The 69,703-nt window shown below is 46.2% G+C and overlaps 6 protein-coding genes across 7 annotated transcripts; 3 read left to right on the top strand and 3 right to left on the bottom strand.

Annotated features, from left to right (window-relative positions):
• Window positions 1-14,583: 14,583 nt before the first annotated feature.
• Window positions 14,584-16,451, bottom strand: LOC124683112 (inactive anthranilate O-methyltransferase 1-like). The gene is made up of 4 exons (XM_047217687.1): window positions 16,191-16,451; window positions 15,379-15,762; window positions 15,023-15,289; window positions 14,584-14,935 (listed from the first exon to the last, which is right to left on the bottom strand). The coding sequence occupies exons 1-4, from the start codon at window positions 16,263-16,265 to the stop codon at window positions 14,591-14,593; spliced, it is 1,071 nt and encodes a 356-aa protein (XP_047073643.1). The 5' UTR covers window positions 16,266-16,451; the 3' UTR covers window positions 14,584-14,590.
• A 1,615-nt stretch (window positions 16,452-18,066) lies between these two features.
• On the bottom strand, window positions 18,067-21,990 carry LOC124689672 (serine/threonine protein phosphatase 2A 57 kDa regulatory subunit B' theta isoform-like). 2 transcript variants are annotated; one of them, XM_047223164.1, is made up of 3 exons: window positions 21,737-21,990; window positions 20,366-21,649; window positions 18,067-18,859 (listed from the first exon to the last, which is right to left on the bottom strand). In XM_047223164.1, exons 2-3 carry the CDS (start codon window positions 21,572-21,574, stop codon window positions 18,524-18,526), a joined length of 1,545 nt encoding a protein of 514 aa, XP_047079120.1. In that variant the 5' UTR covers window positions 21,575-21,649; window positions 21,737-21,990; the 3' UTR covers window positions 18,067-18,523. The 2 variants fall into 2 exon arrangements, with proteins under 2 accessions (XP_047079120.1, XP_047079127.1); XM_047223171.1 differs by having other exon boundaries at window positions 21,732-21,990.
• A 7,929-nt stretch (window positions 21,991-29,919) lies between these two features.
• On the top strand, window positions 29,920-32,002 carry LOC124683113 (protein NONRESPONDING TO OXYLIPINS 2, mitochondrial-like). The gene is made up of 3 exons (XM_047217688.1): window positions 29,920-30,041; window positions 30,151-30,272; window positions 31,213-32,002. Exons 1-3 carry the CDS (start codon window positions 29,920-29,922, stop codon window positions 31,230-31,232), a joined length of 264 nt encoding a protein of 87 aa, XP_047073644.1. The 3' UTR covers window positions 31,233-32,002.
• Window positions 32,003-32,416: 414 nt separating this feature from the next.
• Window positions 32,417-34,613, top strand: LOC124683114 (L-type lectin-domain containing receptor kinase IX.1-like). Its single transcript, XM_047217689.1, has 2 exons — window positions 32,417-33,798; window positions 33,899-34,613. Exons 1-2 carry the CDS (start codon window positions 32,417-32,419, stop codon window positions 34,611-34,613), a joined length of 2,097 nt encoding a protein of 698 aa, XP_047073645.1.
• A 7,889-nt stretch (window positions 34,614-42,502) lies between these two features.
• LOC124683115 lies at window positions 42,503-45,169 on the bottom strand. The gene is made up of 9 exons (XM_047217690.1): window positions 44,927-45,169; window positions 44,751-44,816; window positions 44,379-44,459; window positions 44,245-44,298; window positions 43,348-43,416; window positions 43,193-43,255; window positions 42,983-43,065; window positions 42,846-42,911; window positions 42,503-42,778 (listed from the first exon to the last, which is right to left on the bottom strand). The coding sequence occupies exons 1-9, from the start codon at window positions 45,152-45,154 to the stop codon at window positions 42,751-42,753; spliced, it is 738 nt and encodes a 245-aa protein (XP_047073646.1). The 5' UTR covers window positions 45,155-45,169; the 3' UTR covers window positions 42,503-42,750.
• Window positions 45,170-54,655: 9,486 nt separating this feature from the next.
• LOC124689689 (glyceraldehyde-3-phosphate dehydrogenase 1, cytosolic-like) lies at window positions 54,656-58,184 on the top strand. The gene is made up of 12 exons (XM_047223180.1): window positions 54,656-54,695; window positions 54,810-54,833; window positions 54,929-55,029; window positions 55,498-55,613; window positions 55,710-55,809; window positions 56,303-56,449; window positions 56,552-56,612; window positions 56,704-56,801; window positions 57,227-57,369; window positions 57,500-57,583; window positions 57,670-57,759; window positions 57,857-58,184. The coding sequence occupies exons 1-12, from the start codon at window positions 54,692-54,694 to the stop codon at window positions 57,900-57,902; spliced, it is 1,014 nt and encodes a 337-aa protein (XP_047079136.1). The 5' UTR covers window positions 54,656-54,691; the 3' UTR covers window positions 57,903-58,184.
• Window positions 58,185-69,703: the final 11,519 nt, after the last annotated feature.

Genomic DNA, 69,703 nt, shown 5'->3' on the forward strand with positions numbered 1-69,703 from the left:
TTTCTACTAAGAATTTATTGCTTTATGAGTTAACTCTTATGCAAGTCTTATTGATGCTTGTCTTGAAAGTACTATTCATGAAAAGTCTTTGCTATATGATTCGAGTTGTTTACTCATTGTCTTTACCATTGCTTCGAATCGCTGCATTCATCTCATATGCTTTACAATAGTATTGATCAAGATTATGATAGCATGTCACTTCAGAAATTATCCTTGTTATCGTTTACCTACTCGAGGGCGAGTAGGAACTAAGCTTAGGGATGCTTGATACGTCTCAAACGTATCTATAATTTCTTATGTTCCATGCTACTTTTATGATGATACTCACATGTTTTATACACACTTTATGTCATGATTATGCATTTTCCGGCACTAACCTATTGACGAGATTCCGAAGAGCCAGTTGTTGTTTTCTGCTGTTTTTGGTTTCAGAAATCCTACAAAGGAAATATTCTCGCAATTGGACGAAATCAACGCACAGGGTCTTATTTTTCCACGAAGCTTCCAGAAGACCGAAAGGGATACGAAGTGGGGCGACGAGGCGCCGCCACCATAGGGATGCGCGGCCAGAGGGGGCCCGCGCCGCCCTATGGGGTGGGCCCCTCGTCAGCCCTCCGACTCAGCTCTTCCGCCTACTTAAAGCCTTCGTCGCGAAAACCCCAGCACCGAGAGCCACGATACGGAAAACCTTCCAGAGACGCCGCCGCGGCCAATCCCATCTCGGGGGATTCAGGAGATCGCCTCCGGCACCCTGCCGGAGAGGGAATCATCTCCCGGAGGACTCTTCATCACCATGATCGCCTCCAGTTGATGTGTGAGTAGTTCACCCCTGGACTATGGGTCCATAGCGGTAGCTAGATGGTTGTCTTCTCCTCATTGTGCTATCATGTTAGATCTTGTGAGCTGCCTATCATGATCAAGATCATCTATTTGTAATGCTACATGTTGTGTTTGTTGGGATACGATGAATATGGAATACTATGTCAAGTTGATTATCAATCTATCATATATGTTATTTATGTTCTTGCATGCTCTCCGTTGCTAGTAGAGGCTCTGGCCAAGTTGATACTTGTAACTCCAAGAGGGAGTATTTATGCTCGATAGTGGGTTCATGCCTCCATTGAATGCGGGACGATGACGAGAAAGTTCTAAGGTTGTGGATGTGTTGTTGCCACTAGGGATAAAACATCAATGCTTTGTCTAAGGATATTTGTGTTGATTACATTACGCACCATACTTAATGCAATTGTCCGTTGTTTGCAACTTAATACTGGAAGGGGTTCGGATGATAACTCTGAAGGTGGACTTTTTAGGCATAGATGCATGCTTGGATAGCGGTCTATGTACTTTGTCGTAATGCCCCGATTAAATCTCATAGTGGTCATCGTGATATGTATGTGCATTGTTATGCCCTCTCTATTTGTCAATTGCCCAAGCTGTAATTTGTTCACCCAACATGCTATTTATCTTATTGGAGAGACACCACTAGTGAGCTGTGGACCCCGGTCCATTCTTTTACATCCGAAATACAATCTCACGCAAACTCTCGTTCTTTACTTGTTCTTCGCAAACAAACATCATCTTCCACACTATACATTTAATCCTTTGTTTACAGCAAGCCGGTGAGATTGACAACCTCACTGTTAAGTTGGGGCAAAGTATTGTGATTGTGTTGTGCAGGTTCCACGTTAGCGCCGAATCCCTGGTGTTGCACCGCACTACACTCCGCCACCAACAACCTTCACGTGTTCCTTGACTCCTACTGGTTCGATAACCTTGATTTCTTACTGAGGGAAAACTTACTGCTGTGCGCATCACACCTTCCTCTTGGGGTTCCCAACGAACGTGTCAACTACACGCCAGCATCACCCTTTGAACTTTGAAGGTGTCCTTGCATTTATGTTTTGCTATTCCATAAAGGACATATTGAGTACCACTTTGTTATGTTTATCTATGCGCATAAACAAACAATTGTTTTCAATGCACTATTATTCATGATCCTTTGTTTGAGTTACTTCTCATGTTATAACATAGTTGCTAAGTTCTATCAAATTATGTATATCATGCCTATGTTTAGAGTACTTAGATCCCAGTTCACAATGCTTTACATGCTTGATCAAGATTGTGTTGGCTTCATGTCACCACCAAAATTATTTTGTTATCACTTACCTACTCGAGGACGAGCAGGAGTTAAGCTTGGGGATGCTTGATACGTCTCAAACGTATCTATTATTTTTGATGCTCCATGCTTGTTTTACACCAATTCATATATGTTTTGCTTACACTTTGTTGCACTTTTACATGATTTTCGGCACTAACCTATTAACAAGATGCCACAGTGTCAATTCCCTCTTTTCTGTTGTTTTGTATTTCAGAAAAGTTGTACAAGAAATATTCTTGGAATTGGACGAAACAAAAGCCGAAGTCAATATTTACCGAAACAAAGACGAAGTCCAGAGGGGGGTCGAAGAGGCGCCGTAGGGCGGCCAGACCTACCCTTGATGCGGCCTAGCCTAGGCCCGCGCGAAGGGGGTGTGGCCCCCCCAGGCACCCCACCGACCTAAATCCACCGCCTATTTATACATCTTCTCGAAAAAACCATGGATACCCGAGCCTCCATCCACGATAAGTTTCGTCGCGACAGCCATTGCAGAACCCATCTCGAGGGGTTCTGAAGCTCTTCCCGGCACCCTGCCGGAGGGAGAAATCATCGCCGGAGGCATCTACATCGCCATGCCCGCCTCCGAAGTGATGCGTGAGTAGTTCATTCCTGGACTATGAGTCCATAGCAGTAGCTAGATGGTTGTCTTCTCCAATTTGTGCCTCATGTATAGATCTTATGAGCTGCCCTACATGTTGTATTTGCTGGGATCCAATGAATATTGTATACTATGTTGAGGTCGATTATATATTCATATCATATGTTATTTGTGATCTTGCATGCTCCTCCGCTGCTAGTGGATACTCTGGCCAAATAGATGCTTGTGACTCCAAGAGGGTGTATTTATGCTCGATAGTAGGTTCATGTCTCTAGTAATCTGGGAGAGTGACAGAAACTTCTAAGATTGTAGATGTGCTATTGCTACTAGGGAGAAAACAACAATGTTTTATCCGAGGGTAATTCTATTGTTTACTTTACACACATTGCTTAATGCGATAGTTGTTGCTTGCAACTTAATACTGAAAGGGGTTCGGACGATAACCGGAAGGTGTATTATTAGTCATGGATGCAATTAGATTACGGTCTATGTATTATGTTGTAATGCCCAATCAAATCTCATAGTAATCATCTTGTTATGTATGGTCGATATTCTATCAATTGCCCAGCTGTAATTTGTTCACCCAACATGCTATTTATCTTTATGGAGAGACACCTCTAGTGAACTGTGGACCCCGGTCCGTTTCCTTTACATTGATAAATTCATATACTGCAATCATGTTTTGTTTACTTTCTGCAAACATCCCGTTCCACTCGATACGTCTAATCCTTTGTGTTCAGCAAACCGGTGAGATTGACAACCTCACTGCAAGTTGGGGCAAAGTACTTTGGTTGTGTTGTGTGCAGGTTCCACGTTGTTGCTGACGCCGGTAGTGCGCCCTGCCACTAGTCAGCTAGCAACACCTTCATAAGTCACTCCTTTCTCCTACTGGTCAATTAAACTTTGGTTTCGTACTAGGGGAAAACTTGCTGATGTGATCATCACACCTTCCTCTTGGGGTTTCCCAACCGCTTCCACAATAACTACCAACAAGATTGTCTGGCACCATCACCGCACCGGAGCACCATCAGGGTTCGATCGCATGACCTCTCTCAGCTAGAGGAGCCTTTCTCGAAAGAGGAAGTATGGGCGGTTGTTTGCTCGCAGAAGCTGGACAAGGCGCCCGGTCCGGATGGCTTCTCAGGTAGATTCTACGTGGCTTGTTGGCATATCATCAAGAAGGATGTGATGGAGGCCTTCCAGGCGCTGTGGAGTGGCGATTGCAGGGGATTACACAAGACCAACCAGGCATTGGTCTCGCTGCTGCCGAAGCATGCCGAGGCGGTGGAGGTTAAGGATTTTCGGCCTACCAGTTTGATTCATAGTGTGGCGAAGTTGTTGGCCAAGGTACTCTCCTCCCGCCTCGCCCCGTGTACGGCTGAGATTGTGGGGCCGCAGTAGAGTGCTTTCATCTGTGGGCATTGTCTACACAACAACTTTCAGATTTTGCACTGCGAGGAATCTACATGCGCTTAAGCGCGATTCCATCCTTCTAAAGCTGGATCGGCCTATGAGGCCTTCTTCGCGGGCGCGGTAAAGGCCCCCGTCTCCAATGAGATTTGGCGGTCGAGGCCCCCCTACAGCTGCAAGTTCTTGGCTTGGTTGGCGTCGAAGAACCGCTGCTGGACGGCGGATAGATTGGGGCGCCGTGGCCTTCCGTGCCCGTCGGCATGTCCTCTCTGTGGAGCCGAAGTCGCTGCAGCACTTGCTCCTGGGTTGTGTGGTGGCGAGAGAGGTCTGGGCTTGGATGTTGGGTCGCTGGGATAGGATGGATTGGATGCCGGAGGCGGACACTGAGCTGGTGGATTGGTGGACTTCGCGCCAATGCCCGTCGGGACAAAGGCGTGATATGTGGACAACCATCATTCTTGTCTTCTGGTGCATCTGGAGACACCGCAACGACGTGGTCTTCAACAGCGTGGCGCCCTCGCAGATGACCATTAGGGAAAATATCAGGTTAGAGTATGATAGGTGGCACCGGGCAAAGCTCTTCCGCTCGGAAGCTTTCGGTTTCCCTGATCCAGTAGATAGACTGTGGCAGTGGGGAGAGTAGCCGTGAGTAGGGGAGCTGCCACCTCTTGTTGGCAGCATAACTCAGTCTTCTTTGGCTTTCTTCTATATGATTGATACACCTTTCCAAGGTGTGTTTTTGAAAAACATTTGACGAAAACATCCAAGATATGTAGCATCGGACTAGGGGAATGAGGACACCTCGCCTTGAGTTCACAGTGAGGATGTCGCATTGGCCCCAGAGCTTTCTTTTCTGGGAGTATCCGATTGCCGAATATCCCTGCTGGATAGTAAGTTTGGATCGTCAGCGATGCAAATCCCCGGTGCTGGGATCATCTTGGTATTGGCCTACTCGTTGCCAACGAAGTCGTAGCCATAGTCGGGTTTGCGTTTGCGTGCACCATCCCCATGTGATTCGGCGGGGCCGTTGATTAAATTGGGGCTGCCACCTCCGGCGCTACTGAGGCTCCTTGGATATGATGCTCAAAATTACTTGTTTGCCCTCCTCAGACATCACGGCCAAGCACTTTTCGCTGAAAAGATCGTCCCAGCCTGGTGGTACTCCACCCTCCATTGGTGACGGCGGCCGCCGTTTCGAGATTAGGAGTTTAGGGTTTCTATTCCGTTCCACCAACTCTCAAATCCTATTGTCAAAAACAAATCTCAATTCCTATTTATTAGGACCATCAGTGCCAAGTCTAACATTTTTAATATGGACTTTGCTACTCGGCGGCGCAGCATAAAATCAAATCTGTGCGGCGGTTAACATGCATGCAACTAATTACATGCATCTAATTAATTACCCACTCAAATACACATGCATGTAATTAATTAGTCTTCTGTGTGATCAATTAAAGGATACGTGTCTGCCCCAAGTACCATGCTTGTGAGCATGCATGCAAGCTCACGTCATCAAGATTCTTTTGATTTGGGGGACGTGTTTTGTTCGTGCCGTGTTTGGGGGACGTCGCTCCCCAGCCGCGTCCCCCAAACGCCGCCCCCAAATGAATATTTGTGCACGAAAATAAAGGTTTTCATTCAATTTTGATTATATATTACAAAGTTTGAATGAAAACGGCTAGATTTCATCTAAACCTAGACTACGATCGCCGGCGGCGCGTTCGACGGCCCCCGCCCGTCGTCGCCTCCCTACGCCGCGGCCTCCTCTGCGCGCGCCTCCTCTCCTTGCGTTCGGCGGTGGCCGGACGGTGCCGCTCCCGCCGATAGTCCTCCTCCGCCTCCCTCGCCGGGCCGCCCGGAGGGAGAGCTCGACGGTGCGACGAATCTGCGCCTCTTCGCGGGCACGGGCGTCGTCCTGGAGCTTCTTCTCCGACTCGAAGGACTCGACGAGGGCGCGTTGCCGATCGGCCGTCTCGTCCGGGTGCGGGGCGTCGTCGTCGGACCGGTCGAACTCGTCGTCGTCGTCCTCCGCCTCGGTCTCCTCCGCCTCGGCCTCCTCCTCCATTGGCGCCTCCTCCTCCACATCCGTTGGCGCCTCCATCATCGCCGCCGCAAACGCGTCGGCCGCCGCTAATCGCTCCGCCCGCCTCCCCATAGCGCCGTAGCGCCGACTCCCGTCGCCGACGCTCCTCCGCCGTCGCTCTGCTCGCGGAGCTCGATCGACTCACGCCGCCGGCGCTCGATCGAGTCACGCCGTTCACGGAGCCGGCGCTCGCCGCTCATCGCGGCCGGCGCCGGCGCTCGTCGACCCATCATCGCTCCATCTCCTCCCGTGCGGCGCCGTCGCGCCTCTTGTCCCGTCGAGGCGTCGAACGCCGCAACGGTGTCGCACTGCTCGCTCTCGCCACGCGCTGCCGCCGCCGCCTCCTCGGCTGCGGAGGCGGGGGCGGAGAACGCCGCTAGATCCGCCGCTCGTCGCGCCTCACGCCGGCCGGCGGGCCTCCTCCTCGAGTGCCTCCTCGAGTGCCGCACGCCGCTGCCGGCTCGTCAATGGAGGAGACGGCGGTGGAGGAAGTGGCCATCGCCGGGGCGGTTCGCCATTGCCACCGGTGATGGAGGAGACGGATGTGGAGCGACGAGGGCCGTGTTTGTTGCCGGCGGGGTGTGGTGGCTACCATTGATGAGCCGGGAGACCTTTTATAGACGCCGGCGTCGGGAAGAAAGCGCGGGAACGGACGAGAAGAGGCGGGAAGATCGCGCGGGAACGGGCGGTGGCGTGCGAACGCCGGCGACGCGTGGAGGCTGCGCAGCGACCGACGAGACGTCTCGCTCGCCCCTCCGTCGCCATTAAGGCAAAGATGCCGCCAGCGCGCGAATAACTTCCGTCGCGAGGTAGGCGACGGTTAGGTTAAAATCAGCCGTGCCGGCCGACGCGTCGGCCCCGCGCCTCCTCGCCTCTCATTTCGTTGTGTCCGGCGTGCCCGGTGCGTCCCCTGTGGGACGGGGACGGGCTCGGGACGCCGGACACCGTATAGGGGCGCGGCGGACAAAAAAGGGCTTTGGGGGACGCGGCTGGAACGCTTTTTTTGTCCGGCTCGCCCCAAATCCCTTTGGGGGACGGTTTGGGGGACGCGACTGGAGATGCTCTTATATCCCATCAGATTTGCCAATTGAGCCAAAGTCAGCTCCCCACGTTCTTACAACTTTTCCTTTTGTCTTAGTCACTTCACCTCAGTGTGTACCTTCAAAAATAAAAGATAAATATTAAAATAGGCTTTGCTATCAATTTAAGAGCAGAAATATAAAATAATTTATGTTAAAAATATTGAAATACTTTTTTATAAAGTTAAGTTGATTGCATCTATTTCTACATCTGAAAGTGGATTGGCGAAATACAGTGTAGAACACTTTGCCACCATCTCACAGATGAATGAATTTGAGGCATAATCTCCCTTATCTCAGCGTGGTCCGTGGACCATAGATCCTCCATTCATCCTTACAACACCACACCAAAATAATTGCAACCTACAAATACGAAAATATAGGATTTCCTTCACTGACATGTTTCACAGGAGCATATTATTAAAATGTAAGAGAAACTAATCTAATCACGTTTTTCGCAAAGTTAAAGCCATATAAGTTCAGACAAATATCTCCACACCATTATTACCGATTAACAACAGAGAGAAAACCGAGTTAATGCTACTGTATGTATGAATGCCTTATTTTTCCCTAACAAAGGCTAAAGATTAGGTAAGCATGCATAGGGGGATTAGGGTGGAGTAGCTAAGGATAGTCATTATGCACATACTGTAGCATAGTGAGATGGCTACATCATAAGAAGCAGAATGTGCGCATTGGTTTTGTTCAAACAGAACAAGCACTTCCCTATTATATCGTCTTATTGTATCTATTCAAGTAGATTTCTCTTAACGTCCGTTAACTTTACTGTAAACTTCGAATTTGAGTTTATGCCAACAGTATGTAAAACTTTGATGCCATCTACTACTATTAAGCACGTATGCAGCTCCTGCAAGTGATAAAACAAAGATAGTGAAATGCCAGATCCAGACTGAAGTTATTGTAAGCTAAAGAGAATAATCCCTTGCAAGCATGTTCATCTTCTCAGATAAAAAAAAACATGGAGAAGGTGAGAACTTACTTTGTAGCTACTGCAGAACTCAAAGGTCTATCCAAGATTTGTATGTTGCATAGGCACTCTTTCAACGGTATCAAGGAGACGGACTTGCTCATGTGTGTCCTGCCTATCAAGAGCTTGCCCTGTTGGATATTCGCATAATAAAGAGATAGAATTAAATAAACAAAGATGCAGCCTATTCTAAGGAAAAGAGAGGAGGCAGGCCCACAGTGTCACTTGCAGTGGTACGAGAATTTAGTTGTAGTACTGCGGGATAACACGATGGCAAAATCAATGTTTTTCGAACATATCATTATACATGAGGTAGTTGATAAGAGAACAATTGACCAAGAAATTAATGCATTCGTAAAAGCAATCAAACTTTCCAACAAAGTATGCAGATGCATAAATTGTAGAGAAAAAGATGGAATGGTGCGGACCAAAAATTAAAAATCTAAATTTTTTGACTGACCATGGTCCAGTAGGCTCCATGCTTCAACTTAGATATCGGGCATTATTTCTGGATTTATCTTTGGCTAAAATCATTAACCAAGGATTAGCAGACCTAGGTACCGCAATCACCTTACATATCGTAGGTACGTATACACAGTAAAACTAAAATGTAGCTGAGCGTTGCAATCCTGAACTACGTCCCCTGCACCCATCCTGACTAATAAAACAGGTACATATCACAAGTTGGAAAAAATGAAATATGCGACATTACCTGATAGTAAATATATGCTTCGTCAATCCTTCTAGGGATATTTTGAGCAATCATGCTTCTCCAGAAACTCTACAATAGTTTCCCATATAGTGTAGAGTATAAATAGCAGTGACACAGAGTTTGCAGATTTTGGACAAAGACAGTGGGCATGATGATACTTCCAAGTACCTATACTGATATACAGATAAAACTATCATCCAATTTCTGAAATATATTAACCTGCAAAGCAGTTTACTTGCGCAAGATAAACCATTGGATGGACATCACTGTAGATATCCATATCGTCATAAACAAACCTGCATCTGCATGAACAAGCCAAATAAAATTCAGAACACTATCCAAAGTTCCTCCAAGTTCTCACATCCACACAAAAGAACGGATGCATTTATCTATCAACCAAGTAAACTGTAATGTATCAATTTGCAGGCCTGAATAGTGAGATGGCGCATGACCTTGCAAATGTTTTCTGACACTTCGATGAAGATGACAAGCAGTAGGAGGGAGAAAGGCAGTACTATACGAGGAAGAGAGTTTCTTCATGGCCTTGCCACCGGCCGTCAGCATCAGCGCGAATGCGGTGCTCCCTCATGGCGTCCCCATCCTTATCTGAAACTGTCACGTAAATAATCAGCCTATATTGTTTAGATTCCTATACCAGTCATGGCCTGCAAAAGCATGAATGTATTATTGCAACACCAATCATGGAGGAAGAACTAAGGACAATAAAGCGTTAATAGGCACATCAACACACGGGAAATTCAAGATCTGAGAATGGGGAGTGGAGAAGAACATGAACCGTCAACATCGCTCACTTCCATAGATCAGATGGGTAATGGTAAAGGAGGAAGACGCCGGCGGTGGATAGCTAACTAACAGACGGTCTGGTAGAAAGATGAGAAGCAAGATTGACATCACGCGCTGCCATAGATCTTGGAACGAAGACCTACCGCTGCCACATGCGGGGGACGGCGACCGGAGGAGGATGAGGACAGGGGCGTCGGCGTCCTCGATTCGTGCAGGGCAGTACGTGTGCAGCCACGCGCCGACATGTGGGAGAGGTAACCCTACATCCCTACCTCGCCGTCCGAAGGCCGCGCCAGGGTACCCAAGCTCACTGGAGGGGGGAGCGCGAGGGTTTGCGGTCTTCTCCAAGGCCGGCACGCGTGGCAGGGAGTCTGGGAGGGTCGCGACTACCTGTGTTTCATTGGGCTTGGCCCATTTGTGCGTGTGTGGAGTGGAGACCAGCGAGACGAAGGAAACAACATTGCGCGAGACGAGGTAAAAGGAACCGGTATCGTGGTATACGTGTGTATTATGTGGTTTGGTGGGAGGGTAAAAAAGTCAGATGAAAATATGTAGGACGAAAATTTTGACCGGAGGAAACAGAACCAGTTCCTCCTTTTTATATAGTAGAGATAGAGATTTTTAAAAAGTTTAATTTTCCGAACCGTTGATCCGATTCACAATCTGTTTTCACCGTTGGCTTACTCGCGACGAGGTCTTCGAAAGTAAATCTCATGTCGGTATGTTTCAACAAAAAAAAATTTCGTCCGCAACTACCAGATTATTTTTACGTACTTACCTGATTGCCAACACTTTAGTTGCTGGATTAGAAAAAAAAAACTCGTTTTTCGCTATTTGCTAGATTGTTGTCACATATTTTTCGTGTGCGATTTAGTTGCCACCAATTGCCAGATTTTTGTGATATACTTGTTAGATTATTCGCGACTTAATTATCGGATTAAAATAACGTGTTCATTAGTTTGATGTACGTCATTCTACATCGATGTAATATTCATGATACAATTTTTTTGTTGACAAATGTCATCACATAGTTGGTTGGACATGGGCTTCAAAGCTCACTCTTAAATTATGTAAATCATTTTGATGTATCAGAATATGTAGTACACCATCTATAAATATGCATAATCATTATGATAGCTACTCGATGCTAATCTAGTAATTATGAAAACGTAATCTGGCAACTAATAGGACGGAAAAAAAGATCTTGAAACGTAACAACATAGGATCTAGTTTCGAAGCCCTCGTCGAGACGAATTCGGCGATGAAAACGGATCACTGATCGAAGCCCTCTTGCTACCGACATGGCGGGCGGAGGATGAAGGGACCCTTCGCTTGCCTATTGGGAGCGACATAGTTGAGAGGGGCGTATGCTTTCGCAAGGGATGGCGGCACTATGGCTTAGGAAAATGGTTTTTTTGACACATGTGATACCACATGTTTCCTTTATAAGAGAAATTAATGTACCATGTGTTTGATTTAAGCACTCTAAAGAATTATTCTTAATATATATTCCTAATAATATTGATCAAAAATTAAACTCACACGTAATGCTTTATTCCGGCGAGGATTTTCATCACAAATTTAACTAATAAACTGCATAAATAAATTGTGTTTCATGGTTTCTAGTGCGCGGAGGAGAGGCGAGCTACGACTGAGTAGCGGAAGGAGAGAGAGGGCTTCAGCATCGCAGCCTCCAACCCCAGCCGCTGCCCGCCAGCCACGCTTCCGCTGGCTCCTCGCAGCCACCGACAGCCGCATTAAAGTATTGGAGCTTTCCAAAGTGAGTTTGAAAGATTAATGGCTGCGTGCATTAAAGTATTGGATGGAAACAAATATATTGTTACTATTGGTAGTTTGCATGGTGATTTAACTTTTGAGGATGAGCCCTTAGTGATAGGTGATCCTCTAAACTAAACAACTATATGCTAACACATTACTATTGCTTGGTGATTTAACTTTTGAGGATGATCCCTTAATATTGGTAGTTTGAAAGGACGGGATTATTGTGTGAAGATGGACTTAAATTTCTTGATACGATAAACATAAAAATATTGCTAACACATTATATCTTGAAGAGGTGGACTAGAGAATCACGTGAAGGAAGTATATTGGACAAGCAAAGAAGGAATGGTGAGCTGCACGACTGAAGAAAAAAGAAGTTCAATCAAAAAATTGAAAAGAAAGAAAACTTGGCTTGATAATTTGTGTAAGGGCAAGCGGAAGGCAACTAAACCATCCTGTTTCAACCATAAAAAGAGCAAAGGTATGTTCTAATCTTGACATGAATCAAAAATGTTGTCATCTATTAATAAACTAACTAATTAAACTTTTATTGGCAGCAACAAAAGAAAAAAGATGATGTACAACCTGAAGTAGAATTGAAGGATGATGGCCAGAAGAAGGAATCCAATGTGAAGAGTGAAAACTACAATGTCATCGAGAGTTTTACACAACTCTTCACAGCTCCTGCTACTTGTGTTGATGATAGTATTTATGGTGAAAATCTGTACAAGTGTCTAGATGTTGGTTACACGGTACTTCCGGAGCTAACTATAGTCTTTTGGGTATATATTTTGGGGGTTAACTACAATTTTTTGAGGTCAAACACAACCGGGAAGACCTAAATGCATTTTGGGGAGCTAACAATTGTCGTTTCATCAGTAGTACTTGTTGCCACCGAATTTAAATGATATGGTACAACCAAATTAAGTGTTTGTGATGTGAACTCTACAATGCTTTCTTGGTTTTACTAGTAGATGGATTTTCCATTGTTATAGTTGCATGATGCTAATTGTTGGTCAAAATTTGAACTTTCCAGAAAAATTCGAAAAAAATCCAGTAAATCAAGCCTATTGAGTTATGTATTCTGGGAAAATTTCAATGAATTTTGACATACAGTTTGTGTACCAAGAGCATTTCAAGTTCTGTCCTAAAATTTGAACTCAAAATTCGGACTTCCAAGATTTTTTTTTTTAAATCCAGTAAATCACATCTATTGAGTTATGTATTCTGGGAAAATTTCAATGAATTTTGACATATACGGTTTGTGAACCGAGAGCATTTCAAGTTCTATCCTAAAATTTGAACTCAAAATTCCCAGAAAATGTTGAAAACATTCCAGTGAATCACATCTATCAAGTTATGTATTCTGAGAAATTTTTGTTGTGTTTCGACATATTGTTTGTGAATAAACGTAATCTGAAGTTTCAGACAGAAAAGTACTCGTAATTGAAAATGGCTATCTGTAGACAGAAAATGCCATGAAGGGACCTGCTTTCCAACAAAATGGCTATCTGCTTGCTATGCTCTTTTCATGGCATTCCTGTTCTGCAGGGAGTAAAAAGCATCTGAAATGCAAGAGCATAGCAAGCATACTGGATAGTCCTGGTCAGAGTTTGTTGGAAAGCAGAACCACTTTTCGGAAACCCTTTTCCTGAGCATGCAGAGCTCATGCTGGAGAATATCAGAATTCAGCAGAGCCAGAACTTGGTATTGATCTGGTCTATAAAAGGGCAGCCATAGCCCATAGCTCTAAAAAAAATTCAATCCAAAACATCTGCCTTAGCTCTGGAAGTAGAGTTTGTAGGAAGTTAAACTCTTCTATGTCTGGGACATTTATTCAGGAGTTTAAATTCCTCCAACCTCTTATCTTCACAGCTATGTGTTAGCTAGCCTAGCGTCACAGAGAAATTTACCAGATGAATTAGGGTGTTGGATGGGACGAAATCTTACTGTAGAGCGAGACAAGAATTCTTTTAGTTCAATATCTGATATTCATGTGTCAGGCAAGACACCACCGAATGTTGCAAGTAGTGAGAGTCGGGTAACACCTGAGAAGAGCCTTTGGAAGCTGAATGTGAGATTTGGATGGAACCAAATCTTTAGCTAGCAATGGCGCAAGATTTGGTTTCCTCCAATATCTCATCTTCAGCTGTCCCTGATGTTCGCACCTACACTACACCATCCTCCCCAGTCAACAAATAAGTGAACCTGCATTTGTTTGGTCTTTGGCCATATTTTACTAACATGTTCTGTTCAATTTGATAAACTAAACCCTGTCCTGTGCTACCTATCGACATACTTCTGTAGTTCTGTAGCACTATTTTTCAAACCAGCTCGACGGTTTCTATGGGCCATGGTTGACCAGTAGACTTGAACAGACACCACATCCTACAAAAGAGAGGGAGTGTCGGCACTTCTCCATGAAGCCTATACACCATATATCTGCACCTGAAAGCCGTCTGCTGGCACTTGAATATAATCGAGCTGTACAGTCGCCTCGACACATTTACTGACAACACAAGACAGAAGTGTAACCCTACCATTCATGCTGTCAACATGGTTCATGTATACATAACTTGTTTTTCCTGGTTTCGGATACTCTTGAATTTGCACTCCACTTTGTTTGATCAAGGGACTAAAGCTAGGCCCTACTTCAAAGGCTAACAGTCAAATGTGGTCCTCAAAAGAATCACCGTACTTAACTCTTGTTTTACCGTTGTTGGGGCAAGGTTAAGGACTCGCATTATGACCCTGAAAACATGCAGCCAAAACCAACTGATGATCTGTTTCTGTTTTAATATATCCAAGTAAGAACTCACAACTGCCGAGCAAGTTCATGGGCAACATTGAGATACTAATCATTATTAATGATAATTTCATTCGAAATTGCTTGTGCAATATATTTGAACATCCAGGGCACATATATTTGACATACATTGTTCCCTTAAAAGCAATGTCTTTCCTGGCACATCATCATGTCTTCTTGGCCAGCGACACGACCAGCTGTGCCCGCGGGTATCTCGCCAGCTCCTCCTCCAAGCTTCCCTCCACGCTCCAGCGTCTCTCGGCGGTCCTCACAAATTCATCCATCACTTCTCCAAAGTGCTGCACAACTATGGGCTCAAACGCGGCTCTCAGTTGGTTGGCGACCCAGCTTGCAGTGGTGTTAGGATTGTTCAGACTGCTTGAACGGTCGTGCACCCGCATGTCACTGATTGAAAAGGAGCCCTCTTCTTGGATGATCTCCCTCAGCTCTTTGTCGGAAGGTCCATACAGAGGCACGTAGAAAGAATTAAACTTTGCTCTGTCGATCACGCCCTGTCAATCATGGCTTAACACATCATGACTTCAAATAAGTGTGTTCATTTAAAAATAATAGATTGATATGCTAAACTGGAAAGGTACCTCTGAGGCCATGACACATAGAATCTTAGCAAACATTTCCCACAAGTGAAGGAACTGGGGAGTGCGATCATCAGAACTCTTCCCTACCAGAGAAACAACCATCCGGCCTCCTTGGACTAATTCCTTGGCTCTCAGCTCTAGGAAAAGTGTGAAATCTTTCCTGAACTGACGGGCATAAGCCTCACTGACCATGTGGAGTCTTTCATGCCTAGCATGCTCATCAACATCGTACGCGGGGACCAAGTTCCTCGTTAGATCTTCAGGAGCCTATATAAGGATATATGATAGATGTTTGCTTACAAATCGACGAGTTAATTCAAATAAAATCGGTCGATTGAGCAGTATCAAGCTCACACCTCTGAGAGCCAATTCTGGCAGTTGGACGAGCAGAAAAGATGCACTGAGCCACTAGTGAAGAGCCTCTCGTAGAATGACCCTGGTATGATCCCCACGGTCACTAATCCAGGCTTGTTGCTTTCAGAGAGCGTGACTAGGCCCTTCACCACCGCGTTGAAGTCGTTGCCAGGTAGGTCATTGAGGAGCACGCACACTTCCGGCGGTGGCTGTTCGAACTGAACACACTGGTTATTAATGGCCTCGACGGCGAACGATACCAGTGCTATCGCGTTTGGGCCAGAGGAGCATCCCAAGTCCGCGATCACCATCTTTTTGGGGTACAAGGTGCATATGTCCTTAATTGCTGCTTCTATCAGGGGCTTCATCCTCTTCTGCAGACCACCCTGGAACCGAGTTGTAATTCTTCAGAAAAACTCTTCTATTCTTACGCAATTATATTTTTTTTTTTCGAAATGGGGAATATGACCCCGGCTTCTGCATCATGATGATGCACACGGCCTTTTATTAATAGAGTATCATTACAAAGTTAAAACAATTCAGGCATCGCCAAGGATCGATACAAGAATCAACCAGCGAAAGAAAACAAGAAAAAATGGACTACACTTCATTGTATCCGTCTATTGTGCCGCCAGCCAGCCTGGCACAAGATATCCTGAGCGACCATCTGGAGCCGTGTGCATCCAGTAGCCATAGCATCCCACTTACGCAATTATATATATAAATTCTTGTTGAAATGGTTGTGAGAAGCCAAGCGTCAAAGGGCGGACCGCCGTAGACTGATGAATTAATCAAGATGAGAGAATCGACATACCTGGGCGCTGGAGTTGCGAGCATAGCTTGTCTCCCCTTCTCCTTGATTCATAAACACCGTCTGCTTGGAGGCCATGGCTTATTTGCTTGCAGCAAGCTAAGGCTAGCCTCTAGATCTACAAACACGAGGGTAGCAAGGCAATGAGTTCCAAATAAGACTTGTTCGCTATTGGCCTACTGAATCTAATGGTAAAGGCTCAGATCAGACAAATCCAGACCCATGGATATAGTGCCATCTTCGGGGCTATTTCCAGCTCTTTCCACCATCATCAATACCCTTATTGAAAATAAGTTGGAAAATCCCAAAATATGTTGGAACCTCTAAGCATATCTTACCATTATGATGCAGGGATAAGGCGCATAAGTGCCAAATCGGTGAAAGATACTACACCACGACGGGGATTCGCAAGAATACGCATGGGATATGCATATCCCCAAGTATCTCTTTTTCTGAATTAAAATAAAGAAAATAAATTAGAAAACGGCCGGGAACTCCCTCCGCCTCAGTTTGCTAGTCTTCCCTGTATCTCTAGGTCGCCAATTTGCCTATATAATTTAAATTATATAATGTAAAAATTATATTATTAGAAAATAGAACATCTAAACTTTCTAATAATATAATTATAACATATAACTAATACTAATTTGATCAAATTTGCGACCTAAAAATACGCGCACGCCTAATAAACTGTGAGAGAGGGAGTACCTAAGGATACGTACGGGCCTATTATTACATGGAGAAAATGCCGTTTTCTGTATCGCCTTATTCTATCCCCGTACTATGTAACATACTCTTCATACGAATTACTCCATATAGTAGTTCAGATCCACGCTAACATGGCCTCGAGCAATCTGTGTGATTCAGTCCCATTCTTATTCTCCTCATTGAATTGAATCTTCAGAAACAAATCTGTGTTACAATACCTTGTACATGTAATTAGCTGGTCTCAGTTTGCAGGGAGTAAAAGTATCTGAAATGCAAGGGCATAGCAAGGATAATCCTGGTCAGAGTTTGTTGGAAAGCAGAGCCACTTTTCAGAAACCGTTTACCTGAGCATGCAGAGCTCATGCTGAGGAATATTAGAATGGAGCAGAGCAGTGAACTGATGTTGATCTGGTCTATAAAAGGCCAGCCATACCTCTGAATTTTCCAAGCCAAAACATATGAGATAGCTCTGAAAGTAAGAGTTGTAGGAAACTGAACTCTTCCATGTCCGAGACATTTCTTTAGGAGTTCAGTTCCCACCAACATCTCATCTTCATAGCTGTCTACACAGGCTAGCCACATCAGATAATTTGGCAGATGAATTTGAGTGTTGGATGGGACCAAATCTTTGCTGCAGACTGCAGAGTGAGACAAGATTTGGTTTCCTCCAATATCTCATGTTCATGTGTCAGACACCAAATGTTGCAACTTGCAAGAACCTCGGAAGCTGAATGTGAGATTTGGACGGAACCAAATCTTTAGCTAGCTGTTGTGGCGCAGGATTTGGTTTCCTCCAATATCTCATCTTCAGCTGTCCCTGACGTCCACACCCACAACATCCTCAGTGGTCAAGCAATCAGATAAACTGAATTTGTTTGGTCTTTGATCATCTGTGTCATATTTTACTAACATGTTATGATCAATTTGAGAACCTAAACCCTCAACAATCTGTATTTTTATGATGGTCATCCAAGGATGATCTCATGATGCAAGCCATTAATCAGAAGCACAATTCTGTTAAGTCAAAACAAAAAAAAAACATTTCCCAATTTTGTGTTACATCTACTGAAACAGAAACATGTACACCAGTTCATATTACCAAGACTATTTTTATGATGGTCATCCAAGGATGATCTCATGATGCAAGCCATTAATCAGAAGCACAATTATGTTAAGTAAAAAGAAAGCGCTTCCAAATTTTGTGTTACATCTACTGAAACAGAAACATGTACACCAGTTCATATTACCAAGACAAAACTAGAAGTTGCTCATACATAACGCATTACATTTCAGCAAAATAACCTTCAACAAGCAAGTGCAAGCACCACATTGACCTGATGTAGAAAATACAGCTCATGTAATCCAGGACAGGTAATTTGCCTCCTTTCCTTTGTTCCACAGTGGTGGACCCGAATTGACAATTTTGCAACAACAGATGGAACATAAGAGCAGCGCCAAAGCTTCGCAGTTCACCATCTAGGTTGTGTTTACATGTCAGCCTGTAAGATGTTCAGGAACAGGTAACAGAGGCAAGCACTCATCCGTGCGCATTCATGTCAGCGATTTAACTCCATCCTGCGAAAGAGCGGCTCACATGCAAGTCAGAAGGCAAGTTAGGTAGAAGAACTCTACTGGTGGACAATTGCCTCTGGCCTCGTTGCTTGCAGATTTGACAATCCAATTTCCTCCAGGCGCTTCCATGTAGCCTCACGTTTTGATCTCACCGCAGCTCCCTGAGCTTCGTCGTCCTGAAACTTCTTTAGGCACTCCTCAAACAGTGCAGGGTCATGGTCCAAGAATATTTTGCGAACATTAAGACTCAAGCTTTGAACTGCCTGGTTCCAATGACCTTTTGTATTTCGTTCTAACGCAGGAAGGATAATGGGCAGTAGCACCCTACTGTTTTGTTTGATCAAACCCTCAATATGGTCATTGTTCCATAGAAACAAAGCCCTCTCTGCCACCTGTAAAATAAAGAAGAATGGATGCATCATTACCTTATATACTGAACAAGTAGCACTGAATCATAAGGGAACATAGCATGATTTATCCTACAGTCCTACTGCCTGAACATCACCAAATTTTAGATCATGGGGTAAAAGACTAAGTACAGATGATTATTTTCAATGCTGCCTACAAAATGCATTCAATGACACATCGTAAACAGCCAAATACCAATACAGAAGTCTACCTTCCAGGACTTCCTAGAAAGTTAATAGTATGTATGATAATTTGAGGATCTATTGTATTGGGAACATAATGAAATCAGCTTGTTCATGAACATAATATACCATGGATCCAACAACCCAACAGAAAGAGTCCCTTATGAATCATGATATGACAATATGAAATACATAGAAACCAGTTTGGACATAACAGTTTCTTCAACTACCCCATCAACAAAAATTATACATTAATATGTCACGAAATAACAAGATCCATAAGAGACCATAAAGTTTTGACCATCTTACTCCGGCGAAGTGGTGACTGGCTATCAGTAGAAGTGATTATATTTTTACAATATAAAGGGTAAATGGGTGCACTATGAAGCTGTGAAACTAATCATATCTAGGTTCTTATCTGAAAATGACGTAACGGCGGTAGTGCTATTAGAACGATGAACACACGAATATGATAATTCAATACTGGCAGACTTAATTGTCGATACAAAGCACCATCAATCTAGATTCAATATTTGTCAGCTACAGTTACATAGCAGAGTAATGTGATAAAGTTGATGTATGCTTCCTAATACTGATATCACAGTTCTTGATGTAAGTGTTCATAAGGGAAACGTGGCATGAATTGATTCAGTAAACCCAACTCCTGCAATATTTTCTCATGGACCATTATCCCACCTCAACCTCTCCAGATATAGATAGTTGAGAACTTTGAGACTTAGATAAGTTTGAAGTAGCAAAAAAAAATACTTATTCAGGGCCGAGTTAAAATCAACAAGCTCCTGGCAAGGAGTTAATCATGAAGTAATTACATTGATCAGGAAATGGCTAATATAAATATTCCTGTTCCAACATGAACAGAACTAGTGCACACTTTATACCTATCATTTGCTACAGGTCAGTTCACTTGCCATGATTATAGTTATATAAAGTGATGGCACAAGCAAACACTGTCACAATACTAACAATAGTTTTGAGATGAGACCTTCCATGAGCTATTAACAAGTAAATATCGTATGTGTACGGTTTGGTTGGCACTCTGCACTTACTCCCTCCGTTCTCTTTTAGTCTACATCTTAGACTAAAATTTTGTTCCAGTCTAAATTTTAGTTTTGTAATCAACAACACAGAAAACAAAGCAGTCCTACTCTCTCTATTGGATGTCATTAATTTTCATGTAGCTTGGATTGGTTGTTCACATATCAAAGTAGTAGTATCAAATGACTTTCTAATTGGTCTTAAAAATTTGTAGAATGTAGACTAAAAGAGAACAGAGGGAGTATATTTTACCTGGAAATGTGAACTACTTAAACACCGGGCAATCTGTCGGAAAAGCGGCACCATGCATCTCTGGAATTCTGCTGTCTGGGTAGCTTCCAATACCTCCTCTAACTCGCCCAAAAACATCACCTCCTTTGAACTATTTGTGATGGGCCAATACTTGAGTAAACCCCTTATAACAGTATCAGCAAGCTTGCAATCTTTCTCAACGAACTGAGTGACACAGTATGAGAGCTGCTGATGATACATGCTAACACATTTTGGTTTGTGGAGGGGTATCAGTGCTCGGACTAGAAACGATTTATGCTCTTCCTTGAGTGGCAAAGCAAAACCATTGATTATACTACCCAAAATCTCTAACAGCTCCGCGATCCCATAATGCTTTTCTGTCTCAAATATAAATCTGTAGAATATATTATTAATCGCCTTCCTGATGTATGGACGGTGCACCATAAACTTCCCATATATCCTGTGAAGTATTGTCTTCAAATACTCCCTCTCTCTCGGATCCTCTGAGTCGAAGAGATCAAGCAGCTTGAGAATGAAACTCTGATCGACATATCTCTTGGCCATCTTTGCATCTGTCTCAGGAGACTGGACAAATCTTAAGAACAGTTCAAAGATAATCTGCAGGTGAGGCCATGCCGGGTCCATGACAGGCTCTTCCTCCTCCAAATCAAATGACTCAAGTGCCTTGTTCTCCCTTGGCGCAGGATTCGGGGCCCGGAACAAGTTTGTGGATACCATGTTGACGACCTCTTGCACAACAGGCTCTGGGAATTTCCCGGTGGCAGAGGTGACATAATCCACGAGCTCAAGCAATGTTTGCCTCTTGATCTCCTTTTCTTTCACATCCTTTGTCGGATCCGTGAAGTCGAACACCACGCAGCACATGCCGAGCTTCCTGAGGAACAGGCCAGGTTTCTCCGAAGGCGGCACATCCCTGAAGCTCGGAAGCGCCTCATAAACAGGCGGGGCCATAAAACCATTGCTGGCACCCGCACCAACACCAGTGTTCTTGTTGCCGTAACTCTGGCCGGGATTCGCGGCCGCGGCGGCATAATTGTTCGGGTTGCCAATCCTGCTAGACATGGTCAAATCTGTCGTGGTTCTTGCATCAGACGTCGGACTAGACAGGGAGGAGCTGGCTCCGGCGAAATCCTTCTCGCCGGACTTGGCCGGCTTCTTGGGGAGCCTGCCCAGGATTTGCTTGATCATAACGGATTGACGAAACAAGTCGTCCCCCGATCAGACCGCGCTACAAAACTCCGTCCAAATCCATCATCTCTCCACCTGATCAAAGCACGCGCCGTGAGAAGCATCGAAAAAAAAGGAAATCCACGCATCACACGGAAAAGATAGGGTAAAACCGAACCTCACCAGATCAAATCGACGCCTCCGGAGCCGAAACCGCCCCTTTCCGATCGGCGAGAACCGATAAAAAGAAGAGCCGCGCGGGGGTCAAAAGGGAAGATGGGGCTCAGAGGGTAAAGCAAAAGGCGAAAAAATCGCGCCTTTTACCCCCAAATTTCCACGCGAATTGGCCCCGGGCGGAAAGGAGAGGGCACAGACTGGATGGATTCCTGCAGAAACCTGTGGGGAATTCGTGGTGGAGGAGGAGGAGGTGGTGGTGGTGGAGGGCTGGAGGCGTCGCCGGTCGGGTTCGTTCGGGTCGCTTCTTGGGGGAACAGTGGGAGGAGGAAGGCACTCGGTGGGCGAAGCGGAGCCAGAATGGGAGAGAAAATTATTAAAGAGAAAAGAAAAATTATTGGACCAAATCCAAGATGGGTAGCTTCGGTCGGTGGCTGGTAAATATTCTGGTGCACATTTTAGGTTGCACCCAACACCCAACTCAACACAAAATTAACGCCAAAAAAAAAACACAAAATTCATCTGCACAAAATAAAGTTTACACTACTATTCATTATGGCGGATTGCTAATCTGTAGGCTGCTTAAAATATTCTTCATTAAGTTGAGTTGATCCAAATGTGTTCATTTTCTCTCAACATATATGGTTGATCACCAAGATATCGGGAAGGGGAAAACTCTAAACGCCGGTGAGATGAGACAATCACTTGCCTTTTCATGTTACTCTCCCTAAGTTCCCTAGCATCAGTGGCGGCATCGGGAGGCCGAGGAGGGGCATGAATTAAGGATTATGGTGGTGTCTAAGTTTTTTCGATTTTGGGTTTAGCTGGTAGCGGCGAGGCCTCGACTGGGGAGACATCACATACTTCAAAGAATAAAAATATTGATGATTTATTCATGTCATGTACATGGCTAGCCTAGCATAAACCGATGTTTTGTTTTCCATGTCAAATCAAAAAAGAGAGCTTGTGCCTGTTCGGAGAGATCATCATAAATTATTATAGTATGTCGTACATAAAATATTTAGCCAAGTCTGCTCCCGTATAAGGAGCGAGGTATTGTAATGTAGCATGTGAATCCGCGGGGGGGGGCGTTATTTATGTACCTCTATCCCAATAAGATGTCTATCGAATGTTGCAATTGATGTCCGATCTCGAAGCGAAGGAAGATATCTTCGAAAAGTAGGTTTTTATGCTCCTATTTATTTATTATCTATGTTACGCCAGATGTTCTATGGATACAAGCTATTTAATGTTCCACATAAATTTTGTGGATTCTGGCCAAAGAAAACTCTTTATTTTAATATGTATCTTTTTACTAGTAATAGGAATTGGTATACGCCTTCAACCGCTCGGCCATCTCTCCTACATAATCTTATTATGGAAAATAAACTGAGTGAATAGCGAGTTTGCTTATTCCTGCGGAACAGGTATAACCGCAACTACTCGGGGGTTCCATAGTTTTATTGGAAAATCCTTTTTTAGTACTTTCTTTTACTAGGAATTGTGCTCCGCTCGGGCATCGACCCAGGAAGAATTTATTCTAGGATTTTTATAATCTATGATTAATCTTCTTTCAAAATACTCCCTGCCCCTAGGGGAAGTCAAATCCCCATGCCTCCTTGAAAGAGAGATGTCCTGAACCACTAGACGATAGGGGCATCACTAGACGCCGTCATTCCCACTGCTTCTCCTTGAATGGTTAGGTCTGAATTCCACAATGGAGCTTCAAAAAAATTTATTTCTGAATTAATTTTCTCAGTTTTATTAATCGGGTCGGCTCTTTATTCTTTATTACTGCTTGGCTCTAGATCTAGCGGGTTGTCATTCGATGCTTTGGGCAGTCCTAGGCTATGTTGTTAAGTTTGGGGTTCTCCATTTTTTGTTCTCCCGGTCGCCCCGACAATAAGACATTCAAGAAGAAGTTTGGTAGTCTTCCTTGCAAGGGATGATGCCCTAGCCGCAATATGTTTACGGTGGGAGCCTCATGCAACTTTCCAAGACAAACAAAATTGTTTAGTTTATACATGTTTGGTCTTTTGTAATTTCTTCACCATAGGCTTTAAGAAAAGACTACAAAAGATGGTGCTTGAGGTGATGATTTCGAAGGAATTTGGTGTACTTTAAGTTACTTGATCCATAGATAGATGGCGTTCTATATATTCATGGCGGATCTAGTGTCCGTCCTACCCGGCCAGGTGCTCGGAGTTGCCGGGTCATGCGACATCATACCCGACATCATACCCCGTGTCATATTTTTCAACAATTTTCATGAGTAATTAGCATATTATATGAACTTTGTTTTTTTTATTTGCATGTTCTCAAAAAAGTTTCTGGGCACACCATTGGTGTATTTGCATGAATCGGGATATTACTCGGCGAAAGAGTCATGTTAGTTGTGGTGAATTTGTAGCGTCCGTTCGGCAGATTATTATTTTTACTACGAAAAGACATAGAAAATATGAAAAATTGAATTGTATATTTGACCATTTTGACAACCTTAATATATGAAGACGCACCATTGAGAAAAAGATTATAAGTATGGGCGCCAAGATGATGAGTAAAACATGCGTTGTCGCTTTGGTGTACTCTTTGCAGGTACCCAAAAGAACAAGTGACAAAAAAAACTCCTTAAAATGGATAACACATGCGGATAATCTACGATTAGATCGCACTAATGATGCGGCACTGGCCCAGCACTGCACGCCTACAACTGGCCTGAAAGACCGAAAGACCGGAGGTGGCCAAATGAATACTTCTACGTTGTGTCACTTCATCCAAACAAATGATGGGGCACCATTATGGATGGTCAAATCTCTCTGTCCCTCTCTTAAAACTTCCCTCAAATCAAAAGGCTCTGAAGGTTTCGATGTTGTTCCAGCTGATTAAACCGCTGGATTTGTTCCTAGCACTCGTAAAAATAAACAAAGAGCAGCATAGTGGATTTGTACTAGACAAATGGCGATCGGCTTGCAACAGAGAGACGGATGGAGACGGTGAGTGAGGGGAAAGTTTAGCAGAAGAAGTGGTTAGATAGTATGGATAACCTGCCTCTGGTGTCACTGTTACGAACAGATGGCCGGAGGAAAAGAAAAGACAGGGGAAGATATCCAGGTCACCTTCACGGCGATGCGATAAAGCAAAGGCCTGCGTTCGGCGCCTTGCCTGACTATCTAGCTACTGTACCTGCGTGCCCAACTGCTTTTGCAAACCTAATCCGTGTCCTTCACTGTACCCTGAAGCAAATTTTCGTCTGTCTTCCAAGCTAGGGATAAGAAAGAGAGAACATTCTAGAAAAAACTATCTAAGTTGTGCAAGCAAAAAAAGTTTAATTGGGTAAATGCATAATTGAATGTATCTAACCAGCTACGCTCAATATATATATAAAGGGAATTTTTGGAACCTAGGTTCTGCGAAACCTGATTAAATTTAGTCTAGCACTAAGCTACATCGTTTTCGGACCATTAAGTTACAAAATAACTACGAGGGGGTATTTCCTTTAGAATATTCATCTGAAACTTATGATTTTTGTTTGCCTAAGCTACATATTTTCGAATTTGGGTATAAAATTGGCACGCACATATATACGCGTATCCTCTACATGCAAAACTTTTATTTCAAAATTTTTGAGGCTCGAAAATACGGATTTTGGGGTGCTACAATATTCAGGTTTCGTTGAACCTAAGTGCCACTGTGTAATCCTACAATATATAGGCTAGTCAGCGATTATGCAAGAAAAAAGCGATGATACAGGGTTCCAACCCTAGCCGTGCGCCGCTATATGCCCCGCCTCCTTCATGGGATCTCCAACCTACGCTCGGTGTTGTAGTAAGGTCTTAGAGTTTGGTTAACCGGCAACAACTTTATCGTGGCTATGATGATGTTGCGTTTGATAAGAATAAGATACATTCGTCTCTTCGTTCAATCTATATCCGGGGGCGTTGAGGAGGGCGAAAAGAAGCGTCTTGTCGCTGCTCCCACAAAGTGGTGGATCTCGTTCAGTATATGTGTGTTACATGTTTGGTGCCAGAGGATTCAGACCAATTTAAGTGTTCAATGATGAGGAATTCGGCTCTGGGGCGCTGATTCTTAGGGGCATGTGCACAACAACCTAAGGCCGGCTTCGATAGGAAAGCGGCGATAGCGGTGCGTCGGCAGTGGTGGTCTAAGGATCTTGGTGTCTTTTTTGTTTGTTTGGGCGCTTTGTACTTCTCGTGACTAGCTTTCTTATATACTCCCTCCGTCCCATGAAACACGTCGAAAGTATATCAAAATTTAGATGTATCTACTACTATTTAATGTCTAAATATATCTAAAATTTAACTAACCTTCAACTTATTTCATGGAACGGAGGGAGTATATAAAAAAATGGGTCGATGAGGCAAAGCTTGTACATATCTTGGTCGATCGTATATATGCGCGCGCTCGGCTTCGGTCCGCCGTCTAGCTAATGTGGAATGGACGGTCGATCGGGTGGGTGTGCATGCGTGAGGACTCACGAACCTGATTGCCTGATACGCACGGCGCCAGTAGCTATCGGTCGCTATGAATCGTACGTTGGCACCGATTAGGCGGTCCGCATAAATCTAGTGGAACCCGATCGGCGGACGGTACGAATGAAGGAACGGATGATAGCACACAGCATCCATTGCACGATCCACAATGGAATTTGCATGCATGTGTGGAACCTAGCTCGAACATTATTCTACACTTGGTTCTGTGTTATGGTTGCCACATCGGTGTCGACTGCACTGCATGCACGTTCTTTTCTCGGCACGATGAAGTGAAAGTTTCGGTCTCATCCCAGCCGTGTCAAGGCTGGCGTCGTCGTCGTGGCAGCCGGGACGAGTCAAATTAAGCAGCGAGAGGATCCAGATGGATACAGCCAGCTACAGAAAGCCAACGTGTTTCACGTACGTAGTGGTGGCATATTTATCCGACCCGGCCGTTTCTGTACAGTACACGTACGTACTATATCATTCTTTTCTGTTTCGAGAAGATGTCCGTCTATTTATGTACCACGATGATCTCTCCTTGTCGCGACTATTCATTGCCGTGTTTGCTTTTATCCACTCCACTGTTTCATTGCCCAATTTGTAACCGCGACTTTGCTAAACAGTATCTGTGCGATGTAGTATCATGGTGTCCAACTGTCCTGTCCATTTTTTGTGAGTACGAAAGCTACACCAGAATGTCGTGGGCACTTCTACCGTTTTTTCGATAGTGGGTACAAATAGGTGCGGGAAAATTTGTAGTGATACCTCACATGATATCACTTTTCAAAAAAAAATCAAAGCAAATTTGTGGGTGTTTAAAAGATGCGAGTGAATATGATATTTTTTGGACATTTCTAATAATAGCAAGCCTTATTCCTATTTTGGCATTTTGGATTTCAGGGCTTTTAGCCCCGGTTAGTGAAGGACCTGAGAAGCTTTCTAGTTATGAATCGGGTATAGAACCCATGGGGGGAGCTTGGCTACAATTCCGAATACGCTATTACATGTTTGCGCTAGTTTTTGTTGTTTTTGATGTCGAAACGCAGATAGGGATCGGGTGAATTAGAGAATAGACAGACGTCCGTTGGCATTTCAGCCTTTCTTCTCCTTTCAGGGCCTATCCGAAAGAGAATCCAGTACCTATTGGTCCTAAATATCAGAATAGAACGTCCACATCTTGGATCAGAAAATGGTAAATCGATTGTTTGCCTGCCTGGGAGTGATCGTGAGCGGACGCTAGCCAAACAAATTCATTGCCGAGCTCCTCCTTAGAGAGGAAATCTTGGCTAAACAACGAAAGCGAGAAAGACTCTATCCAGATCTATGGATCTCCCCAGCGTCCAAGCGAGACCCCAAAAAAACCAAATCCGCCACTCGTTGGGCGAGGCCTTGCTTTCTATGAACACCTCACCACTGAATGAGAAACTTAGCCTCCGACGGCTAGCAAGAACTTTTCGGTGTTGCTCAATCTCGGGTAAAAAACTAGGGAAATAGGGGAAAGCCAGTTCTGGTGCTTTTCAAGATAGGGGTCAGCAAAAGGAGGCAGTTGATTCTGGTTCGTAACGCCGTTCCCACCGCGCTCACGGCCCGGCTGGCCTGCCAGCGGTAGTGGGAATTCTCCCGTTCCCTGGTCAAAAAAGGGTTGGTTGGATGCGGGATCTACTCCACGAGGAGCGGTACGGACGTAGATGATATCATCACGACCTCTCTTTGCGTACCGCTAGGGATGCTTAAAGGGCTTTAAAATTAGTGGTAGAGTAATGTCGTGCTAAGACGTAAGTCCTCGGTTCGAATCTGATAGAATACTGTATCTACTAAAATTCATTCACTTTTTTTCTTTATTTTTGAAACTTTCTCCATTTTTTATAGAATTTTATGACTTAGTGCGAGATGCGTTCATTTTGGGGCTAGTATGTGAGACATGTGAACTGGCAAAGCGCAGCCTTCGAAGGTTTGGATCGACGTCGGAAATGGAAGCCTTGAGGAAGAATGTGTCGAATACGAATGGAACTTTCCAACCTTCGATAAAAGGTCCCATCCTTTTTTTCGGTAAATTCTTTTTTCATTTTCCCATCGGCCTAGAATTGCCTTTCCTTTTTTTCCTTCTCCTTTTTCTTTTCGTATCATTATTATTACTTTGGTTTCTTAATAGGGTTTTTTTTTCTGAGTAAACTTGTCATTTTGTTTTCTAGAATTTCCATAATCAAATTGGGAATATACAAAGAGAAAAAAAAAGATAAATTGCTATGTGAATAGTGTTATTTTGTATTTTTATCTTTTTTGTGACACTATTCATGTCATTTTTGCTTATGTGGGTGTATTACGAATTTGGTTTTGCAAATTCTAAACACACATTTTGCGAACACACACAAATTATTTAAATTTTAAAGAGTGTTATCATGGTATAAAATAAGGTATGGTATGACTAGAAATGCACTCCAGTAGTGTAGATCGGTCGTTGGCTGGCCGTTCAATGCTTGGACGTACCGTCCTATATGGGGACACAAAGGAGGCGCACAAGATGATCTAGGTCTTTGGAGACTCCTGCCCAGTTGGTCCGTCCCGCCTCTGGTGACCCTTGGAGGTGCTTGAGGTGTGGCGGGCCACAACCTCTCCCCGGCAGGAGGTTTCCATCTTTTTTATATAGTTTCGAAGTTTTCTTTGGGATGGTAAGGTATCCTAAAGTCAGAATAAAATCATCCTTGCCCTATCCTCGCTCCAATGGTATGTTTAGCTCCAAAGAAGGGCACGTGAAGTTGTCTGGGGTCTTTTTTTTCCGTGATCGTTGTTATGGTTTTCAGGTATGGCTCTTCTGCATCATCGACGATGATTGTTGCTCTATTGGGCATGTCCTTTAGGTTATTAGCATGACGACTTTCTGTATGTCTACTACTCCAAGATTTGCATGGCTCCGATGATAGAGCGGTGAGGGCGGCGGCACGACTTCGATTTGTTTCAGTGCTTGTAGTCATCGCTATATGGTTCAACAACCTATTTGTAATTTTTACTACTTTTGGATGTGTTTGTACTGTTGTTGATGATTATTAATATACAGGTTCACCTTTTTGCAAAAAAAGAACCTGCTTTCGTTTCCCTAAAAAACTTGTTTCCATTTTTTGAGAAAGAGGGAAAACCAATTCACCTCAAACACTCCCTCTTCACCACCGCCATGCCACTAGAAACCCCACCCCACCACACTCGCACCCACCCCCTAAGTTTCTTCCTCACCTCTACCTTCGTAGCCAAGAGTCCCTTCATCGATGGCTACTGTGATGTTCCTTCCTCACATGTGATGTCGATGTCGCTGCGTCATCACTGGTCGTCTCAATGGTTGCGACATGTCATCTTCCTCTTCCCTGATCGCTCATCGCTAACAGGCCAGACCCATCACACCACTAGTGTGAGCGTTGCATCGATAACCGACGCAATGAGTGTCAAATAAGATTTGCAAATTTTAGGTTTAATCTATTCTGAAAAAGGTCATTACTTGCACGATTTTTTTCAACCTAGTTTTTTTAGGGGATTTTTTCCGGCCTAATAGACACTTTATTTGCTCAACCTCTCAAGTTCAGCCAAGACTTTGGTGCTCGGCCCAGCCTACCTAGTAGCCCACACAGCTCAGCTCACACTCTAACTAGCCCATTTCTAGCATCCTCATTTTTCTCGCCGTCCTCCATCGAAGTGAACGACCACGATACGATGGCGTCTTTCTGCCGCTCCGCCGCCGCCGCGGCCAGGTCGGCGGCTTTCCGGTCGAGATCCCGCATCACGAATCCGTTCCCGGCGACAAGGTCGCCCGTCGCCGCTCCGCGGATCCGCAGGTCGCTCCAGAGTACTCAAATCCTCGTGCTGCCTCGCCACTAAACTAGGTTTGCCGCGATTCGCGAAGCTGTTCTGAGAGGTTTTTGGTCCTGCTGCTCCATCTCTCAGGTCCGCGGTGAAGGTGCTCGCGGGCGCGGAGTCGCTGATGCCTCTCCACAGCGCGGTGGCGGGCGCGCGGCTGCGGTCGTGCATCGCGGCCGACTCGTCCTGCTGGAGCTGCCTCTCTCAAGGTGAAGCCTCTGCAGCCACTTCTTTGTTTTCTACGGTTCAAATGTGCAATCATGCTAGGCTAATTCTCTGTACTTGTGTTAATGATTGATTTTCTAGTGTCTAAAGCTGGAATTATAATGCTATTTTTTGTTAAGAGACGAGTCAGTGAAAATTGTAAGTTCTAGGATATGATGCCCCAGCGTTGAAAAAAATAAACAGTTATGACGTGAATTCATAAGATACATCATCACATTGGTCCAAACATTAGACAGAGTTGTTTGGGGTTATCAGTTAATGTATTCTAATGAATTCTATTGGATCTGGAGAGCATTGTCATGCTTGTTGCTGGTAAATTGCATGTTTAATACTGTAGAACATTTATGTCTCTCTGTCTGTGTGTGCGCTATGTTTTTTGTATTTAACAAACTGAGAAGATACAAATGCCCAAGCACTATTGTTTGTTAGCAACTAGAGGATTCAAGAACAGGTGTTTGGCGTAGTGTCTTTAGCTGGATATGTGTAGCGTTTTGTTGTCTGCTTGTGTTTGTTTCTTGCATAGGAGCCTTAACCAAACGTGTACATCTTTTCATTGTATGTTGGAGATGACAAGATTGCAAAATTACTGTCATTTTATTATTCTAAAATGGTGTTTTAGATTTGAGGAGTCTATTGACCCTCTAGCCTCTACATGTCAGTTTGGCTGTATGCAAACCATACTATTAGTTTTACTTATACCATCAAATATGTTTTTCCTAATATTATATTTTTTACTTATTTACACGATTATAAAACGGTATGTTGTGTAATGATCAAAAGCGAGTCTTAGAACTATGAAAACCTTAAATTCTATTACATGATAAAAAAAACTGGAGGGAGTACTTTGAATATATTGGACCAATTACTTGTTTTTAACTTGCAGTTTCAACATTCTCATTTCTGTTTTGGTAATCATCCTGCTAGGTTTGATCAAGCGCATCTGATCATGGCTAGGAGTATAATGTTAAAAGGCGTGGCTCACGTGCTCCTGTCTCTTGTTTGAAGATATTTTCTTTCCGCTCTAAAGAGTGGTGTGTGCCATTTTGTGTATTAATCAAATTTTGTTGAAAAAAGTTGTAGAAATAATCTATTCGTGACCTATTCAGAACTATTGTTTAATTTATCTATGCAGTGACAGAGTTATCTCAGTTTCTTCACACAGTGTTTGTTTTGTGGACACCTTGTTTCATTGCACTAGCTGATATTAATCATTTCCCAACCTTACAAGTATTAGTATATTGGGTTGTTTGTGTGCTTTTGGATGATCTTAAGTGTGCCATTCCTACAAAACAGAAGTATCGACAGATTACAAAAACCCAGGTCAAAATCGTGCCGTGGTGGACATGCTTACAATTTCTTTTGGCTATTGTTCTTCATTCGCTGTTTTCTGATATTCAGTAGGGAGCATTCTTCTTTTTTCTTCTCTTCTCACTTAGCTTTGTTCTTTTGTTTTGAAACAACTCATTAGACTTTGCTCTACCTCGGTGACAAAGACTGAAGGGAGGTGGGCATCCTACTTGGAACAGCACTCCAGAGGGATTATGTTTTCCTGTTATAGATGCTCGGCTTGGCGAGTTCACAGCTACAGAGATACTGAACTTTGTTTGGTGGCTTGGTGTTCGTGTGCACTCTTTTCAATTTGTAGCAATTTCTGGAGGAGGCTGAAATGTCCTTTTTATACTATATTAACCGTACCTGGTGCCTAATCTGAAAATGTGTTTGGTTCTTCTTCATGAAGACAAAAGCTGAGTTTGATTTCTCATCCTGATCACACTTCACCTGATCTGTTGTTCTTTTCCTAAAAATGAAATCTCATGCTGACAGGGCAGATTATTTTACTGCCGGCTTGCAATCATTATGTCAGTGATTTTGCTTAGTTAAGTTGGCAGACTGGACCAGGTCCTATGCGTTGTTTTCTATTTGGCCGGCTCATCTTTGTCTGGTATATATGTTACTTTGCCGGCCTACCTGTCATCACATCCAGTCCATGACGCGTCCAAATTTCTCCAATTAGGGAAGCAAGGACGCAGTATACTACTTAAGAAGCGAGTTGATACATTCGCTACTTGCTACCTTCCAATTCCACCATTTGCCAAACTGCCAATAGTGTGCTCCGGCACCAGCGGCGATGGCCGAGATCACATTGACACCCACCTATGCTCTTCTCATCATCTTCTTCGCTTGTTGCCTCCTTCCTAGCGTTGTTCCCTTGTCCTTTGACTACCCAAGTTTCGGCTCAGATGACCAGAGGGCCATCAGAATTGAAGGTGACGCCTCCTTCAGCGTCGGCCGCCTCGATATTAGCGTGAACCAAGTAGGTAGCATCCATGGGAGCAAAGGTCGTGTGTCGTACAGCGCACAGCCCATGGTGCTCTGGGATGAGCAAACGGGCGAAGTGGCAAGCTTCAGCACACGCTTCTCCTTTGTCATCAAGGCAAAGAACATCAGCAAAAAGGGGTGCGGCATGGCATTCTTCCTCGCAAGCTACCCGTCAAGCCTACCGACTGTGTCGTCGGCTTATTACAACCTCGGCCTCACCAACCTAAGGGACGGCGCCATAGCGACAGGTGACAGCCGGTTCGTGGCGGTGGAGTTCGACACCCTCAGTGAGGCCCAGGTATCAGACCCCAACAGAACTTTGGATCACATCGGCATTGACGTGAACTCGTTAATATCGGTGAATACCTCGGACTTACCGAGCTTCAGCCTCGACGGGACCATGAACGCCACAATCCAGTATGACAACATCTCAAGCATCATGGCTGTGACACTATTGCTTGGTGATGGTCGAAATTCGAACTACAGCGTTAGCTCCAAGGTTGATCTCAAGAATGCATTGCCTGCGGAAGTCTCTATTGGTTTCTCGGCGTCGACGGCAGCATCCATTGAGCTGCATCAGCTGCTTTCTTGGCACTTCAACTCGTCGTTGGAACGCAAGAAGGCACCGGTGGTAGCACCATCGGTACAATCGCAACCCTCCTCGGGAACCTCCAGTTCCGGAGTTATAGCAGGAGCTGCCGCTGGTGCATCACTTTTCCTTGTGGCTCTCTTCACCGTTTCAGCCTTGCTGGTGCGTCGTCGTCGGAACAAGAAGAAGCAGGAGGCAGAGGGGAAGGATATGGACTCGGAAGGCGAGGTGGTCATGGAGATGGAGTTGGGGACGGGGCCAAAGAGGTTCCCTTATCGGCAACTCGTCAATGCGACCAGGAACTTCGCAGCGGAGGAGAAGCTCGGGCAAGGTGGCTTCGGCGCAGTGTACAGAGGCCACCTGAGGGAGCTTGGCCTCTCGGTGGCCATAAAGCGGTTCTCCAAGGACTCGTCTATGCAAGGGAGAAAGGAGTACGCGTCGGAGATCAACGTCATCAGCCGTCTGCGCCACCGGAATCTGGTGCAGCTCCTCGGCTGGTGCGACAACCATGAGGAGCTCCTGCTGGTCTACGAGCTCATGCCCAACCGTAGCCTCGACATCCATCTCCACGGCAAGGGCACCTTCTTGACATGGGCAATGAGGTAAGAACATCTTAGTTGCACTGTACTACTACCAAACGTGAACTTGGCAAATATATACGTAGGACATTCGAGCTCATGAATGGATGTCAATTTGCAACAGGATGAAGATAGTGCTCGATCTTGGCTCTTCGCTGCTCTACCTCCACGAGGAATGGGACCAGTGCGTGGTGCACCGCGACATCAAGCCGAGCAACGTGATGCTGGACGAGTCCTTCGGCGCCAAGCTAGGCGACTTCGGGCTCGCGAGGTTCATCGACCACGCCGTCGGGCTGAAGACGATGACCGTGGTATCGGGGACGCCGGGCTACGTGGACCCGCAGTGCCTGATCACCGGCCGTGCCAGCTCCGAGTCCGACATATACAGCTTCGGCGTGGTCCTGCTGGAGGTGGCGTGCGGGACGAAGCCGATGAGCACGCTGGACAAGAAGAGAGGCGTCTTCCGGCTGGCGGAGTGGGTCTGGGACCTTTACGGCCAGGGAGGCGTTCTCGAAGCTGTCGACCAACGGCTGGACGGCCACTACGACAAAGCGGAGGCGGAGCGCGTGATGGTCGTCGGGCTATGGTGCGCGCACCCGGACCCGACCGCACGGCCATCCATCAGAACGGCCATGGCCACGCTGCACTCGAAGGATGCCAAGCAGCTGCCCCTGCTGCCGTCCAAGATGCCCGTGCCGACCTATGCGCCGCCAATGGCCCCGTGGGACGGGCAGTCGTCGTCGTCGTCTTCTGCAGGGATGTCGACGTCCACCGTGACGCGATCATCAACGACGAGCGGCTTCACGGGGCCACAGCCAGTCGTGATGCCCAGGGCCTGAGCACCGGCTTGGGCCATGTCGAGATCGTCGGGGCGGCTGGTCAGGTTCTTTTTGGATCTTCACGTCCAGATAGCCCTGCTCGAGGCCAGCAGCGGCAACTACTATGATGGAGAACAGATGGACTGATTGTTTTGCTCTGCAACATTAATATTTGCGTTAGGATGATTCTCTTTTTTGGTGGCCATGTTCCTGGGATGGATGTCTGAAATGTCCTCCTCTTTGTGTTATATTATACTGACTGAAGAAAATATATGACTCTTCCTTTGTTCATGGCTTAACTCTGAACTGAAATGTCGAGCACGAACGAAAATGTGTCCACATCAATGGCAGTTCTATCCCTGCTTGATTTGGGCTTTCTTAGAATTCGATATTCCAAGCCCCAGATCTCCATCGGCCACACATCTGCCGTACGTCGTGAGCTTCCCAATCTCGGTCTCCCTGGTTTCCCTCGGATGCCTCTGCCACTGCCATTGCCATGGTGACCTCTCTCGGATGCCACTGCCACACGCAGGCGCTGCCGCATCTGATTCATGTTTAATGACTGTTCCGGCAGCCACGGTCGGCGCGTGCACTCCGATCTCAGGGCATCTCCAACCGGGCGACCCAAACGGACGCGCTGGGCCGTCCGTTTTGGGCCGTTTGCGTGCCCGAGCGGACGCGCGGACGGAGCCCCGCGTCCGCGCGGACGGAGCCCCGCGTCCGCGCGTCCGTTTGGGTCGCGTGCTGCGCCCAACGCAGCGGCCACCCATTTGGACGGTGACTGCGCGCGCGCGGTCGACATATCGTCGAACAGGTTGCGTGCACCGGACGTCGCAGCTGCTCTCAGGTTCTTCGGGCCTTTGGAGTTCGCCGGCGCACGGTTCAGGTCAATGGACGAAGGTGACGGCCCCGTCATGGACTCGCCCACCTCCGGTGACCCATCCCGTGACTGGTACGCCTGCCGCCCATGCGCCCCCATTTCGTGCCCAAATAGGGCGGTCGGTGGGGCGGTTGACCTTGGAGGAAGGGGCCGGGTCACGGAGGAGGCCGAGCTCCCCACCGAGGCCGCGCCGGTGCCGGGGATGATCATGTGCTGGCCGAGCGCCGGGTGGCCGTAAAATAGCATGGCCCGCTCGCTCTTGAAGGAGAGTGCTCTTCGCCTCCGTCCGGAGTTGGAGAAGCCTGCTCCGCCGCCCGCCGCCGCTCCATCTCGGCGGCGGTTTCCCTCTTCCGTTGGTCCGGCGCCTCGCGCCGGTCGGCCCTCTTCCTCGCTCTCGAGCTTCCTCGCTCCGGGGTGAGGTCGGCCTTCGCCTTCTTCGTCGGCGGCCCGGGGGAGCTCGGCCACCGCCGGTTCGAGAGCCGCCTCCACGGCGGGAGCGGCAACGGCCGCGGGTGCCTCCTCTCCGATGGTGGCGGTGGTGTCGGTGGCGGTGGCGGCGGCGGCCGCTTCGTCGGCCATCTCTAGGTTTTGGGAGTACGAGTGGAGTGTTTTCTCGTTTTGGGAGGCGGACAGGCGGGCCGGGCGGACAAGGGAGGACGCGAGCGACCAGCCTTTCGCGTCCGCGGCCACGCAAACTCGTCCAAGATTTGGGCCGGGTTTGGGTCGTCCCGGACGCCGCGGCCATCCGTTTTAGGGATGGGTCCGCGCGCTGGGCCGCGGTTTTGTCCGTTTCGACCCATCCGGACGCGCGGGCGCGGAATGGGTCGCCCGGTTGGAGATGCCCTCAGATCCATCATCCATCGCATGCAATGAAGGTGCACCGGTCCGTCGGCATCGTGCCCCGTTATTACCTGGGTTTAATGGCGGCGAGTGTGCATGGTCGTGCCTGTGAGGCGTTCAATTCTCTGACGAATATGGCTCCATGCACGGGAAGAGGTTAATTAAGCTTCCTGATCGTGATCGATGAAGCGACCCAAATGGCCAAATCGGCTAGCTAAACCGAGGTTAAGATCTTTAGGTCAACACGGAGCTTGCTTACTAGTTTAACTGTCGGTTTCTCTGCCACGCCAAGATCCATCATATATGCAACGGATTTGGGACGACTTTGCCTCGATAACTGAAGCCTGCCACAGCATATTCAAATAGGTTAATCGTGGAAGCACATCATTTCAAGAAGAGCCGATCCAGTCCAGTGGATCCAGGAGGAACTAGCTAGTGCCTGCAGATGTACCAGAATTATTCAGAGAAGCCAAATCCGCAGAATCAGTAAAAATAATTCACACGTCAAACCAGATGCACGCAAGCACGGAGCAGCAGGGGACAAATGTCACCTTGTCACATGCCTCCCGGAGGAATCTTTAAGTTAACCGGCCAAAACCGGGTGCACGGCAGGCACGACGCAGGCCTCGCCGGCAGCTTATAAAAGCTGCACCGCGTGGTGGTCTCCTTCACAACGAACAGCTTGCATCTAGGCTAGCAACGCGGTGAGGTGACGAACAAATCCACTCCACGTACAGTACAACAATGGTGCACAGGCTCCGGCACGGTGACGGCAATGAAGCTGCCGCCACGACGGAGGGGAGGAGGAGGCGGCAAGGTGGCGGAGAGGCCATCGCGGCGATCAAGAGGAAGATGCTGCGGTGCAGCGTCAGCGAGGCCGGAGAGCGGGGAAGGTTCAAGCGGAGCTACCTGGCCGGCGGTGGCGCCGCCGGTGATGGCTCCTCCGCCGTCTTCTTCTACCTCGCCTGCATCGCCTGCGCGCCCGCGTAATTGATTGTTTCGTGTTTCCTATCTTCCCTTCTGCATAGGCTGTAATTGTCTGGTGGTGGCTCTCGATCAAGAATCAAGATGCGCTGGTGTAAATAAAATGTGTTCCCTTAGTTTTGGATTCCTCCGTATGTGTGTGCGCGCGCGCTAGCTGCATGTTTACCTCACCCAGAGTGCTCCCATGGTTGATTCAGGGCCGGTCCATACGAACTAAGGGCCCTGGGGCGAGACGATAAAAGAGGGCCCTTGCTGACAAATTATTTTAAAAGTGCATTGTATTTTAAAATCAATCCAAAACATGAAAGATGGTCTTTGAATTATAAAACTTGAGAAACTAATAATATATTAGGATATTGTCTATATCTCTAACAAACTAAAAAAAATCTGTATCAGCACATCAAATTCTGGTATAGTCATCTGCAATCTTTTTTCTTCATAAAAACATTGCTATATCATTATCATCACCTTAATTCCCACATTATTGCTCTTCAATATTTACTAGGTTTAATTGCAGGGATTTCCTGCAAGAACTATCTATTCTAAAAAAAATTCAATTGAACCTATGTGGGATTCTACTGGTTCATCTCTGTGTTTTTTCACTTCCTTTTCCCGCTACCAGATAAACCATTTTTAGAAGACATGTCACCAAATTGTTTTCGCAGAAAATAATCAATACATGATGGTCTTGGAACATCTTTCTCTTCTTCCAATTTTCTCTCTTTTCTCTTATTTTCCTAGACCTAATAATGTAATACATAAAAATCGTTGCATTGAAGAACTATCTGGGGCCGGGGCCCCTACCACCCGAGGGCCCAGGGTGGTCGCCCCTTTGCCCCCCCTTATGGGCCGGCCCTGGGTTGATTTGCGTCGACATTTCAAGTCTCTAACGTCGACCAGTGAATAGTTTGTAGACCTCACAAAATCGATACATTTGGGTTCGCATTCAAAGAAATCATAAGAAAGCGTGTCTTTTTTAACTACGAATTTTGATGTAAGAAATTCAAGATCAAAATTAAACATAGAAAGTACTTGGAAGGGCCCTCACACCATTGATATGTTTTAACCATTTATTATTGAGGTTATTATTGAGGTTATGCTAACTTATTATGCAAGTTATTATTAATGAAACAATATGTGTAAGTTGTCTATATATGAGTCATACAGCTCCAAATCGTCCATAACCGCGGACACGACTTTTTAAAAAAATTTAACCCTGCAGCGGTGCCTAAATATGCCACACGCACGATCAATCAAACTGAGCATGGGAAGGATATATCACGACACACACTCTCCTTCGTCACAACAATGTTCATAAAGCCACCTAACTAAGTTCATTCTGTATCGAAATTCGGTCAAATCTCCGAAATGAACCTAGCTATGTGCGTCAAAACATGCTAGGTGGACCATCACCTCTCACAGGGGAGGATGTCCCACTTCCCAGAGGCTCCGCATCCTATTCGTGCGTACAAGAACAAGGGGATACAAGGCTTATCGGGGCTTCCCCAAAGTAAACAAGGAGCAACTTTGCACGCATGGAAGAACCAAAAGTAAACGTTGCAAACTAGTTTTGGCCACTGGATAAAGCTGTAGATTTCGGCGGTGATCGAAGGGAGACCTAATAAACATACCCACGTGTGGTTAGAGCGCTCAATATCGGAACAGATAACAAAAACTCGGGTCCTAAGATTTCAGGAAACACAAGTGAGCTATCACAAAACAATTGATCGGCTTCGGGTTCGAATGCGGATATACCGGACTGCGGATTCGAGTCGGAAATGGGGCGGACTCGAACCGGAAACAGAAGTAGTCGCATATATGCTCTCATCGGTAGATACTTATAGTTTTGCCAACTCTTGAGAGAGATTTGAACTTTCAATCTTGTGTAGTTAAGAAACAAGAGACACAGTGTGCTAAAACTCAAGCACTGATATTAATTTAGAGGTAAACATGTTCGTAAAATGAATTTGGTAACTCAATAACTACTAACCTTGCAAGATTAACATTGGCTTTTGACTAAAAAATCGGATTATCCGATTTAAAATCTTCAGATTATCCTAATAAAATTTCGGATAATCCATATCCGCATGCTATTTGCTATACCATATCTGGAGTGCCACTTCGGATTCGGATATCGTTATCCGCCGAATTTTGTAAAATCGGATATGGATGCTTTAAAACGGATTCCCGCCGATTTCGGTGCGGAAATTATCCTATCCATTTGCACCCCTAATTGTAACCATGTAGCATGTGTCTCGAAACCCCCAACAGATAACCCAGATAAGAATAACGAGATATAAGCGATACTAGCTAAGCATGCACTGCGACTCACAAGGCTGGCCCGCTAACCAAAACAATAGTTGTAGGAGCGATGTGGAGGTAATGTGGGTTGCTTGAGGTAAACAAGTGGATAGGACACGTGACAAGAACACAACTCAAGGCTAGTATGAGAGAGAAGGCAAAATAAAATAGGTAAAAGACTCATATAGAGACAGGGGTGGGAAAATGCTTGCATGTTAAAGATTGCCGAGGAACATCTGAAAAACTTATCGTAGCTCGCATCAACTCAATGCCCTATCCGCGAAGAAGCAAAGCACTGGAACGGCGGGTGCAACACTTACTACTATGGCAAAAAAATCGGCATGATCACGATATAATATGCATGGTATGGCAATAATGATGCAGTGCAACTTATCCAAATTAAGCAGACCGAAATGCCCACAAACAATGATTAGGCTGTAATTGTCTGGTGGAAGGCTCTCAAGAATCAAGATGCTCTGATGTAAATAAACTTGTAACGAAGGGCGCGACATATTGTGGTTGGTTGATAGTAATTTTACTGTGGTAAATATTTGTGGGTTCTAGTTGATTATTTTGTCCTTTTAGAATTGACGTGTTCTGATTTTTTAAGACTCAGCTGGTGTGTCGTTTTATTTTTATATGGCAGCTCCATATAGATTTCTACTTGGATGTGGATGGTGGTGGAGTGTCTTAGTAACCGGTGGATCACAAAATTTTTTTTATTAATGAAACATCAAAAGAATACATGGTGTAAACCAATCACCTGCAAAATTATGGGTGCAAAATTTAGACTTCTAGATTGAGTGCATTCGAGTGTTGCAGTCTTATTTATCTTTTTTCTTTCTTCCATAGGTGGGGTTCAACCTTGTTTTCGGTATATTGTCCTTTTCTTATTTCCCCCAATTGTGGTTAGAGGACAATGCTTAATTAGTTGATTTGTAGGTCTAAATATAACATGTGACGTGCATACCCAATACGAATTTAGTGGACCAAATTAAATTGATGACCCATAGCAGTAAGTGAAGATTCTCCTACAGGCAGCCCTACCAAATATTACTTACATAATCTATTGCTAACAAGATAAGATTACCATCTTTGTGAAGCTCTTTTGGGTCATGGCAGTGCATCTTCTGCAGGTCGTCTGCCCGTCAGGTGTTGGGACAGTATGCAAGAGCTGGGAGCACCTAATTAAAATTAACCTGAAATGATAGGAACGGCCACAGTCCTACGCCCCGATATGCTTAAGAGATAGGAACGTTGTTTAGATCGGTACATGCAGCTTACAAAAATGCAGTGGACACCTAGCTCTCGGCTTACAAGATAACACTTTAGACATCTTATTTTTAAACGTAAGACCAAAACCCAACTTTAAATTAATAAAGCCACAACGGCCGATTACATGGATGCTAAGAACAGCTTACAACACAAAGAAGAAACAAGCAAACAGAAAAGAACATGAAGAATAGCTTGCAACTCTAAGGTCCTCTTCAACAAACAGAGCCCGGCACCAGTGGAGCTCGAGGAGATAGCTGGTGTGGCAGGACCGGGAAGGCCCGGAAGCAAGCATCAGCCTCAACCTTTCCATCGCCGCAGAAGGCTCCCTGCCTCCTTGCCCTGGCTCGAAGGGCACCGTACCGTCGGCCGATGGAGGCGCTCCCCTGAGCTAGGCTGTACACTAACGCTGGGAACCGAGGGAGCCGAAACCAAGAACACCGACGCCAAGCCACACAAAGAGCAACACAACAGTAAACCGGAGATCGAACGCATCGGAGACGAAGAAGCTGGGCACGCTGGAGAAGATCACCGGAACACCTCCAAACACACAACCTACCCGAGCTCCCCAAGGCCGCGCCTTCAGCAAGGTGAGCGATGCCACGGCGCCACCGCGGCCCAATCTAAGATTAGGTTTTCACCCAGGGAGCAAAGAGGAGGGGGGAGGACAGTACCTCGGCGGCGCCCATGGACGTCGTCGCTGTCGTGACCGGTAACACCGGTCAGGGATTTCTCCTGGTCGCAGAGTCCCGCCACCATCAGCCTGGCCGGTGCAGGACCAGCGAGCTTGGACGCCGTTGAGGAGAGGAGGGGCCAGCGGCTTCAGATCTGGCACCGGCGACCACCGAGGGGTCCCCCCAGGCCAAGGCCAATACCCGCCGGCTCCGCACCGCCCACATGTCCGCGGAGACCAGCCCGCACCCGCAAACACCACTCGCCGCCGAGCCGGAGTCGCACCACCACCAGATCAGGGCCGCCGCCCTGAGACCCCGAGCCCCCACCGAGGAGGCCGCCGAGCGAGACCTCCCGCACCCCAGACTGAGCCAGGGCTAGCCATCGGAGCCGGAGGAAAGCCGAGTGACACTGCTGCGGTGAACCCGGCGCGAGGTTCCTCCACCCATACGCCGCGCGGGGAGCCAAGGGCTCAAATCCCCGCCGCCCCCTTCACCGGCGTCACGAGCCAGGCCTAGCGGGGCCTCAGGGAGCGACGAGGAGGAAGGGAGCGGAGGGGAGGGAGCGGCGGCGGTGGAGACTATGGTTTCGCCCCCTCGATCGCCTGAAGGGGACGACGCGAGGGGAGCGGTTCTCTCGACCAGACCCCAAGTCAACCAATCCTAGACATCTTATCGATGATTATATGCAAATTGTGTGCAAGATTTATTTAGCATTAACTTTTTTTTTTTTGCGCTATGATATCGTATCTACCTATGTTACTCTAAACTTCTCTCTCCTCCTTAATTAGCTGCCACATCAGTATTTTTGTGGGACTAATGTGCATGATACTAGTTATGATACTAGCAGTATGGCATGGTTCTCCTCATTAGGTCTTGTGTCATGAGACAAAATCTGAGTACACGACTATGAGACCGCGTCACTTTGAAGCGTCAGGAGATGCCTCGAGCACCAACGAAAATGTCATCACCGCATAAATAAATAATTAATGCCTCCTTTGTCACAACATGGCAAATACACAAGACCGAAACATCATAGCATCACATTCACAAATGATGATTCTTCTCCATTTTCTATCTGTCAGAGGTTTCAAACTTTGAACAATTGAGCTGCATGATTAATTCACCTCGACGATATTTTCACCTTAGCTTCTACTCTATGAAGAGAACGCGTACGTTCCTTGCCCAGCTCTATAGTTAATACCGGTCACTAGTTCCATTTGATGCTGCACCCAACACTGCAGGGATATAAAACAAATGTCAAGGGATGAACACTCAAGATTCTACATGACCAATACAACATACCTTGGTTTCTGCGCAAAAGGCAATTCTTGTCCACTAAGTGCACAGTCGATCGCACGGCTTAAATCCCTACGAATCGCAAGCCAAAGTGAGCACATTGGATAATGGAGCGTTTGCACATCGATTTTTAAGATACCTACCTTCCGGTGACTGGTACATTGCTACCGGGCCGTGAATCATCAAACTGACCATGGTAGAATAGTTCAAATGGCCTCCGTCCATCCTAGCACCCCCAAAACAAGAATTGTTGACAGATAAGAAATCAGGGACAACGACATGGTACACTAAAGAATTTGGCCGTGTAAGCATCACGAATCAGAAAACCATTAGCATACAGTCGATAATGTTACCTTTGTGAACAAGTAAAACTCTGGTGTGCAGACTGCTTGAAATGCCTTGGCAGCTTCTTGCGACTGCAAGGTGCAGTAGCAGCAATAAAAGTAAGCAAAGAAGGTTATGGAGACTGAAGGACTGCATCAGGAAACACATATCGTGGAGGACAGACCTCGTCGTACAGATAAGGAAATGAGTATTTGAATTTTTCTGCATCCACAATCATATGTTCAGGACCATCCTGCAGCATTTCAAATTTAATTTGAGTTCAACTGGGAAAAACTGACAATTTGCTTGAACAATAATAGAATAACATGTACTGATACTGAAGCATCAAGATACATGAGTTCAACATCTCCCTAACTAAGCGGTTGCTTCAGCACTGTCCTAACTAATGTTTAGAACTACTTGCTAAATTCTTACTTTGGAATGAGATGATACATGATAGTATGAACTAGAAATATTTCTAGCACACCATTCTGAAAGGAAAGCTCATAATTGCTTTGCAGAATATCTATCAACTTAGGGCCCAATAGCAACAGCTACATGACTAAAGCCAAATAACATATGCCTGAGAATGTCTACTTATTACAAGGGCAGATATTTTTTAATCACTAAAATTGTTTATCTCTGGGATATATTAGTTTGAGACCACAAGAATAACTGTGGTAACAGTACTATTCATCAAAGGTACCAGTGTGATATTTTAAATTATAATCTGAGAGTAGACAGGTTCCTAATTGATTAACGCCATCATGTAACGAAATTCAATCTGAGAAAATATTTAGGTAAGAAAGAAAGAAGAGAAGAAGACAATTTTTTTTATCGCAAAGAAGTTCAACATAGTGATTGGTTTCTTATAAAATGGTAGCATGTTTGTTCACTACATATTTTTCCATATAGCTGTAATTCGAGTTTTAGGTGGCTTCTACCATAATAACTAAAAGCATGAATTTTCTAAGATTCCCCTTTTATGTTCTCAGGAAGAAAACTCCCTGGTTAAGAGGTATGCAGAAAGAAACTACTAGAAAGCATTCATGCTAATAGCATGCAAGTTGTAACTCATAACCTGGGGATGCGTCACAACTGAATTTGAGGATATGGCGATACAAGCAAGTCCTTTCTGCATTGTATTGTATCCATGTCAATTGCTACAAGCACAAATTTAAGAGAAAGTTTCATCTGCTCTTCCAGTGTCCTTACCTCCATGTAGAAAGAGGTGAGCTTTGCAATATCTTTTTTCAGATGTTTTACAAATGGACAGTGATTGCATATGAACATAACCTGAAAGATAGAAGATACTTTGTTGTTAAGCACCAGAAACGATGACCGGCTCACGGCATGGCATGAATAAGGATAAGGGGAAGGACATCACGATTCTCTAAAAGGTAATTTGAGGAGTCAACTATGATTTCGAGGATATTCTTATGGTCATACTGAGTTAGGGGTGTGTATTCACTGGCTCGGGCTAACTGAAGCCTGAAGGTAACACGCAGGGACAAGAGGCTGAACAGAAAGCATTGAATGCACTCAAAATACTATGAACAATGCAGAAATTATCTCAGAAGCACTGACCAGCAAAGCAGGGCTACCCTCGAAGTCATCCAGTGTCCAGATCTTTCCGGTCATGGGCTCAGGAAGCTGCATGATCAGATCAGCAACAAGAAACCACAAAGGTCAGCACATCAGCATCGGGCTTTAGTCTTGGCTGGCAGGAAATTAGTAACCAGCAAAGAAGAAGTTGAGCCGACCTCGAACTGTGGGGCGCGGAAGCCCACGGACACGCCGGTGGACTCCAACCTGGCTGCGCGCACCTGGAGACGCGCCCTGCCGGAACCCGCCGCCGCCGGCGTCATGAGAGGCCTGTACGCGCGGGCGCGGTGGGCGAGGGCCGGGAGCAGGCGGGCTGAGCACGAGGCGGAGGAGGAACACTGGGAGGCGCGGGCTCTGACGACGCTCGTGGTGGCGACCAGCGACATGGCTCGCCAGATATCGTGCGGGCGGCTGCTGTTAGGATTCGGCTTGCACTCCGACCCGAACACGTCTCGCAGACTTCTGCTCGAACGCGGACGCCAATTTTTTGGCTCTCAGCCCCGAGCGCGGATGGAATCTGTGTGAACATGGATGGCATGTGGCAAACCAAAACTGTTTTAAACGAAAACTCCTCGAAACAGACTTTTGGTTGTTCCACTATACTAATATAGCAACTAACTCATATAAAAACCTCATAGCACAGCACAAAACCCGCTTAAATGAAACCAAAAAGAAAGTTGACAATGATGGTTGATACGTGCATTTTACATCATTAATATAGTAACTTATATGGTTAATTATTAATGATATTTGCCATGATTCACCATTATTTATGCCTTTTTAGTTAATTTACGAGATTTTACTACAAAATTCCCTCCATTGGTACTAGGAGACAGAAAACCTCCTTTTTTTTTTTCGTATTTTGCTATTTTAGGGATCTTCATAATGCCTAAAAATCAAAAGAAAAATACATGATCAGTTTTTCATCAAGACAAAAACCGTGGGCTAAAGAAGCACGAGAGGGGAGCCAGGAGAGCCAAACGAGACCAGGTGGCGCGATCCCCTCAGCTAGGCGCGCCACCTAGGTTCGTTTGGACCTCGAGCGTCGTCTCGACCCCTCCCTTTTACATACATCTCCATCTCGCCAAAAAACCTATGCCATATTTTTCCCAAGATTTACAAAGGCGGCGGCAGAGATGAAAGTCTCTCCTCTCCAAGCGACGGCAGATCCCATAGCACCGGAGCCTCCTGTGAGGGGGAAATTGACGCCATCGTCATCACCACTCCTCCTTGGTAGAGGGGGAGGCCTCTCCATCAACATCTCCTAAGCACCATCATCATCACCATCTTCATCTCCAAGATCCACTTCATCCCACTCATAGTTTGTGATTGATTAAACTCGGAATATTGTTTAAGTGATATTTGCATGTTTGTGATTGGCAACTTGTCTTTATTTGGTGGAGATATTATATTTTCAAATTGTATTGTAATCCATATGTTTCTGATCCATGTCATATCTGGTACTTGTGAGTAGATCCCCATGTTCCTTAGGGCATAGGATGACTTGCTATGATTTTCATATAATATGCAATGAGTATTTGGTTAAACTTTTATCTTTTATGTGGTTCTATGATAGTTTTATGCGTACATCGACTGCATATTACTTCACCTATATGGACTCATAGGGCTGCAGTTTGATGTAATGATGAGGGTTGGAAGGCATGAAATCTCAGAAACCGTCTTCCAATATTTTGAGTTGCATTAGAGGAGTTATTGCCGGGGACAAATGAACCAACTGCTATGGTGGGAGATTTATGTCTTAATGATATCTATACTTACTTATGAAATGACTCAAGGACCCATCATAAGGGGTGTATTTTCTCATATTTATGGCTGGTCCTAATTTAGGCCCCCCTAAAGGAATGAAACTTAACAAGATATTCATCATGTAGTGTAGAAATCTAAATGATAACTAAATCCATGTTGCCCTTAGGAACACTTGTCACATATAAGTTCACACACACACTTGATCGAGCTTGTCCTGGTACTGCATAAAGGATTGGCCTTTCTTTCTTTAAGAGCACTCACTTATTGCTATTTACTTTTATTAATTTATTTTATTGCAAACTACAAACCTAAAACACCAAAACGACTGCACCCTTTTATTATTTTACTTGTCAACCTTTCCTGCGCTTTGGAACCATCAGTGGCTCAGCGAAAAGGAAATGACTCGCAACCATTGCGACCTCATGGGGATTTCTACCATACTCCTAGCAATGTGAAGCACAAGGTACCAAGCATCGCCTTCAACGAGGAAAGCGACAATGATGACACTGCTGCCCGGATAGGTCCTAGGTTTCCCCCTGATATGCCACGAGAGGTGGGGAAGAGGTATACCCGACGCTCTTTAGGAAGGACGGCAACACCCACGGGCGCCACCACGTTCATGCCTAAACGGCAAGGATTTCTCCCGACCAAAAAAAAAAACCCACACTCCAAGGCGATTTGTAGCGCTCCACCAATCTTGCAAACCCACCCTCACACGCCACCACGGTCTTGCAGTCACCATTGTCGCCACATCGTGACCCAGGTTGCGAGGTTGATAAGACTGAGAAGAAGGAGCATTGGCTAGGGGCGGCAGCATAGCAGCGTGCTGGAGACACTAAAAAAATAGTGGTGGTCCATATCGTTTTTCATATGTCACATGTCAAACTAGAAATGTCACGGACGACCATCCATGACAAAATTTGCAACAAAAAAATGTCGTAGACTGATCCTCATAGGATGATCTGTGACGTTTTGGGTTGCCAAAAAATGTCATGGCCATCCTCGGCGTTTCGGGATTTTCGTCATGGGTACCTGGACCAGCCCAACCCAGGCCCAGTCATTCACGACGTAATTTCCGTCATGGATGACGCCACATGGCAAACGACATCTTGATAGTCGTTAGACATCGTTTGCATATTTGACGGTACTCTGGCGAGGGGAGCCTCACAGAGGGGAGAGGGGGGAGCCATGGGGTGAGGAGTCATCGGGGCGGGGTCACACGAGTTACCCAGCTTCAGACCTCGCGACGGCGGTGAGATCCTACGTACTGCTATAATTCACTATAAAACAACAAGTACGTGATTACAATGAGTTGTGTCTTGCCTCAAGGGCTTCCAGGATCAGCCCCGAATCTAGGGTTGTAGGGAGCAGATCCCGTCGGATACGACTAAGCCTAAAGTACATAAGGGATTCACTATCTTGTACATCACGGATTCGACCACCTTTAGTCATGGGCCGGATCCGATAGCTTCGCCTCCAGGCCTGATCCTACCTCCATTTTCTCTGACATATGGGCCGCTGTGTGCCTCACCACCATCTATGGACCATCCATGCTTGTCAGATTTAGACCCCTTCGTAGTATACCTAGTTGGCATATCCTCAACAACAATGCAACTTATAAATTCTGAATTTTAGGTATTCATGGACGCTAACAAGTGCATGCTTTAATATAAAAACATATATCACATACTAGAAGAAGAATAATAATGACTAATTAACTAGTCGTCACAAAAAATAAGAAATGAATATTTTAAAAACAAGCATCGCCAACATGCAAAATCGGAAGAGAGAACTTGATGAAAAACTTACTAGTTGACACTTTCTACATTGGAATTTAGTTTGGCAGTTCAATACAATGAATTATCTACATTTTTTAAATGGGTGATGGGAGCCGTGGCCTTTGCATTGAAAGATGCATATGACTTTGTTTATTAATTTATTCTACAAATGACAGACAAAGAACATACGCCAAAAAACAAGAAGCATCCACACTACACATATAAACCCAACAATGGGTGAAGATCATCTCATTAGGGCCTTATGCCAAGAAAACAACGAAATTCCTCCATCACCTAGGAACCGGGAACATATCGCAAACCTCGAGGCGCCCTCTAGGAGAAACAAGATTACTCATCTGGTTTAAAAGACTCGTGTGTACCTCATGTACACGCTACAGATTTCGTCACAACCATCAAATCGCTAAGCAATCTTGATGGTGAAGATCCGCATAAACTTCGCCTATCCTGCCGATGACACCATCATGGTGCCATATGACACCTCCTCTCTGAGCACACACGTCAACATGCGTCCTCCTTCAAGACTCTACGACGCCATGCTGCCGAGATCCACTGTCGTCGACGTGGTAAGAACCACGCCGCTCCATCTTAGAGCCTCTTCAAACACGATGCACCAGGGGAAGAATGATGCCGTGCGTCGCTAGCAACCGGGTAAGGAGATGAAGGCTGCAACAATGATACCTTCAACAAGGTAGTGACGAGATTGCTAGATCACCACCAACTCCGAGATCAGTGCCGCCACCATCAATGGAGCTATTGTCCCATGACGCTCGGCCATGCCATGTTCATGGCCACCTAGCTTGTCACCGCCTTTTAGAATTATCTACTTAGTTCCACTAAATCTTAATAGTCCTATGCTCCAAATATCTTTGCCAACTTATTTTCTCATTTCAAATACACTACAAACAAGAAACCAAGGTCTATAGATATTTAAAGATACTACCGTAACATTATACATACAAACACATACATCATAACACTTCAAGTGCATACGTTAATTGGTAAAATAATGAGAAAAATACGACTTGCAGATTTATGGCAATATATATACTTGAAAAAAATATTTTCTTAAACACCCCAAACTAAACACTACAAAAGTTGCAAAAAAACCAAATTTAGTTTAGTGCTATGAAAGTTTGTAATGACAAATTCAATAATTGTACGAAAAATTGTACTTAATATAAATGTTACAATCGTATAAAAAAAAGTATAACTAGTTTTGTAGATAGTATATCAAAGAGTATATATATGAATAGGAGCACTAGACATTTAGTGCCAAGCCAACTTATGAAAAATAAAAAAGTTCAATATTAATATATGGATATTTTTACTTGCCCTAGTCTAATTAGATGCTTTGGCTCCTCGGCGGGGATGTGGTCGTGGTTGCCGAGCGGGCCGTCACTGTCATCAGTGGAACCAGGTTGACACCGACCGTGGATTAGAATCTATTTCCCAGTAACCCGACGGTGGACACAAACAACTGCACTTCCTCCCCTTCCTCCTCTTCTCCACCCGCGCCATGTTTCTCATCTTCTCCACGGTGCAGCTCCAGGGCACGTTCCGAAGAGCCTTAGTCCAGCCGGTCCAGGTCAGCTTTTTCCAGGCTGGCCTGTTCCTGCTGGGGTTTGCCGTGGTGCGGCCGGTACAGACGGTGCTCCGGCCACCTGGGAGCCCTTGCGCTCCACGCCGCAGCGACTTCACCAAGCTCGCCGAGTACTGTGATGACGCTCCTCGCTCTCATGGGGTCAATGGCGTCCGCAATGGTCCCCATCCAGATGGTCACCGAAAACGAGGCGTTGAACGCCCAGGGGCGTTCCGTCCGCACCGTAAAACTTTGACAGAGACTAGGAATTTTTAATAAAATTTAGTTAAAATCTCAAATAAATTTCTTCCAAAGCAGAAAACCCATAAAATGCTTTTGACAACCCACCGGCCCAAATATTTTTATTGGTGGTTAAGTGGGATTGCACTCATGTTTTCTTCATTTATCCTCTTTAGAACTTGACATTGAATAAGTCTATTGGATTTCTAGCAAAACCACGGAAACTCACGTTTTACACTATGTATATACCATCAATCATATTTTTTCTTTTACCCGCAAAAAATCATGTTTTTCGTTTAGTGCGTCATTTGCAAAGCCACTGTATCTCGCCTTGAAGGCATGAACCATTCACTCAGCGAGCGAGTCACAACTTGTATCCCCAGTTTCCCACTGATTTTCCAAAAGAAAAAAAAATTGTACTCCCTCATCTCTCCCAGCGCATCTCCTTCCCCTCACTCCTCCCCCATCGCTTCGTCGGCCGAGATTCCTGCTGCCTCAAGGGCGTCCTTGCCCCTCCTCCGGTCCTCCCTGCAGCACACCGGGTCTATGAAACCGCGGTCGGAGCTTGCCGTAACCCGACGAACTGGGCTGACCCAAACGGACGCGCTGGGCCGTCCGGTTTGGACCGTTTGGGTGGCCAAGCAGACACCCGGACAGCGGCCCGCGTCCGCGTATCCGTTTGGGTCGCGCGCTGCGCCCAACGCGCGGACGCATCGCATAACCGTAGAAACAGGAAAACAAATAAAAAAATGCGAATTTAAACGAAATTATATTGAACATATGCCCTATTTTGGGCAAATTTGTACATAGCCCTATTTTGGGCAAATAAAACTAACAAAAGAAGCCCCTATATGGGCTTTTAAATTTAAACTAATATTTAAAAACCCTCTAGCGGCGCGGTGGCCGCCGGTGCGCCGCCTAGCCCCTGTGGGCGTCGTCGGCGACGTCGTCGTCCCCGGGCGGCGAGGCGCTGTTGTGGCTCGACCGCGCCGGGGACTCCGGCCACGGAGACCACAGGGCCTCCTCCCACGGCGAGTGGGGGTCCGGAGCCACCCGAGGCTGCGGCGGCGCACGGAGCGGCGCCTCCTCCCCGAGGCGCTGCCGCCCTCTCCGCCGGGCGCGGCGCTCGGCCTCCCGGCGCCGCGGCTGGTCGGCGCGGCGCCGTCCTCCTCGCTGCCGCCGCTCCCGGCGGCGCTCCTCGTCGGCGCGGCGCCTTGCCTCCTCCCGCCGCGCCGCCTCCTCCTCCTCCTCCCGTCGCGCCTGGAGGGCCTGGGCGTAGAGCTCCCAGCCCTCCGCCTCCTCGACCTCCCGCCGCGCCGCCTCCTCCATCTCGGAGGTGCGAATGGCCGCATGGAGGTGCGGCCATTTCGCCTCCTCCTCCGCCGCCGAGATCATCAGGGCGGCGCGGAGGTCCGGGTCCTCCTCCGAGGACTCCGACTTCGGCTCGAGGAGAGAGGCGACGGCTGCGGCAATGCCGCACCGCCGCGGGCGGCCTCTCCGATGTGGAGGCCGCGTTGGTTTCCTCCCGATGGCCGCAACGCCGGCGGACGACGGCGGGCCGCCGCTCGCCTCGTCGTCGTTCGCTCCGGGAGCGAACCGTCGCTCGGGACCATGACGGCGGTTTTGCTCGGGAGTGGAGTGGGGACCGGAGTGGAGGGCCGGATCCCTCCGGGTCCCCATTTAATAGTCTCCCGGTCACCGACGAGTGGGCCCAAGGGAGACGAGGCGACCGGCCGCGGACGCGAGCGGACGGCGCGTGCCATCCGCGGCCACGCAAACCTAGCCCAGATTTGGGCCGGGTTTGCGTCGTTCCGGACGCCGCGGCCGTCCGCTTTTGCGGTACGTCCCCGCGCTGGGCCGCGTTTTTGTCCGGCTCGACCCAAACGGACACGCGGGCGCGGTTTGGGTCGCGCGGTTGGAGATGCCCTAACCCCGCATGTTGCCGTCGAGCGTGCGAGCTGACGAGAGCAGGCTGCTAGAGTTGGAGAAGCATCTGGAAGGCGTTGGCATATATGTGGAGTATATTCGTCTGGTGGCAGTCGCGTAATTATCTGCACGAGGAAATGGGGATATCTGGCCATCTTCTCCGTCTAGACGTCCGGATGGTCGTGGTCGGAGACCCCACGTCGCCACGGGACGCCCGCCGTGGCGCCAGATCTCCGGATCCATCCTGCACGCGGCACGCCTTCCCTGTCCTCGTTTCCTTTCCCGTGCAGTGCCACTCCCACGATATCTCTGCCACAACTTGCCGAGTGTGATGTTAATTTTAGCCAAAAAACTAATGTTTTTTAACTTTTGATTCAAATTTATTGACTCTGTTTACGCAAAATACGTAGTATTGTCTACAATCTATCTGGATTAAATAAATTTGCTTGAACTAATTTAGAGTAGCAACGTATATAACGTTAAATTGGAGTATTGTGAAACTATGGATATAAGTTTATTAATTAACTCAATATCATAATTGTTGTTAATTTTTCCTATAAATTTGATTAAATTTTAATAAATTTGACCAGGAAAAAAGTTTAAATAATAGATGTACACTTATGCACGGATGCAGCGAGTAATTCATAAGAGCATCTCCAATCACATTTCCTAACCGATGTTCGACAAAAGCTTCGTATCGGCCGAATGGGGATAATGTCGCGTGGTGCTGCATTTGGGGCATGCTCGTTTGCGTCCGCCAAACATTTGTTTGAAAAACTTAAATTCAAACGACATTTGAAATTATCATTATATTTTACATGGTTTGAATGAAATTCATGTAAGCTAAACTAATCTACTTCATCGTCTTGGGCGTCAGTGGGATTCCAACGGCCATCCGCCACCGCTTAGCAGGTGCATGTCCAATAGAACTGGGTAACATGCATCATACAAGACCCACGCTATAGAGACGGTTAAGATGTGGCTCCCAAATGTGTTCGTGGTCAAGCCTCTTCCGGTGCGGTTGTTCAACATAAAGAGCAACGAGAATGTGTGGCGTGAGGCGATGCTAGGGACGGCTCCATGTGGCCGCCTAGGGAACCGACACAAACATTACTACCCTTGACGGGAGGTTGATGACGATGTAAATGACGAAGAGAACAATCATGTCGGCACCATGTGTCGATGGCACGGTTGATCCAACGCTCACCATGTCGCAACGCCGTTGCATTCGGCGCTCCTGCGGAGTGTTAATGGGCTCGGGATGCCGAACACAATATTGAACCGCCCCAGCTCGTAAAGACTTTTGAGGCACCCAACCACCCCAAATCATAAAAGACTTATGAGGTACGCGGCTGGACGCGGTTCTACACGTTCCCAAAAACCTTTGAAGATGGTTTGGAGAACACATGTGGAGTTGTTCTAAATATGTACCGTAAGACATCACTTGTACCCCGTATATTAGTTTGATGGGATCATGCAATTGAAATGCAGTGGCAAAAGCGGTTCAGGCGAAAGGAGGCGCAAATCCAACTGTCCAGTGGGAGATTAGAAGACAGGCGGTGCAATTTCAGGAAAAACTTCATCCCTTCTTCATCCAAGGATCATGCATATCAATAGCAATGTTTGCTCACAACTGTGCTCAACAGGCAAAAACTCTCGCCAGAGTCTCGCCTTTATGTTCTTGCAATAACCCCTGCTCATAGATCATCTTCTTGTCCTGTATCAGTAGCAATCAACAGATTACTACCATCAGAAACAATGTTTGTATCTGTACAATACCTATGAGTAATGCAATTAGGGTGCTCAGCACCCTACCCTTGTTCAAAAATGCAGTGGCAAAAGATCAATCCAGCACAAGCACACACTTAGGCACACAAAACAGAGGATCCGTAGGATTCCATCTCGTTCACGTCGGACAAACACGAGAGGGTCGCCGCCTCGTCGCCGTTGCCGGCGGCCGCCCAACCTTTCGGGCCACCTTCTACTGGTCACCCTGTACCACACACATGTACTACCAACCATACAGAAGCTAGCTACTGCGCATCACACCAAGAACAAATGAGCATTTCCCGCCCTAAATATATAATAATCCCCAGTCTACTTTCGCCGACGCATTTCTTACCCGCATTATTGGCAAACAAAATCGTTTTTCTTATAACTATATCGCAAGGCAAAATATGCTTTCTTCTTCCTTGCGCAAGAAACCACGCGCGCGGACCGCAGCGAATATTTCCTTGCTCCGCATTTTTTTCCTCTTTCTTGTCCGAGAAACCACGGGCGGCCACGACGTGCAACCGCCCCCGACCGTCGATGACACACGTGGGTCTCGCAGGTTCCGGGCCCACCGTTCAGTGAGAAACGTGGCATCTTGAAAAAGGCAACGGAGGGACAGGTCACCCGCGCACATCGGGCTTAATCAAAGGATTTCTCTGGATTTGTTTACCTTTCTTGCAGCCCCATTTCGCCTTTTCCTCTCCTGCTGCCTTTATATAAACCGCCCCTGCTTAAACCCTCTCCACATCCGCTTTCCAGACACTTCTCCACATCCCGTCCCGTCCCCAGCGAACCTGCTCCAACATCTCCATCGCGCCGTCGTCAGAGTTCCACTCGCCATGGGTAAATCGCTCATCGAATCCATCCCTCTAATTGCTTTGCTGCGTTTGTGCTCTGCTTCCTGATCTGATCGGTGTTTGTTTTCGTGTTTTTTGCTTGATTTGGGGCCGCATGCAGGCAAGATTAAGATCGGAATCAACGGTATGTGTCTCTCGCTTTACCGATCAGTTGTTGTTTTCCCTCGGGGTGAGGTTTGGTTGACTATGTGGTGATTTTGAGTGGCTGATTTTGCTCAGGTTTCGGAAGGATCGGAAGGCTCGTCGCCAGGGTCGCCCTCCAGAGCGACGATGTCGAGCTCGTCGCCGTCAACGACCCCTTCATCACCACTGAGTACATGGTATGCTCCCCTCGATCTGTGGTTTTCACCCGTTTTGATGGACAGATCTGGCGGTTCTACAAGGTTTTAGAGCGGTTTAAATTTTACCCGCCGGTTTAAATTAGCACATGCATGCCGGTTGTGGGTGGTTACTGTTTGAGTACATGATGGTTACGGTTTAGTAGCCTGAGTGGTTCAGTATTGTCTCTGGTTTGGTAAGAGTTCAGTAGTTCGATTGGAGTTCAGTCGTTTGTATTTTTCCAAGATTTTGTAATTTTCTCTAGTATGCCAAGACACCCGAGTTCCACAGTGTTTTTTCTTCCTCTTTGACGATAACCTGTCTTAGATGCAGAGTTGTTTTGTCTGCTTAGTTCCACAATTATTCTATCAGTTCGTTGAGTAAATCATTGACTGCTCGCAGGTTGAGCGATCTGCTGTGGTCCTAGCCTTATCCTGTTAAATCTTAACCGTTTATTCTGTGATGTGCAGACCTACATGTTCAAGTACGACTCCGTGCACGGCCACTGGAAGCACAGCGACATCAAGCTCAAGAACGACAAGACTCTCCTCTTCGGCGAGAAGGCAGTTGCTGTCTTCGGCGTCAGGTAGTCCTATGTTGCAGCTTCTTCTTAGAACAGTTGAGCCAAGGCTTGTCTGCCTGTAGCTGTGGAACTGATGTTTGAACCTCTGTGATTCATTAGGAACCCTGAGGAGATCCCATGGGCCGAGGCTGGTGCCGACTATGTCGTGGAGTCCACCGGTGTCTTCACTGACAAGGACAAGGCTGCTGCTCACTTGAAGGTATAATTCAACTTCCAGTTTTCATCTTCCTACTGTATATTGTTTTTAACTATGTGCCCGTTATGGCCATTGCATACCAGACTGAGGAGGAATACCTTGTTGACATTTATGTTACAAGTGGTATTCTGTAACTTCTACTTGTGATTTCTTAGTGTGTGTAAGCTTGGTCAGTGAACACACACTCTAAAGAAGCAGGGGAATGACATAGTAGAGACTGTAGTTTCTTTTGCCCCAGAATTTATCTAGTTGATTACTTTGATTTGGGTATGCTCTAGTAACTTAGGAAGTACTGGCATCAGTATTTACGATGGTATATTCAGTGTCCTAAAATATAGTTTTGTTGACTGAGCACAGATACAAAATCTTCTTCTAGCAGTCCTTGCTCTCGATGCTAGTTGCATGGAAGTGCTCTGTTTTACATGAACTTAGTTTTTGCAATGCTGTTCCAACACTTGGTATGTGATTATGTCTTACGATGTTCTTTAAATATCAGGGTGGTGCCAAGAAGGTGGTCATCTCTGCTCCAAGCAAAGACGCCCCTATGTTCGTTGTTGGTGTCAATGAGGAAAAGTACACTTCAGATGTTAACATTGTCTCAAATGCTAGCTGCACCACTAACTGTCTCGCTCCCCTAGCTAAGGCATGTTTTACTTCTTCATACATCACTTTATTTCAATGACTGATGACTGATGTTGGGATCACGGTTCATTAATTGTTAACAATGGTTAATTTCATCCTCCAGATCATTAATGACAACTTTGGTATTATTGAGGGTCTGATGACCACTGTTCATTCCATCACTGGTAAGATTTTGTTGACGGCCATGGTCTTGTAAATTATTGGACTGTTAAAATTATCAGGAAGTTGACACAGGCATTACTTTATCTCTCTCAGCCACCCAGAAGACTGTTGACGGACCCTCAAGCAAGGACTGGAGAGGTGGGAGAGCGGCAAGCTTCAACATCATCCCCAGCAGCACCGGCGCTGCCAAGGTATGCCAAGAATAGTGCTCTACATTTATTCAAAGGCAAATTGTTTTGAATGCATTGTCTTCTCTTACCTCTATTGACTGTTCTGTGCTTAATGTAGTAGTAAGTTCTTCTATTATGTGCTATATCCGGTGTTCGATAAGTGGACCCCTGCCTTGTTACAGGATACTTAAGTGCGGAACTTGGGGTTTGATAGTTAATATTGTGCACACTCATTTTAATTTAGCACTGTGGGCCAGTTCAATAGATTTCAGATTTTAGTATGTTACAACTTGAAATATAATGTGCACAGCTGTGTTCTGGTGTTCAGTTTGCTGTTTATCTCACTTCTCAGGGAAATGGATGTGTTTGTTTCCACCTTCATAGCCGTGATAGCATGCTGTTTTATTCAAGTTGACACACTTACTAATGATATTAATGGATTTCAGGCTGTTGGCAAGGTTCTTCCTGAGTTGAACGGCAAGCTTACCGGTATGTCATTCCGGGTTCCCACAGTTGATGTGTCAGTTGTTGATCTCACTGTTAGAATCGAGAAGGCTGCATCATACGAGGACATCAAGAAGGCCATCAAGTAAGTGCAGTTCTAATCTTAGAGCATCCCATGCTCAATCACAGCAGTTCCTTATGCAGAAATTTCTGTTATGCTTTTTTTTTTTCTTTTCCAGAACCCCACTGACAAGGGCATGCTAATTGTTTTTCAGGGCTGCATCTGAGGGAAACCTCAAGGGAATCATGGGTTATGTTGAGGAGGATTTGGTCTCCACTGACTTCATTGGTGACAGCAGGTATGCAGATATCTTGCTATTGCTGGCATAAACTCTCAGTCTTGTCAGACAGTTACTCATTGTTGATGTCTGTTGCTGCAATTTAGGTCGAGCATCTTCGACGCCAAGGCTGGAATTGCTCTGAACGACAACTTCGTCAAGCTTGTGTCGTGGTACGACAACGAGTGGGGTTACAGGTCAGTTTCAATGTTGGTTTCATTTTGTGCGTATAATACAATGTGTTATTCTCCTCCCCCCGTGCCGTTTAACACTTTGGAACAAATTCCTATGCAGCAACCGTGTCGTCGACCTGATCCGCCACATGGCCAAGACACAGTAGGGTGTTCCCCTTCTCTTCTGGGCGGCGAGGCCTGATCAGCCACATGGCCAAGGCACAGTAGTGTTCCGCTTCTCTTCTGGGCGAGTCGGAGACGAGCCTTTTCTTTGTCTATGCAGAGAGAATAAATTTGGACGGCGTTGGCAGACGCCGAGTTCATGCTTAGTTGGACATTAGTTGCCTTCTGTTTTCCGCATCTACTACTACTGTCTGTAATGGAGTTGCTAATCAAGAACTCGTTTTTGCTCGTTTGTGAAAATATATATCGTTCAGTTCCGTCGTTTATCTTGTTTCGACTTGCTGGTTGCATTGTATACCTGTGCCATGTGATGTTTCTTGCTTGCCTTGTGTGTTATACACTTGTACTCCAGGGCTGCGTGTCTTGTTTGATGACGAGGGCCGCTGTATGTGGTCTCGTAGTACTGCGATAATTTGTTCTACAGTAGTACATTGAATCGGTGGTGGGCGACTTACAGTTCCTTGGATGGGGGGACAGAACGCACCGAAGCCATTGAAGATCCCTGGAAGGACGGATAAACTCGAGCGAGTGAAGTGCAGCAGGGCCATTCTCTTGGCGACCACCTGCACATAGAGTCCACAGCACCTCCCTTCTCCTTTCCTCCCGCCACCAAGGCCAACCATAAGAGCAACGCTGCAGCCCCTGATGCAGATTCAGCCACAAAGTGTTATATTGTGATCCAAATTCATATATTAAAGGGAGGCTAACTTCTGACGAGCGGAACGAGGTCCGTCGCCGGAGGCTTGGGCTGAAGCGTAGGTTATATACAAGAAGCCTGCACCAGACCCGGCACCATGTGACAAGGTATCAACTTGTCAATGCCTATGGATTGTAGGCTAGGGTTTAGTTGGAAGTAGAGGGTAAGTAGATCTCGAAGGTTTCAGCCGGAAAGTACTCGACGATTATGAAAACTAGGGTTTGCAGACAATGATTCGATCGATTTCTCGTCCCTCGACTCCCCTTTATATAGGAGGTGGAGCCGAGGGATTCGTGCTATACAAGTTTACGCAGTCCGGGACGGTTTCTAACTCATCCCGCCGGATTACAAACAACACTTCCTATTACAACTCTATCTTTCCTTAGTAAATCTTGGACTCCCGAATCTTCTTATTCTTTGGGTATTGGGCCTCCAGTAAACCCCGGGTACCATCTTCGGCAGGCCCACTTGGGATGCCTATGTCAGTAGCCCCCGAGATTTTGCTTGAATCGTCGAATCAGGGAAAATCTCCACTGTTTATTTTTATTCGGAAGCTTTAACTTTTTTATACTTCTTCACATAAAATTCTATATTGTACAGGGATAATGGTAGTTGGGGCTAGTTCATCTGACGGATCGTGTACTAGTTAACTGCTCTAGTGGCAATCCGCAAAAACCTACTTCAAAATCACGTCCCCGGACATGATCTCGGGATATCGGTGTAAACTTCGACAAGTGCCGCTTAAGGTCTTACCATTCCGTCGAGTCCCGGTCGAATTTATCGGGTACCTAACGCGTCCGTTAGGATTTTTCTTCGTATCCGTTGATACGGATAAAAGTAGCAGAGCGCAGTCTTTGGCGATGCCACGCCCGGCGAACGGATCTGGGGTCTTACCTTCGCAAATTTGCGGCATTCAGAAATTGATCGCAACTTCGGCGTTCTGAGAATATATTGTCGAGTGCTTTTCCGGCTGTTGGAATGGCACATTTTATCGAGTCAAATATGACTTATACTGCTCTCCCGATGGGAGTATATGTAGAGTTAATTATAACTCGAAATATACTCTCTTGCTTTTCTATTTTTCCTTTGTTAACTTCATCGGGCACGCGAACAGCGTTCCCGATGGGAGTAGCCCCCGAGGCTACAACCAAGAACTTGTGCTTGGTTGTAGGCTCCCGGAATTTCTATATTTGTCATACTCGAAAATTTACTTTTTTCCGAAGTAGCCCCCGAGCATTTGGGCAAAAACTTGTATTTGATCAAAGGCTCCCGAATTATTGAATAATTTTTCCTGTCGCCAATCTTCTTTAACTTTCCTTATCGACATGCTTCCCTTAACCAAATTTACTTCATCCCTCTCGAATAGTCGTGATCTTTCTGCCCTGTGGGTCCATTGCTTCCACCACGTTAACACGTCGTGCAAGTGGGGGACACACGTCCTCCGCTTTTTCCGGCGCACGTACGGTAACGCCTATCTCGATAAAAATACCTTTTTACCCTTGTATCTAGAAGATCTATTCTCACCGTACGATTTCTTCATCCAACGGCACACTGCTTCACCCGATTCTTATATAAACCTTTCTTCAACCTCCGTTCATCCCCTCGCTTGCGCCGCTCACCTGTTCCTCTTCGCAAAACTTCTCCTGCGCCCAATCTCTCTCTGATTTTCCGCAGTCACACACATTGCTCTGTCATTGCCATTGATGCCACCGCGCGCGCGTCTGACTCGCCACAGCACTCCGGAATCCAAGATGGCCGCCGAGGATCTTGAGTGGGAGAGATCCAAAATCTCCAACCAAGACACCAACATGCTGAAGAGGCTTGGCCTCATGAAGAAGGAAGACGCCATCCGCTTCCCTAGCGAAGAAAGCTACCCCAAGCCTCCAATGGAGTATCGGGTTAGTTTTGTTGATCATCTCATCCGCGGCCTCTCGACCCCAATCCACGATTTCCTCCGCGGTCTTCTTTTTGTTTATGGGATTCAATTGCACCAATTGACTCCCAATTCCATCCTTCACATTTCTATTTTCATCACACTTTGCGAATGCTTCCTCGGAATCCCTCCCAATTGGGCTCGTGGAAACGCATCTTCTGCCTCCGCCGCAATGGCTCCCACAACGTCACTTATAACATAGGTGGCGTTGTTATCTGTGTTCGCACTGATGTCGACTATTTCGACGTCAAATTTCCTGATTCTGTCCAAGGATGGCGCAAAAAGTGGCTCTACATTCACGAAGAAAGCGCCAACTCCGTTGAGCACAACATAGTTCCTTTCGACGGAAGTGCCAAAATTCAGCGCCGCCGCTCTCCGGGATGCCGAAGCTTCCGAGGAAGAGAAAAGGCGACAGAGGCGCTCATGTCTCGTATTCGCCGACTTCAAAATACTCGAGGCAAAGAGCTTTCCGGTGTTCAAATCACCGCCTATTTCCTTAGGATTAGAGTGCAGCCTCTCCAGAGCTCGCAAAAATCCCCTTTGGACATATTCTGGTAAAAATGACGCCAACAGAATCTCCGGCGATCTTTCCACCAAGGACTTGGAGAAGTTGATTCGAAGACTTTCTCGCCTGGGTAAAGACCCAATTCCTTCCTCTTGTCGCGTGGAACCGTACAGCGCCGCCAATCCACTCCCCGAGGTATTTTGTCTTGCCGAGTTTTTACCTTATTTTGCACTTTCTCTGCACCTCATTATATTGTCATCTCTTTTAATTTTCCTTCTGGTCACTATTTTTTACAGAACCATCCTACCATGACTTCCCTTCCTCCTCTTCCGGAGGGTGGAGAAGTCGAAGAACAGGCCATCGTTGCCGAAGATACTCAAGGTTCTGCTATTCGTGAAAGTGAAGTCGCGGGTTCTCACAAATCTGCGGCTTCTCATGAAAAAGAAGTTGAGTCTGAAGCCAGTGAATCGACGCAATCCCTTCCTCCTGCTGTTTCTCCCAAGAACAAAAGGAAAAGGACTGATGTTGAAGATTCTGGCACCTCTAAGGCTGAAGAAGTTGTTCCTTCTCAACCGAAGGCAACTTACGATCTTTATGCTGAATCCCTCATCAGCTCGTAAGTCGTCTTTATTTCTCTCTATTTTTGTACTCGAAATATTTAGCTTATCTTGCTTTTTATGCTGCCGATTTTTTGATTATTAGTGATGACGAGGAAGAAGTTCCAACTACTGACGTGGCTCCTCGTACAAGCACGTCACGTACTGTACTTGCCTCAGACACGCTAGTTGAAGGAGAAGAAACCTCGCCTCCTCAACAAAACGTAGTCACCACTACTCCGCCGTCAAGCCCCCTTGCCCCTTCACCAAAAAGGGCAAGGGTTGAAAAGATTATTGAACCTGCCCCTCAGTTGGGCAGTTCGTCGACTCTGCTCCTAGATGATGTAAGCTTGTCGACATCTATATTTTCCTTATTTTGTTTTTTTCACACCTTTTCTCTTTTTCATGCCGATGTTTTTCTTTCTGTGTTCACGTTGAACAGCCTATGATCAAGGATCTTCTCCGCATCGGTTCCCAATTTGTTGGGTGCCGTGAATATGCTAATAGAGCCGAAGGTAACGACTTTTGTACTTGCTGTTTTTCCTTGATTTTTTACTCTTGGTGCTTGTCGCGATTTTTGATCTTTCTCCTCTCTTTTTTCATATCTCGACGAGAGAAACTTGCGAGAGGCTAACGAACGGGCCGACGCACTTTCTCGAAAACTTGAGCAAAGTGAGGCAGCTCGCAAGAAAGCGGACCTCGCTCGCTGGCAAAGCCAAGACCGAAGTCGATGAAGCCAAGGCGAAAGCTGCTGGTGTCGAGGAACTGCAGAAAAAGCTTAAGGATGCTATAGCTGCTTTAGATGAGCACAAAGCTGCGCAAGCTTCTCGTGAAGAAGGAATCCTCAAGCGCCTGAAGACTCAGAGTCGCCGTACTTTCGGTAATTTTACTGCTCCCTTCTATTTTTAGGAGAATCTTTGTTTCTTGTCTTTTCACTAATACTTTGTTTCCTTGACGGTCCAAACAAACCAGGATTTTGACTCGACGAATCTCGTCGATGATCCGGTCCTTGACGCACTTTCCTATCCGGAGCTTCATGGGTCCGAGATTCGTGAAGGTGTATCGAATGCTAATGCGGTATTGTCGGCATTGTTCCCTTACTTCTTCCCGAAGAAGGAGGAGCTCGCGACTTTCCTCAATCTTGCCAAGATGTTCAATACACCGGAAGACCTTGGACTGAAGATGCGCCAAGAGAATATGAAGGTTGCCGTTGAAAACACTGTCGCCTTGGTTGCTGACAGTCGACAGACTATCGACTGGATGAAAGTTGGCGACACCGAGCAAATAGAACAATCAAGGTGGAAGTCGCTGATCAAGGCGGCCAAGCCCAACACGAAGAAGATCTTGGCCTATCTCGGGATTAAGCCAGCGTCGACTCCTAGCTCGTCAAGGCCGGAGGTCTAGTTGCATGCCTCTGTTTTTCTTTGTTTCTTTTGCTTTTGTCGCCAAAGTAGTCGTTTAGCGACACGTATTTCCTTAGCTCCACTGTAATGCCCTTGTAATTATTCCAAGAAATTAATAAAAAATTCTATCTTTGCTTGTCGTTTGATTGTATCCTGTTTATATTTCAGTTGATATTTGATAACTATACTCCAACTTCCGCTCCTTCCAATGTGTCGCCTTCTTCTTCTCACGCGAGGAGAACTTTTCGTCGATACTCGCACTGTCGACGATACCTTGTCGCAAGAACTGGACGAACTTCGACGACAGCTTCAGTATGCAAAGAAGCAAACACTTGTGATGATGGAACAATCTCGCAAGTCATCCGAAGCCGAAAAAGTTGCTCTCCAGCAAGCTCGCGAGGCCGTGGCTGCCAAGGAGTTTGCTGCTTCCGAGGCTGAAAAGGCGACTACTCGAGAAAATTTCATGCTCGAATTAATGAATGAAGCCAGTGCAGATATGTCGGGTATGCCTGTTTCATCCTCTGATATCTGTCATCTTCATGCTATTGTCTCTTAAAGGTTTCCACTTCTTTGTTCTGATAGGTGCCTTTACTGATGCTGCTGCCGAGGAAGAGAGAGTAAGTGCTAGGACAAACCTCCTTGTTAATCTTTCCCTGGATCATGGTTCTTTGTTTTGGGCTACCCCGGAGAGGACCCGTCAGATTGTCAGATTTCAAGATCGCACCTCTCAAACTCGCGATTTCCTTGACTTCTGCACCAAGACCTTGTCCATGGTTTACAACTCCATGTTTCCTCGGAACGTCCAACCAAAAACTCTTCCTGAATTGATGGAAAGGTTTAAGGATGCTCGCAGTATCCATGATTTTGTCAGAGCTCAACTAGTAGCTGGCGCCAGATTTGCTCTTATCATGCTCCAGATCTGCCACTCGAAACTTGACCTTACCCAGGTTGTCGAGAAAGTTCACCAAAAGGTAAAACGTCGGAGAGTTGGTGTTGACAGGATTAATACGAAGGTTACGCCCATAGCCGAAGAAATGATTGAGGACCTGCTTCGGATGGATGCCGACTTTTTTGCCGATGGCCATTATGCCGATTTTCTTGGTGCTGCTCCTGAGGAAAACAGAGTTACTCTTGATGACATACTGAATCAAGACTAGTTATTTTCTTCTTGTAGATATTTCTTCTTTGTAATCCATGACTATATTGTAAAGCAATCATTATATTTCTCTGTTTGTCTAGCCCCGAGTGTTTCGGTGACTCTTTATTATATTTGTATATTTGCGAGGTTTTAAACCAAGGCATATATATACTTAAGGTGAATATGAGCCCCCGAGCTTTTTACTGAGTACTATTTTGTATTTTTATTGACTCACGAGGTATTTGAATACCAAGGCAAGGTTTTTCTTTTGTCGATGAGCTATATTGAATTTCGTCGGAGCAAAGATTTTGGTCATGTCGATAAAGAAGAAAAGTTATATTGTCACTATCTTTATTATATTGCAGCACCGCGAGCCCGCCTCATTAAAAACCTTCTCCGGCCCCACTCGGTGCCCCGAAAAAGGAAAAGAGTGCGTCTGAAAACTCGCGGGCGTTTCAGTACATTGAAGTTTTACAAGGACTATATTTCGACTCTAGGCGTAGAACCGCCTAAGTTGCGCCACGTTCCAGGGGTTTGGCTCCTCCACCCCTGTCTTCTTGTCCTTTATCCTATATGCTCCTCCTCCGATTACTTCAGTGACGATGTAAGGGCCAAGCCATGGTGACTCGAGTTTTTCATGACTTTTTTGCGTGAGCCGAAGAACTAGGTCGCCCACCTGAAAAGATCTTGGCCGCAAACGTCGACTGTGGTAGTTCTTCAAGTCCTGTTGATATTTGGTTACCCGAGATAATACTTCATCTCGAGCTTCATCAAGTGCGTCGACGTCGTCCTCTAGCGCTCTTCTCGATGTTTCTTCATCATATTCAGCGACACGTGGAGAGTTGTGCTCTATCTCGATTGGTAGTACTTGCTTCTGCTCCATGAACCGGAAAAAACGGAGTTTCTGCGTTCTTTGTGTTTGGTGTTGTTCGGATGCTCCACAACACGCTTGGTAATTCTTCCGGCCGGGTATGTCGAGCTTTTTCCGAGTGGTCCTAACAAGCGCTTCTTGATGCCATTGCGAGATGATACCATTGGCTTTCTCGACTTGCCCATTGGTTTGAGGATGTGCAACTGACGCAAAGTTCAGCTTGATACCCACCTCTTCGCAATAATCTTTGAATTCATGGGATGTGAAGTTACTGCCGTTGTCTGTGACGATGCTATGGGGCACTCCAAATCTGAAGACGAGGCCTTTTACGAATTTTACTGCGGATGCTCCATCCGAGTGAATTTATCGGCTTCGCTTCTATCCATTTTGTAAACTTGTCGACAACTACTAGCATGTACTCCTTTCCTCCTGGCCAGGATTTGTGTAACTTACCCACCATATCAAGTCCCCATTGAGCAAAGGGCCATGACAATGGTATTGGTGCTAGCTCTGCTGCTGGAGAGTGAGGTTTTGCGGCAAACCTTTGACATGCGTCGCAAGTTCTTACTATATCCTTGGCGTCCTCGATTGCTGTCAACCAGTAGAATCCTGCTCGAAAAACTTTGGCTGCGATAGCTCGACTACTTGCGTGGTGGCCACATATTCCCTCGTGTACATCCTTCAGAATTATTCTTCCTTCCTCTGGTGTGACGCACCTTTGCAAGACGCCTGAAATACTTCGCTTATACAATTCTCCCTTGACCACCGTGAAAGCTTTGGAGCGTCGAATTACTCGCCTTGCCTCAACTGGATCGTCGGGTATTTCTTTCCTCAGGATGTATGATATGTACAGCTGCATCCACGGTATCTGTATCACCATGACCAGGTCCTGATCTTCTTCTTCGTCCTCTTGCTTTTCCTTGGTAGCCCCCGAGGGTTTCTTCTCCTTCTTTTTTGATTTTGTCGACTTAGTGGATCTCTCTGTTATTTCTTCCCAGAATACACCTGGCGGGACTGCAAGGCATTGCGACCCGATGTTTGCAAGAACATCGGCTTCGTCGTTGCTCAATCTGCTAATATGGTTTACTTCGCATCCATCGAACAACTTCTCGAGTTCGTTGTATACCTCCTTGTATGCCATCATGCTATCATTGACTGCATCACATTGGTTCATAACTTGCTGTGCCACCAGCTGTGAGTCGCCAAAGATTTTTAGTCGAGTTGCTCCGCAGGCTTTCGCCATCTTCATTCCATGTATGAGAGCCTCGTATTCTGCTTCATTGTTAGATGCGTTAGGGAACGTCATCCGGAGGATGTACTTCAACTTGTCGCCTTCAGGTGATATGAGTACTACTCCTGCGCCAGCTCCTTCCAGTCTTTTGGACCCGTCGAAGTTCATGGTCCAAGTTCTCGATAAATCTGGAGGTCCTGTATTTTGCAACTCCATCCACTCTGCGATGAAGTCCGGCAGTATTTGCGATTTTATTGCTTTTCTTTTTTCATACGTGATGTCCCGAGGGGAAAGTTCTATTCCCCAAAGGGAGACACGACCCGTAGCTTCTGGGTTGTTCAGTATATTTGACAAGGGAGCTTCATTGACCACTATGATCGGATGTGCCGAAAAATAGTGGCGCAATTTTCGTGCTCGTCGTGAATACTCCATATGCTATCTTTTGATACTGCGGATACCTTTGTTTAGATGGTGATAGAACTTCGCTGACGAAGTATACTGGCCTCTGCACGCCGTGGAGTTTTCCTTCTTCTTCCCTTTCAACAACTAGCACTGTGCTCACCACTTGGGGTGTGGCTGCGATATATAGCAGGAGGGGTTCCCTTTCTTTTGGTGCCACCAGAATTGGCGGTGTCGAAATTGTGCGCTTCAAATCCTCGAAAGCTCTGTCGGCTTCTTCGTTCCACTGAAATTTATCTCCTTGTTTTATCAAAGCGTAGAACGGCAGTGCCTTTTCTCCCAGCCTGGCGACGAATCTACTCAAAGCTGCGACTCGCCCGTTAGTCGTTGTATCTCCTTCAACTTTGTTGGCTTCCTCATTGTTACGATAGCTCGTATTTTGTCGGGATTTGCTTCAATCCCTCTTGCTGAGACTAGAAACCCCAAAAGTTCTCCTCGGCTGGGACGCCAAAGGAACACTTCGTCGGGTTCAGTTTGAGGCAGAACTTATCAAGGTTGTCGAAGGTTTCCTTGAGATCCTCGATCAGCGTTGCCCCCTTTTTTGATGTTATGACGACATCATCAATGTATACTTGCACGTTCTTCCCAATCTGTGTCGCCAAACACTTACGCATCATCCTTTGATATGTTGCTCCCGCATTTTTAGACCAAAGGGCATTGTTCCGTAGCAAAACACGCCGTAAGGTGTAATAAACGCGGTCTTTACTTCATCATCTTCTTTCAATCTGATCTGGTTATAACCAGAATATGCATCCAAGAAGGAAAGACGTTCACATCCAGCCGTGGAGTCGATAATTTGATCGATCCTCGGGAGGGGAAAGTGATCCTTTGGACAATGTTTATTGACACACGTAAAGTCGACGCACATGCGAAGGACCTTAGTATTTTTCTTCGGCACCAGCACGGGATTTGCTACCCATGTGGCTTCTGTGAATATCTCTTTGATAAAACCAGCTTCTTGCAGTCGATTAATTTCTGACAGCATGGCTTTGCGGTTTGGTTCCGAAAAACGTCGCAAAGGTTGTTTGATTGGTCTCGCTAGTGGATCCAAGTTTAGGTGGTGCTCGGCAAGTTCCCTGGGTACTCCTGGCATGTCAGCTGGACACCATGCGAAGATTTTCCGAGTGCTCACGGAGGAACTCGACGAGCGCGCTTTCCTATGCGATATCCATGTCGTTTGCGATAGATGTCGTCTTTTTTGGGTCCGTCGGGTGAATCTCGCACCTCTTTTGAATTTTTCTCGGTACTGAAAGTTGATTCTTTGTTTGGCCTTCCAACGTCTGGCAGTACGTCGTAATCAGTCATGCTTTTTGACGCCAAGTACTCAGCTTGCATCCCGAAGGTTTCTGACAACCGGTGGAAATCCTTGTCGCACTTATCGGCTAAGGCAAAGCTTCCTTTAAGCGTGATTGGTCCCTTTGGTCCAGGCAACCTCCACAACAAGTATGTATAGTGTGGCACTTGCCATAAATCTAGCATATGCTGGTCGTCCCAACAGAGCGTGATATTGCGACGGAAAATCCACGACTTCAAACTCGAGCCTCTCGATTCTATAATTTTCTCGGGTCCCAAACTGAACGTCGAGGTTGATCTTTCCCAATGGATAACTTGGTTTCTCCGGTGTGATGCCGTGGAACCTTGTGTCTGTTGGTTTCAAGTTTGCTAAGGATATGTTCATCTTCCTCAATGTATCTGCATACATAAGGTTTAAGCTGCTGCCGCCGTCTATGAACACTCGAGAGACATCAAATCCCGCGATAACCGCTGGCAGAATAAGTGCTGACTGCCCTGGTCGAGGAACTTGCTGCGGATGATCTGCTATTGTGAAGCCGATATCTTGTCTCTGACCAATTAAGGTACTCAAACTGTTGGTGGAGGCATTTTCTCTGCCATAAACACCTGTCGTGAGATTACTTTCTGAGCTCTATTGGACGGCCTTCCCTTCTGAATCATCAACACTGCTCCATTGGAATTAGGATCAACATAAGGTGGTGGTGCAGGTGCTGCCGCTATTCTGAGCTGATGCCGATTGTCGTCTGTAATCGCGGGAGGAGGCGGCAAGTGAATCTCGCTTCTGGGTTCTCGAGGATTTCTCCGTGCTGCCCGCGCATTAGCGTTCTCTCGCATACCGCAACATTGCTTGAAAATTTCGACAATCCTTACGCAAGTGCCCTGACTTGTCTCTTTCCGTTCGTTGTCGAGGAAAAAATGCATCTGGCACGGTCCGTTCATCATCTCTTCAGGGGACACGAAAGGTCTTGGGAACCTAGGCCCGCTATTTTGCCTGTTGCGTGAATCATCCCTGTTATCACCTCGCTGCTCACTGCTTCTCTGGTAATCATCTCTGTTGCTTCCTCCTGTGTTTGTCCGAAAACCTGCCGAAATTTGTCCTGGAGCGTCGTAGTTCTGGTACGTCCGAGGAAATCTTCGCCTCGGTTGATAGTTTCGACCGCGGTCCTCCTCTGGCGACCTGTGTCGTTTGTTGTGGACGGCGTCTTCTCCGTCTGCCCATTTATTTGCTATCTCCATTAACGCGGATCTTGTCTTTGGATTGGTCCTTCCCAAGTCTTCGACGAAATCTCCACGCCCGACTCCTGCGACAAACGCATCTATTGCTCTCTCGTCGGATATATTTTCTGCTGAGTTTTTAATGATATTCCACCTCTCGGATGTACTTCCTCATTGGCTCATCCGGCTTCGTCGACACGCTCTCAACTCCTCTAACGACGCTGGTTTTTTGCACGTGGATCTAAAGTTCTTGACGAACACATCCTCGAAACTTTCCCAGCTGTCGATGGATCCTGGAGCGAGTTTCTTTATCCAAGATCGTGCGGCTCCACTCAAATGCACCTGGATACTTTGCATGGCTGTTGCCCTAGTTCCTCCTGTGAGCTTCACCGTCTCCAGATAGTCGACTAGCCAATCCTCTGGATCTTGAAGGCCGTCGAACTT

Source organism: Lolium rigidum, chromosome 1 (genome assembly GCF_022539505.1).
Source record: "Lolium rigidum isolate FL_2022 chromosome 1, APGP_CSIRO_Lrig_0.1, whole genome shotgun sequence".
Taxonomy (NCBI): domain Eukaryota; kingdom Viridiplantae; phylum Streptophyta; class Magnoliopsida; order Poales; family Poaceae; genus Lolium; species Lolium rigidum.

What these genes read in the sequence shown, in the direction of transcription:
- LOC124683112 (XM_047217687.1), bottom strand. Translation starts at nt 16,265, where the DNA reads ATGGCCTCCAAGCAGACGGTGTTTATGAATCAAGGAGAAGGGGAGACA. An exon ending in GCCAGAATTGGCTCTCAGAG is followed by an intron (nt 15,290 to 15,378) that starts GTGTGAGCTTGA and finishes ATCCTTATATAG; the next exon opens with GCTCCTGAAGATCTAACGAG. An exon ending in TATGTGTCATGGCCTCAGAG is followed by an intron (nt 14,936 to 15,022) that starts GTACCTTTCCAG and finishes CATGATTGACAG; the next exon opens with GGCGTGATCGACAGAGCAAA.
- LOC124689689 (XM_047223180.1), top strand. An exon ending in AGGCTGCTGCTCACTTGAAG is followed by an intron (nt 55,810 to 56,302) that starts GTATAATTCAAC and finishes TTTAAATATCAG; the next exon opens with GGTGGTGCCAAGAAGGTGGT. An exon ending in GACATCAAGAAGGCCATCAA is followed by an intron (nt 57,370 to 57,499) that starts GTAAGTGCAGTT and finishes ATTGTTTTTCAG; the next exon opens with GGCTGCATCTGAGGGAAACC.
- LOC124683113 (XM_047217688.1), top strand. Translation starts at nt 29,920, where the DNA reads ATGGCGTCTTTCTGCCGCTCCGCCGCCGCCGCGGCCAGGTCGGCGGCT. An exon ending in GCCGCTCCGCGGATCCGCAG is followed by an intron (nt 30,042 to 30,150) that starts GTCGCTCCAGAG and finishes TCCATCTCTCAG; the next exon opens with GTCCGCGGTGAAGGTGCTCG. An exon ending in CTGGAGCTGCCTCTCTCAAG is followed by an intron (nt 30,273 to 31,212) that starts GTGAAGCCTCTG and finishes TCATCCTGCTAG; the next exon opens with GTTTGATCAAGCGCATCTGA.
- LOC124683114 (XM_047217689.1), top strand. Translation starts at nt 32,417, where the DNA reads ATGGCCGAGATCACATTGACACCCACCTATGCTCTTCTCATCATCTTC. An exon ending in TTCTTGACATGGGCAATGAG is followed by an intron (nt 33,799 to 33,898) that starts GTAAGAACATCT and finishes AATTTGCAACAG; the next exon opens with GATGAAGATAGTGCTCGATC.
- LOC124683115 (XM_047217690.1), bottom strand. Translation starts at nt 45,154, where the DNA reads ATGTCGCTGGTCGCCACCACGAGCGTCGTCAGAGCCCGCGCCTCCCAG. An exon ending in TTCCTTATCTGTACGACGAG is followed by an intron (nt 43,256 to 43,347) that starts GTCTGTCCTCCA and finishes TGCACCTTGCAG; the next exon opens with TCGCAAGAAGCTGCCAAGGC. An exon ending in AGTTTTACTTGTTCACAAAG is followed by an intron (nt 43,066 to 43,192) that starts GTAACATTATCG and finishes TGGGGGTGCTAG; the next exon opens with GATGGACGGAGGCCATTTGA.
- LOC124689672 (XM_047223164.1), bottom strand. Translation starts at nt 21,574, where the DNA reads ATGATCAAGCAAATCCTGGGCAGGCTCCCCAAGAAGCCGGCCAAGTCC. An exon ending in TAAGTAGTTCACATTTCCAG is followed by an intron (nt 18,860 to 20,365) that starts GTAAAATATACT and finishes TTTATTTTACAG; the next exon opens with GTGGCAGAGAGGGCTTTGTT.